Source organism: Myxine glutinosa, chromosome 9, assembly GCF_964187855.1.
Source record: "Myxine glutinosa chromosome 9, kmMyxGlut1.1, whole genome shotgun sequence".
Classification (NCBI taxonomy): Eukaryota; Metazoa; Chordata; class Myxini; order Myxiniformes; family Myxinidae; genus Myxine; species Myxine glutinosa.
In genome coordinates, this window is record NC_136269.1 from 145,948,313 (window position 1) to 146,020,401 (window position 72,089).

At 46.7% G+C, this 72,089-nt stretch overlaps 2 protein-coding genes across 2 annotated transcripts in view; one reads left to right on the top strand and one right to left on the bottom strand.

Moving 5' to 3' along the window:
• The first annotated feature begins 25,528 nt into the window (after positions 1 to 25,528).
• EIF2S2 (eukaryotic translation initiation factor 2 subunit beta) lies at positions 25,529 to 52,377 on the top strand. The gene is made up of 9 exons (XM_068127948.2): positions 25,529 to 25,894; positions 28,157 to 28,328; positions 32,873 to 32,970; positions 49,013 to 49,190; positions 49,473 to 49,573; positions 49,678 to 49,826; positions 49,985 to 50,041; positions 50,228 to 50,313; positions 50,636 to 52,377. Exons 1-9 carry the CDS (start codon positions 25,880 to 25,882, stop codon positions 50,809 to 50,811), a joined length of 1,032 nt encoding a protein of 343 aa, XP_067984049.1. The 5' UTR covers positions 25,529 to 25,879; the 3' UTR covers positions 50,812 to 52,377.
• An 11,847-nt stretch (positions 52,378 to 64,224) lies between these two features.
• LOC137434822 (uncharacterized) overlaps positions 64,225 to 72,089 on the bottom strand; it is a 95,892-nt gene continuing 88,027 nt past the window's right edge. Inside the window, exon 10 of the mRNA XM_068127949.2 lies at positions 64,225 to 66,193. Within this exon, the coding sequence (XP_067984050.2) occupies positions 64,329 to 66,193 (1,865 nt within the window). The 3' untranslated portion in view covers positions 64,225 to 64,328. The remainder of the gene's footprint in view (positions 66,194 to 72,089) is intronic.

Here is a 72,089-nt window from a genome sequence, read left to right on the forward strand (position 1 = left end):
ATTCATTGCCCCCCCCCCCCCTTTACCTCTTGACCCGTGACAGTCAAACAACCCCTTTCCGCCGTTAACCCGCTGGTGGGGGTCTCCACACTCCAGGCTCTGTTGCCTCCTCCTTCCACGCAGCTACACAGGTTGCCGGGAGTCTTCCACCCTAAGGCACACAAACAGACCCTCCACCGACGGGCTCCAATTTCCAGTCACCACTGGCTGCCAGGGGTAATTGCCGCAGAGGGGTGTCGCAGTCATCGCTCCTAGAGCTTGATCTGTACCTGCGGACACGCACACCTTCCCCACCCACAAAATCCCCAAAACACATTTCCTCCCCCACTGCCATTCAATTTCCCAACACATTTCCCATAGAAGATGGTACCAAAGAAATGTTACAAGAGTTGCCATGGCCTGCCATTGTGAAATCCCATTCACATTTCACCAACACATTTCGAAAAGCACATTTCAAAACACTTAATAGCGATGTTCACTGCTTATAAACAAACCCACCATATCCGCGCATGCACAGCAGCCTGGTTGGCAAAAGCGCAGTGTTTTCGTTTTGCACAATGGCGTCGCTCGACACACATGTGATCGTTTCGGAATATTTTAATAGTCTTGACACTGTTGCAAAATCTCGGTACAAATCGAAGTTGAGTTATAGGAATGGTGTAGTCTAGTAGGAAGACTAGGTCCCCCTGCACCCCCCGGAGATATACTTCTAATCAGTGTTTCTAGATTGGAAAAAATGTGTAGAAAATGACTAGCTATGGCCCCAAGCTGAAAAAATGTCCCACATACCATTTTTATGCAAATTACTGCTGCCATTATCAAAAAAAGACTAGGTCCCCCTGCACCCCCCCGGAGATATACTTCTAATCAGTGTTTCTAGATTGGAAAAAATGTGTAGAAAATGACTAGCTATGGCCCCAAGCTGAAAAAATGTCCCACATACCATTTTTATGCAAATTACTGCTGCCATTATCAAAAAAAACGATTTTTGACATATCTCAGCCAATATTGCAGATAATTGAAAAATGAAGGTGTCTAGACCCATGTTTTGAAGGGCATAGATCATGATAGAACTATTCATAACATGATTACATGTGTCTATGGTATACTAGTATGCTAATTAGTGCTTTATTTACAAAATAATCACAGTTTTACGAAATAATAGACTCATATTAAGGTCCGTCTACACAGACGTTAACACAAAGTTTTATTTTTCTAAATACCCTGTGAAATTCACCGAATGCCCTGTGAAACCTGGGATTCTTCTCCAGCTTTTTCAAGGGCCCGACTTTTCCTTCCCTTTGAAGGCACTGGTGCAGTCTTCTCCGCTGAACACATAGTACCCCAGGAGAGTGGCACAGTAGTCCTCTCCCAGGGATTCTGCCAGCTCAGAGACGTTGACAAGTTGGCGATGCTTCCCTGACCCTGTATCCAGGTACACCGTCAGCTTGATGTTGTGGGCATGGTGGAGCAGGATCAGGAGGATGTCTGTGTCCGGTGTTCTGACTACAGCGTTCTTGTATCCGATGGTAGCAGCATGATGGAGGTACAGAACCACCCTGGTATCAGTCTCTTCCTGGTTGCTGTAGATCGTGGGGAGTTCACAGTACCTCGACCTGAAACACAAAAAGGCACCGCATTTCAATCACCAGTCACTGCCAGTTTCAGTATATCTCCGGGGGGTGCAGGGGGACCTAGTCTTTTTTTGATAATGGCAGCAGTAATTTGCATAAAAATGGTATGTGGGACATTTTTCAGCTTGGGGCCATAGCTAGTCATTTTCTACACATTTTTTCCAATCTAGAAACACTGATTAGAAGTATATCTCCAGGGGTGCAGGGGGACCTAGTCTTTTTTTGATAATGGCAGCAGTAATTTGCATAAAAATGGTATGTGGGACATTTTTTCAGCTTGGGGCCATAGCTAGTCATTTTCTACACATTTTTTCCAATCTAGAAACACTGATTAGAAGTATATCTCCGGGGGTGCAGGGGGACCTAGTCTTCCTACTAGACTAGTGAGGATATTCTTCCAGATTAATTTGCATTGAAAGGATGGCAAAACAATCCATCTTGCTGGCCAGATTTGAACTACGGCGACGTGTACACGTACTTGATCGACACACCGGGTATCTACACAAGGGAGTCACTGAAGGCATTCAGGTCACTAGAGGCATACAATTTTTTTAAAGTGGTCATGTGAAGCCACTGTGGTATCATGTGATCGGGAATGATGTACCATTCTGCTTTATCAAAGGCAAAGTCATACCATCACAGCATCTCAACAACAAACCTCATGAGGCCTGGGTGTGTGTGGGGAAGAAGGAAGAACTGCCACTGCCACTCTGCCACTAGAACTGCCACTTTAAAACTGCTGGCATTGATGACCGGTTTACTCGCATCCACTTTTGATACAACCCCACTTTTGATACAACCGCATTTTGATACACCCCCACTTTCATTGGACATGCTTTGACACAACCCCCTTGGATACAACCCCGATACACACACACACACACACACACACACACACACACACACACACACACACACACACACACACACACACACACATCCCCCCTACCCCCCCACCCACACACACACCCCTCCCCCCACACGCACACCCCTCCACACATAGACACACACACACACACACCCCCGCACATACACACACACACACACACACACACACACACATCCAACCCCCCCTCCTCCACACACACACCCCAACCCCCCCCCCAACATACACACATATCCACACCCCCCCCCCCCCCACACACACACACACACACACATCCACACACACGCACATCCCCATGTCCACACACATGCACATCCACACATCCACACACACACACATCCACACATCCCCAGACACCCCCCCACACACACCAACCCCCCCCCCCCACACACACACACACACACATCCCTCCCCCCCCCCCCCCACACCCACACACACATCCACACATGTCAATCCATGCACTGATTGCAGAAAAAGCCATTTTAAAAAGAAAATTAACCTGAAATTGCAGAGACGGAATTATTTATTTTATCTGAGAAGCCAAACGATTCTTCTTCTTCTTTAGTTTCTCACAACTTTGTGTGAAATGCGATCTAGTTAAAAAAAGTCAGAATTTGACCAAATCTGTTTCATTTGTTTGTTAATAAACCTCACCTATTGACAAATCTTCAATTGGAATTTCATTTGAGGTTGAAATGACCGCGGGAGATCGTGTGATAGTGATCACGTCTTGGTAGGACAAAATGGTGCGTTTCTTCTTCTTCAGTCGCTCACTACTTTGTGTTGAATGCGATCAAGTTTAAAAAAGTCAGAATTTGACCAATCTGTTTCATTCGTTTGTTAATATACCTCACCTATTGACAAATCTTCAATTGGAATTTCATTTGAGGTTGAAATGACCGCGGGAGATCGTGTGATAGTGATCACGTCTTGGTAGGACAAAATGGTGCGTTTCTTCTTCTTCAGTCGCTCACTACTTTGTGTTGAATGCGATCAAGTTTTAAAAAGTCAGAATTTGACCAAATCTGTTTCATTCGTTTGTTAATATACCTCACCTATTGACAAATCTTCAATTGGAATTTCATTTGAGGTTGAAATGACCGCGGGAGATCGTGTGATAGTGATCACGTCTTGGTAGGACAAAATGGTGCGTTTCTTCTTCTTCAGTCGCTCACTACTTTGTGTTGAATGCGATCAAGTTAAAAAAAGTCAGAATTTGACCAAATCTGTTTCATTCGTTTGTTAATATACCTCACCTATTGACAAATCTGCAATTGGAATTTTATTTGAGGTTCAGACCACGGGAGATCGCATGACCACGGGAGATCGCGTTATCGTGATCACATCCTGGAAGGATAAATTAGTGCGTTTCTTCTTCTTTCAACAATAAAGACTTATAGCTTCGAGACCGTACATGTAGAGTGGCTCTGGAATTCTATAGAAACTTATTCCCGAGTTCTTTTCAAATCTATTTGTGCAATTAACAACACAGCAGCTCACAGGCATTGTCCTTGAAATGGTGTCACGTCAATGATCGTAAAACTTCACCACTTAGAGACGGCCAGCATGGTTGGTGTTTTGCCAACCAAAACAAAGAGCATGGTCACGTGATCGGGTACGTGACGTCACGGTAAACATCGCTATAATAGTACATAGTGTTATGTAGAATTATTATATGTAAGTGCAAAATTTGCGACACTAGTGGTGTAGCGGTTACCGCTGGGTGTACACAATTAGCCTTGCACCTGCCAGGACACGGCCAGGGCGCAATCGCCATGCCGGGCTCGTCCGGACAGGCCCAGACGCGCCTCTCCCGGGCATGCCCGCTCTCGCCTTTCCAGGGCTCGCCCAGAGCATCCGGGCATGCCCGCTCTCGCCTTTCCAGGGCTCGCCCAGAACGCCCGGGCATGCCCGCTCTCGCCTTTCCAGGGCTCGCCCAGAACGCCCGGGCATGCCCGCTCTCGCCTTTCCAGGGCTCGCCCAGAACGCCCGGGCATGCCCGCTCTCGCCTTTCCAGGGCTCGTCCAGGACGCCCGGGCATGCCCGCTCTCGCATTTCCAGGACTCGCCCTTGACACCCGGGCATGCCCGGTCTCGCTTTTCCCGGGCAAACGCTCCGGCATTAATGTGTATATATATTGCTGCCTGATAAACGGGCTTTTAAGAGTACCCGAGTTTGATACGTGCAATAAAGCAACTCGGACGAATTTCCGTCTTTGGTCGCGTCAATTCTTTCGACTCGCGTTGGAGCACAGCTCCTTCAGTGGAACCAATGTTTTTTTGCATCTATATACCCTTGGCAACAAGACCTGAGTTGGTTCCATTTTTTTCAATGGCGTCTTCGTCCCTAACCCCAAGCCAAGTAGAAGTCCACGCTATGAAAACTTTCAACTTGGTCAGTATCGAGATAAAGTTGTTAATGCAACACAGCAAGACTTTGCATGGCTACTTTCACGGTATTCAGAGGCACCATGAAGAGACATCAGACGGTATACGTTTGGTCAGCATACAATTCTCGTGTGTGCACTCCAGAAGAGAACAAGACACCCAACCTTGATCAAGATCACACAATGCCTATCATTAAGGCACCAGCTCATGAGTGGACAACACCGGTGACAGTTCTTGAGAAGCTTTCGTACCTCAATAGTGTTGTGTGTCCAGAAAACACTGGAACGATCTTAGTTACATTTGACATGGATCTTTACAAGAGGGCCCTAAAGTTAGAATAGCTTCATGACCAATATGCTGGGAAATGGATGGTATGCCCTGGTGGTTTCCACACTGTCTTGTGTGCACTAAGGTGCCTTGGGAGGACTGTTGAGCACGGCGGGCTTGATGAAGCTTGGAGCAAGGCTCTGTACAGCACTGTGACAGTAAATCAGATACTCAATGGGAATCACCACAATCGTGCTGTTCAAGCTCATGAGCTCACATTAGAGGTATTCTTTGATCTCTGGCTTTCAGAATTTCTGAAAGAGAAGCCTGCAGTTGTAGAAGCTCTATCTGCCTGTATGGATAACTTGATAGAAGCAAACAAGAAAGAGGTAGGCATTCAGGAAGTCCATCACCAACTTCTAATGGAGATTGAACATCTAAACTTGGAAAAGCAGCTGAGTGATTTTGACAGGAGCCACAGTAAATTCCCAATGTATCAATGGGCACGAACGTACATGAGGCAAGTGTTGGCGCTGATTAACTTCACACGTTCACTGAAGCAGCCAGATTTCTTCCTGTACTTGGCGTCTCTAGAAAATTTGTGCATATACTTCTTCAGCTACAACCCACTAGATTATGCTCAAAACAAGTTGTTAGCCAAAGATATTTCTCAAAAAACGTCTGTTAACTGGATATAAGTGTTCTGGTGGATTTTCTGTACAAGGAATGACAAAAATGCCAGGAAAAATGGTTAATCAAAGTGTTTTATGTGAAAAGATACATACAAAATTGCAAAAAATGGCGGCCATTTTGAAAGTCAAAATGGCCGCCAAAGACGCCATTGAAAAAAATGGAACCAACTCAGGTCTTGTTGCCGAGGGTATAAGGATTCCAAAAAACATTGGTTCCACTAGTGTAGCAAATTTTGCACTACAATGACACAACACCATGTACTATAATCACCACTCATCCATAATCTCCACCCTCACGACCACATGAAAACACTACACCTCCACACATAAACAAACGCCACCCACAACACACTGTGTGGCCCACATTCCATCCCCCTCACCGGCCATGTCATCACTCTCACCCGCCCCCTCCTCCAAATTACATGTCCCTAATTTAACAAGCATTCTGAGTATTGCGCTGCAATACATGTCCCCTACCAAAGTTCAAAATGCCATAACTTTGTCCAAAATGATCGAATATGCAAATTTATGCACGGTTGATGCTGGTTTTCAAACTTGATCTGAGGTATGCTGAGACACGTGTGTCACGCCTCGCCTCATTGATAAGCCCGCAAGGTCACTCCGTGGAGCGGCCTGCACGTATTGCACTGTGTGAATTATATAATTACCAACTCACGGTCTGAGGTACTAGCGATTCAAGAGATATCCATTTAAAAAATATATATTTTCGTTTAATTAACGATATCTGCCAAACCACGTGCCCTATCGCAAATTCCAAAAGGACATTTTAGTAGACTGACATGCTGAACAGATCTGTGAAGTTTCCCCTCGATTGGATCAAAAATTAGGGAGGGGCTCGGTTTTAAAGGTTCATGCTTAAAAACGTCATAACTCTGAAACCATCAGTAATTTATTATATTTTCCGGTTCACGATCAATGATCAATGTGTATATATATATGTTGCTCGGCTTGGCTCCGCCCCTCCGGAAAGCGCGCGCTGTGTCACGCTGTTGACGTTCGCAAGAAGAGGCTGAGCACGCGCAGTGCGGCTTGAGGAGAACTCGAGAATAAACAAGAGATATCCATTTAAAAAATATTTTCGTTTAATTAACGATATCTGCCAAACCACGTGCCCTATCGCAAATTCCAAAAGGACATTTTAGTGCTGAACAGATCTGTGAAGTTTCCCCTCGATTGGATCAAAAATGAGGGAGGAGCTCAGTTTTAAAGGTTCATGCTTAAAAACGTCATAACTCTGAAACCATGTGATGCATGACGTCATGCTCGTTGACTTTTTTGTTCGCCACGGGAATGCGATTCTGCCTGTAAAGTTTGGCCTCGATCTGTTCAGCCGTTGCAGAGAAAAAGGGTTTTTTGTGTTTTCACGAAAAACAATATGGCGGTCGAACCACGTGACCTGTGACGTCATAATTACCATTACAATATTCTACAGACCGAGTCCATCATATGGTGAAAATTTTATCTCAATCGGTCCTATTATTGCAGAGAAATTGGTTTTTAAAGGAAATTAAAACTTAAAATGGCACTGAGTTGAGGATCATCAGAATTATCAGAATTCCCAAAGTTCAAAGTGCCATAACTTTGTTAAAAATGATCGAAACGTCGTGAAGCTCGAACTTGACCTGCAACGTATCATGAGGAAACCATGTGCCAAGCTTGAAATCTTTAGCGTTAAGCGTTTAGAAAAAAAGTCCGGAAAACTGTTCTTTGCGTGACGGACTGACGGACTGACGGACTGACGGACGGAGGGACGGAGTGCAAACCTATAGTCCCCTATGGTGTACACCGGTAGGCGACTAACAAGCAAGTCCTGAAGCCTGGGACAGTAACCATCAAGGCCTTACCTCTACCTTGATGTGCAGGTATTTCTGTTGGTCAGGTCCAAAGTACCATCCACCTTACAAAATCCCAAGATTTCTCATTGGGCCTACCAAATTCCACCAAATTTCACTTTTCTCCCCACTGTACTGGCAGGTATGTGGATCCGCATCCAATGGTGAACTGTTCTAAACAACTACATGTGGCTACGACGACAGCTCCACACCTCTTCCGTGCAAGGGTCATCGGGACAAGCTGAGCAGTCTAAACGCCAACGTGGCCCATGAGTGTCCATAAGGGCATGACCCACCATCCATCCTTCAGCCCCCCTGTGAGTAACACAGCTGCTCTAGCTCCAGCTGGCCAATGTGGTGAGCACCTGCTGCCAACAACACTACCACACTCACAACCTCGGCCCGAGGGGAGATGGCAGCAGTGCGTGGCACAACTGCAGCCCCCAGTGCCCACCCACACTTGACCATGCCAAGGTCCAGCAGACAGCCATGCTCCACCAGACCAGGAGACTCCTCCAGAGGACATGGTCCACACACCTCGGACACGCATAGCACCATGTTGACCCCCAAACTACCCAACCACATCCTCACAACCCCCGTCCCAAATATTGGCACAGTCGCCCCCGTAACCAGTTGAAGGCTGTGTCCTGCTAGCCTATCAATTTTTCCCAGCCTCCAACACTTTGGTCTAACACACCTGGATCAATAATAGTGCCACTGATGTCAGTGACCACCATAGCATTTCAGAATTCACCCTTAAATTTACATCTAACACTCAGATTACCCATGCCAAACATTTTTCACAATTTACAAATCTCACCAAAGAAGGATGGTTCATCATACACTTGCCAGCCGAGAATGGCCTATATGCTCGGCATGTTACAAATTCTCATTCACATTCCCATGGCTCTCTTCCCAAGCCGAGAGTCCACAAATCATAACAGAACATCTGTGGAAGATCATTCTTACACCATCACGTTCCACAGATGCCCTAATGGTTGTCCGGTGGGCTATAATCCATCCCTGTCCATGCGGTTCGACCCGCGTCCATAGACCAGCACATCATGGCAGGTCACCACATGCTGGCTGTCCCAGAGTCTCAGGGAGAGGGTGTCAGGCTGCATGCCCAGGCAGTCACCACATCAGGCCCGTGATGGCCGTCCATGACGCCACCACCAAAGCGTGACCCACAACACCTCTAAACACAGCTAAGTGGGCCTCATATTACACCATCCTAGGTACCTGAGAAACCACCTCGGGCCCCCTGGAGGTCTTCACCCCCACCAGGGTCCGGTGTCCCTGCTGGCCCGAGCCACCCGCTCGGGCAGCACCCCGATGGGCAAGGGACGTGGGGCCCAGGTCGCTCCGCCATGACACACATAGTTGGACCCCACGTCCAAATCTAGCCAGCCCAGCCCACCAGCTGGCTGGCATAACAAAATTTCCAAAGGGGCAACTTTCCCCCCCGAGTCCATTCCCAATGACCTTTCCTGGTCCACCTTCCACAGCCCGTGGACCAACTCCCACCATGGCTGTTCCAAATCCAATTCCCATTGCAATTTGATTTTAGATTTCCTTTTAAAAATTTTGGCCTCGTGTGTCCAATAACGACAGCTACAGGTAACAACCCCTCCCTCAGGTTGTTCTGCCCCTCCCTGCAGCTGTTCCAAATTCCCTACGGGGACTAAATTCTCCGAGGCTCTATCTCCCGACTCATCGATATCCAAATCCAGCTCGGAGCCAACACACTCCTCCTGCTGGGTATTCAATTTTGTAGCCCCCTGTACCCAAACATTGTGCACTGTGAGGGTTCCCTCGTTCACCTTGACCACAAGAACCGACGACTCACCTCAACCCCCAAAAAACTCCTTTGGGCCTGGTCAACCTTGTCCTCGTTGGGACTGCCCCAGGTCCCCAACCACTGGGTCACATCATGTACATTATCATCCCAAATCATTTCTGACCCCAACAGGCCGTCCCCAATAAATACCCGGTCCGGTTCCATAACCCAGACCTCCAATAATGTTACCCCCTCTTGCTATGCACAACTGCACGTGTGCAGCAAGGATCCAAATTTCTCCCCCTGTTGGTGTGTTGGGGCATCCACCCAGCCCCGATAACTTTCCAGGCCTTCATGTATCAAACATTCCACATTAAAATTTTTACATTCCCCATCCACCTGCAGGCACTCCCCATTCACCTCCAAACATGCAGTCTCCCATTTTAATTTGATTTCCATAACAATTCCCTGCTCCTGTGCCCCATCGGCACCATTCTTTAGTTCTTCCTTCAATTCATTCGGCCATCCGAACGATTCGGCCATCTTTCTCTCGGTGTATGTAACTATTGGTGTGTCTTTAATAGTATTCTTGGTGTTGGTTTTTCATACCTGTGTACAGAATCGTCAGTCTTTCGTATCGCGTATTCTGAGGCCTAAGCGTAGTACTAGGCTATCGTGTCTGACCTTGGCTTGAGGCTTTGTTCTTGTCTCAGCGGTTATTCGATCGCGCTGCAATTACTTTCTGGTCTCTGATTTTCCCGCTCTTTTCACCCCATACTTCCTTGTTTTAAAATCTCCTCAAAAAAAATAAAGAAACCAAAAAAATATTTCCTTCTGTTCTTATTCGTTTATTCGTTCTTATTTGTTCGTTCGTTCTTCGACCACGTTGTTTGTGATCACGTGATCACGTTGTTAAAAAATGTCTAATCTGTCCCCTGAAGACCTGTATTCTGTCATATTCTATAACACCTTTTTCTTCTTCTTCTATAAAAGGATGCTTTCGACTTGCTCACCAAATCCATTCATTCCAAAAAAAAATTCCATCTCTTATAGTGCATCTTTCATTCATTCCCTAAACTCTCCAGCACTCCACCCATCCTTCAGCGTCCTCAAACGTATTTTTGACTCGAATGTCTCAAGAAACTCATTTTGCAATAAATGTTCGTTTCCCATTAATCGTACACTTTTCAAAATCCAATCTCACCCCTCCCCTCCAAATCTTCCCCATCACCCCTCCCCTCCAAATCTTCCCCATCACCCATTCCCTCCAAAACTTCCCCATCACCCCTTCACTCCAAATCTTCCCCATCACCCCTCCCCTTCAAAACTTCCCCATCACCCCTCCCCTCCAAATCTACCCCTTTGCCCCTCCCCTCCAAATCTTCCCCATCACCCATCTCTTTCAAATTTTCCCCCTTGCCCCTCCCCTCCAAATCTTCCCAATCACCCATCCCTTTCAAATCTTCCCCCTTGCCCCTCCCCTCCAAATCTTCCCCATCACCCCTTCCCTCCAAAACTTCCCCATCACCCCTCCCCTCTAAATCTACCCCCTTGCCCCTCCCCTCCAAATCATCCCCATCACCCATCTCTTTCAAATCTTCCCCCTTGCCCGTCCCCTCCAAATCTTCCCAATCACCCATTCCTTTCAAATCTCCCCCCACACCCCTCCCCTCCGAGACTCTCCCTCGCTCCTCCCCTCCTAGACTCCCCTCTCACCCCTCCTCCTCAAAGCGTCCTCCCCGCTTCTTCCCCCTTCCAACTTTCACCTTCATCTCCCTCAACCTTCTGCCTCGCTCTTCCCCCTCGTCAAATAACACCTCACTGCGCCTCTCCCATTACCATCAAACCTTTTGTCCGCCCCATTCTTCCCTTTCTCCAAGCTATTCTGTAATCTCTGACACACCTTCAACAGCTCTCCCTACCTCTTCCTCCTCTTCCACATCTTAACCTACCGCTCCCCCCCCCCCCCCCCCTGTTCTGTATCCGATGCTCCCCCTTCCTCTTCCTTAACAGTATGGACCTCAAACATCCGGGGCCTTCACTCAAACTTGTCTGATCTCTCCATACAGGTTGCTTCTGACAAACCAGACGTGATCTGCTTAACAGAAACTTTCCTCCTTCATGATGTCTCTGATTCCTTGGTATCTCTCCCAGGTTACTCCCTCCTCCGGTATGATAGACCTGAGCCTCGTCCTGGAGGTGGGGTTGCTATCTTTATAAAAAAAACTCTCTTCCTCACTCGCCCTGCACTGCCCTCTCTCCACCTCACCCCCAGGAATACCTTTGGCTACGGCTTCCCCTTCGCTCCCACCTTTTGTTCATATGTGTGTTGTACCGTCCACCAAACAGCGATGACTCCATCTACATCTCGCTGTCTGAGAATATGGACCAACTTCTATCTACCCATCCCAACTCTCTCTTCCTCATATGTGGTGATTTCAACTGTCACCATGCCAGTTGGCTGGGTGTGGGTACCTCTCTCACCAGCCATGGCTCTTCAGCAAAGGACTTCTGTGACTCACTGGGACTGACACAATCTGTCAATTTCCTGACCCGGATTTCAGTCAACAGAGCATCTTCTCTTCTGGACTTGGTTATGACTAACTTCCCTGAAAATGTCTGCTGCTCTTCTTCTGCTCCAATCGGCTCTTCTGATCATGTGCTTGTTAAAGTGGACATCTCTCTGACCATTCTCAGAGAGCCTCCTCAGCGTCGACGAGTCTGGCATTTCACTCAGGCCAACTGGCACGGTCTTCAAGCAGCTATCAATCATCTGGACTGGTCTCCCATCTCTACCGCCTCTGACATCAACTCATCCTGGGAATTCTTCCAAAGTAAATTGCTCTCTCTCATGCACAGATTTATCCCATCTGGTCTTCAGTTGTCATACCCTTCCTCCCGTCCATGGTACACGGAATCTTGTGGTGAGGCTATTGCCCAGAAACAACTTGCTTTCGTCTCCTGGAAAGCAAATCCAACAGAAGGAATCTCATTTCCTTTCACAAAGCCCGAAACAAGTGTGTGTCCACCCTCAGGAGAGCCAGGAAACAATATCTCTCCGTTCTCAGGACCGAACACTCTTATCTGTCTCCCTCTTCCAAATCCTGGTGGCGTCTGGTCAAATCTGTTTCTGGTGTTTGTTCCCCCTCCATCCCCTCCCTCACCTCAAATGGCCACACAGCTGACTCCGCACGTGAAAAAGCTGAATGCCTCAACTCTGTGTTTGCCTCTAAATCTTGTGTCCCAAACCCATCCCTCTCTGTACCCACCGTACTCAGTCGTACCCAGCTGCTCCTGGACTCTGTGTCCTTTCCTCCTGACAAGGTGGAAAAGTTTCTGTCAACCCTCGACTCGGATTCTGCAACTGGACCTGACGGCATCAGCCCACGGGTCCTAAAATCCTGTTCTTCCGCTCTTTCACTCTCTCTCTCTGTTCTCTTCACCCTCTCTTTTGCTCAAGGTCATCTTCCATCTGCTTGGAAATCTGCCAACATCACCGCTTTGCACACAAAAGGTGCAAAAACAGATCCCAGCAACTACAGACCAATCAGCCTTCTCCCAATTATCAGCAAAGTCATGGCATCCATCATTGCTTCAGATATGAAATCTTTCCTCTTCTCCAATGGCTTGATCTCTGATCATCAATTTGGTTTCAGACCTGGATACTCTACTCTGGACATGCTGCTTCTGCTTTCTCAACAATGGATGGAGGTCCTCAATGCCAAACAGGAAATTAGAGCAGTCTCCCTTGACATATCACGTGCCTTCGATACGGTCTGGCACCCCGCTCTGCTCACCAAACTCTCCTCTTTTGGTATCCATGGAAATCTCCACGCATGGCTGGCGGACTTCCTCTCTAGTCGTAGTCAACGTGTGGCCCTGAATGGGTTTCTCTCATCTCCTCTTCCTGTTCAGGCTGGAGTTCCACAAGGCAGTGTTCTGGGCCCTGTGCTTTTTCTGGTCTTCATCAATGATCTCTCTGACTCTCTTGAACATCCTCTGTATCTCTTTGCTGATGACTCTACTCTCTGTCGCTCCATTCTTCATCCCTCAGATCGGCAGTCTACAGCCTCCTCACTCTCTGCAGACCTGGACAAAATCACAGACTGGGCAAACAAGTGGAACATTTCTTTCAATCCTGACAAATCTCACACTTACGATGTCTCTCCGAAAAGACCGACTGGACAACCCTCCCATCCACTTTCTGAATAATCCTCTCCAAGAAGTTCTGTCACTCAAGCTTTTGGGTCTCACTATCTGCCATGATCTTTCCTGGGAAAACCACATTTCAAATCTGGCCTCCAAAGCCAGTCGCCGACTGGGCATCCTCCGTCGTGCGAAGTCCTTCCTTGCCACACCTGAGCTCCTCACCACATACAAGGCTTTCATCCGCAGCTCAATGGAATACTGCTCTCCCCTCTGGGCTGGTGCTGCTGCCTCACACCTAGCTCGTCTTCACACTGTTGAAACCAAAGCATTCAGAATCATTTGAATCTCCCGCGATGAAGCTAACTCCAAGGGCCTCTCACTCACTCACCGCAGGCAGGTTGGTGGTCTTTCCATCTTCTACCGACTCCTCTCTGGCCTTGCCCCACCCAGCTCTCTCTGGGCTCTGTCCCGCAAATATTCCTACAGGTCGCACAAGATCTGCCTGCAACCCTCTTATGGTCAAACTGCCAAAATCAAGACTCTCTGCTCACCTTCACTCCTTCATTCCTCTTTTCTCCCGCCTCTGGAACAAACTCCCTCACTCTCTTCAATCCCACTGCACCCTCCAGGTCTTTAAAACAGCTGTTCACCACCATCTCTTATCTTCCCCCATCCAAAACCTTGATCTTTTCTACCCCCGCTAATTTCACCCCAATTCCACTTTTTGGAAATACCAACTTCTGTCCTGGAAGTCCTTGGTGTCCTTGTGTTTTATACTTCTCCCTCCCCCCCTTCCCACGCCTCCTCCCCCCAAGCCCTCTCCCTTCCACACATCTCCCTGCTCTCAAATGTTGTGTTTGTGTGCTTCCCCTTCTCTCCCCATCTTGTCTTCCGCTCCCTCTTTTTATATATTTTGTTTGTCTGGTTGATGTTTGTGAAGTAAATGTTAGCTCTTTCACGAGCCTCGATTCAGTACACAAAAAATAATAATAATAAATCCTTCAATTTTTTTGGTTTGACCATTAATCCGCTCACTCATCCCCTTCACATCTCCCTTCAATTCACTTTTCATTCCTCCCATCTTCCCTTCCGACCCATCACTCATTGTGTCCATTTTATTACTCTGAGCATCCATTTTGTTATTTACTCGCTCATTCTGAGCATTTATGTCATCCTTCATTACCTTCATGTTTTCATTCTGTCGATCCTCCAATCCTCCCAATTGGGCCCTTGTAAATTGCATTAAAGGCCTGGTTAGCATCCGCGACCGTCTCCGTAGCGAGGGAAGTTCCATCGCTGTGCTCCTCCACTTCTATTTTTGGCTCACTTCAAACCTCAGCATCTCCCTCCCGCGAGCACAATTCAACGTCCGCCATTTCGCTATTGGCTAACACGTCTCGGGGTCGCGTATTTTACCTCTGAAAATAACAGGATTTTTAAATTTTCGAACCATGATGTCACACTTTGTGCACCCCCATCGACTATTAGAATTTAATCGCCTCTGAATAAAAAAAATTTAATTTCCGAATGCCGAGCGCAATGTATGCCCGACTGTGTCGATCTCCCCGCGGACAAAAAAAAATTTGTCCATCGGATTCAAATCCTCACTTCCTGACACCAGTTGTCGTGTGGACGACTCTATTAAGACAGAGCGTCCACAGATGGAATCGAGCTTACTTTGAGGCGTTTCCAATTCAATGGCGGATCGATACATGTGCCGGGGGATTGGGGGAGGGTGCCGCGGCTTACCTGTCGGTCCGACGATGTCTTCACCTGCACAAAGTAACGCACGGATGAACACGGAATTTATGGTACAAAAATAAATATTTATTAAACGGAACCGAGAACAATGAAACGCAACGAAAGGTAAATGTTCTAAATTGGGACGTCCCCACACCTCACTTCAAATACAAGACAATGGTAAGGATAAATAAAAGAAACGTTGTTTGTGGATGCGAGCTTATCTGTCTGTGTGTCTATGTAGCGTCCGTCAGGAATCGTCCGCTCAAGCGCGTCGTCCAATGCAGCTCCGGTCGGTGGGAAGAAAGGCCTCGATGCACCCCCGTTCGCACACCGCTGGGCCACCGAGCCACTCGCTCGCCCTGGTCTCGCCCACTCCAGTGGTAAGCCTCGCTCGCACGTGAACACCAGGGAGGAGAATCGGTGGCGCTCCAACGTTGCTCCAACATCCGTCGTCAAGCAGGTAATTCACGGTTTGCAAAAGAAAAAGGTCCAAACAAGGCGAAAGGCAAGAGCAGAAGGGAGGTCTGGGCAGGAACGAAGCCAAAGCGAGAAGGGCCAACTCAATCGGACAGTCCAGAGCAAGAGGGCCAAGGAAAGAGCAAAACGGAGGCGAAGACAGGCAGAGGCGAAGAGAGGAAAATGTCAGTCAGCGAGTCATTTTACTGATCATCTTCTGATGTCAGCTTTTTTCTTGACTCTTCTGATCGCATCCATCCCCTCCCATTGGCCGAGTGCTTGGCACCCTGCTCCCATGCCATTGGTCGGTGGTCAATCACAAGTCCTTCTTTACTCTCCAATCTGTGCTCTTGGTGTTGCTCGCCCCTCCCCCTCCTGTCAATCACGAGTCCTTCTGGGCGTGGCTATTGCCTGCCTTGCACGATGTCTGCTTGCCATGGCGCCGTTGTACGCGGCCGCTTCCTGCTTGTCTTTCCGGTCAGTCCTTATGGCGGCGGGGGATTAATTCCCCCTCTCTCCCCATCTTGTCTACCGCTCCCCTTATTTTGTGTTGTATGTGTCGGTTTGACTTTTTGTGTGATTAATGTTAGCTCTTTCACGAGCCTCGATCTTGTATACAAAAAAAACCCCTCCCCCCACCCCCTCTCATTGCCTGGCAGAGTCCCATTGATATCTGCCTCGTTCCTGTCTGCTCTATGGAGCTGTGTCCCAGTGCACCCCATGGATGTTTACAGGGAGGTTTGTATGCACACTTAATAAAATTAATCCCTAGCTATTTATTACAAAGCACCACCCTCCGTATGATGCACATTCAAACAGACAATCGTTAGGCTGACGTATCCCAACTTTGTGCATCGAGATTTGCTTCCCACTCTCACACGGACCATACTATTCTATATAGTTCTATCTCTTCTAAGGTAATCTCTAACCCTCCCTCCCCACCCCCCACCCCCCATAAATGTAACAATATTATTAAAGGATACCATATTACCCTGCGCTCGCAAAGCAAAAAGCAGGGTTAAGCATTCGGGTGTATCCGCGTGCCGTGTGTGTGCCGTGTGCCGTACGTGTACCGTGTCTGCATTTTTTTAATTCACTTTCTCGGCAACCGTTGGTCCAATTGACACGAAATTTTACCATAAGAGTGGCTCCGCCTGTATAAATTTTGTATTCATAATTATGACGTCATAGGTCACGTGGTACGGACGCCATCTTGGAAAAACGTTAGACCTCGATATCTCCCAAACCGCTCAATAGAAAAAATGGAAACATGGCTCATTGCTCAACACAGGGTAAGTATTCCCCATGGGGAATAAGATATGTTGATGATGATGTCATTGGTGGCTTAATTATGATGTCATAATTCGACAAGTACAACGCTTGATTCGATCAGTATGAAAAAAAAAAAATCTCTGCAACTGTTAGTCCGATTGGCACGAAATTTTCAGAATATGAGCGGATCCTCCTGTGGAATTTTAAAAATGATAATTATGACGTCATAGGTCACGTGGTACTGACGCCATCTTGGAAAAATCGAAAAAGGTTGCATCTCTATATCTCCTAAACCGCTCCATGGAAAAAAATTGAAACATGGCTCATTGTCAAGTACTCCGCTTGTGGAATAAGATATGTTAATAATGATATCATCGGCACCTTAATTATGACGTCATAATTCGACAAGTACAACGCTTGATTCGATCAGTATGATTTTTTTTCTCTGCAATTCTTGGTCTGATTGACATGAAATTTTCACCATAGGAGGGCCTCCTCCAATATAATATTGCAATGATTATTATGACGTCATAGATCACATGGTACAGGCGCCATCTTGGAAAAACTTCACACCTCTATATCTCTGAAACCACTCCATGGAAAAAAATTGAGACCTGGCTCATTGTAAATAACTCCATATGGGGAATAGGTGTTATTAACGATGACGTCATTGGTGCCATAATTATGACGTCATAATTCGACAGGGACAACGCTTAGTCTGATCAGTTTGAAATTTATTGAGCGTGATCTATGCAACAATTATATTAGAGAATATAAATTTATGATGTAATTGCTCACGTGGTCTGCCAGTCATATTGGATCAAAGAAAAAATAAACATTCAAAAACAGAGTCGTTGGCTCGCACCAAGTTGACTGCGCAGGCAAGGGCGGATCCAAGAATTTCAAGACGGATGGACAGACGGACGGGGTGCATGAAACGATAGCGCTGGGGGGGAGGGTTAAAGGGGGGGTCTGGGGGTCCTCCCCCAGGAAATTATAAAAAAAATGATCGTCAGCAACGGCATTTCGTGCGTTTTTGGAAGCTTCTGCAGTTCCTTGTGTTCTTCCCTGGTCCAACAGTTCAGCAGATTCGCACCGCCTGCACCCTCATCATGGATCGAAGGGCGGGGGGGGGGGGGTGGTGCACACCCCCTTCACCCCCCCCCCTGGATCCGCCCCTGGCAGGGTAAGTATTCCAAGAATACCATCAAGTTGTCTAAGTGACAATCGTTTGTCGGGTAGGCAGTCTGTAAATCTACTATGCAAAGAAGATGCAAAGTTACTACAAAGTTCTTCACTGGAGGATTTATGTGGTTCTCATAATCGTATGACTGGACCGTAACAACCTTTATTAAGAACAGACTGGACGGTAACAACCTTTATTAAGAACAGACTGGACCGTATCGGCTTTTATTAAGATCAGAATGGTCTGTATCCACTTTTATTAAGAACAGACTGGACCGTCTCAGGGTTTATTAATAACAGACTGGATGGTATCCGCTTTTATTAAGAACAGACTGGACCGTCTCAGGGTTTATTAATAACAGACTGGACGGTATCTGCTTTCATTAAGAACAGACTGGATGGTATCGGCCTTTATTAAGAACAGACTGGACCGTATCAGCCTTTATTAAGAACAGACTGGACCGCTTCAGGGTTTATTAAGAACAGACTGGACCGTCTCAGGGTTTATTAAGAACAGACTGGACCGTATCGGCTTTTATTAAGAACAGACTGGACCATATCGGCCTTTATTAAGAACAGACTGGACCATATCGGCCTTTATTAAGAACAGACTGGACCGTTTCCGCTTTTATTAAAAACAGACTGGACCATATCGGCCTTTATTAAGAACAGACTGGACCGTCTCAGGGTTTATTAAGAACAGAGTGGACCATATCGGCCTTTATTAAGAACAGACTCGACCGTTTCAAGCTTTATTAAGAACAGACTTGACCGTCTCAGGGGTTATTAAGAACAGACTGGACCGTATCAGCCTTTATTAAGAACAGACTGGACCGTCTCAGGGTTTATTAAGAACAGACTGGACCATATCAGCCTCTATTAAGAACAGACTGGACCGTTTCAACCTTTATTAAAAACAGACTGGACCGTTTCAAGCTTTATTAAGAACAGACTGGACCGTTACAAACTTTATTAAGAACAGACTGGACCGTTTCAAGCTTTATTAAGAACAGACTGGATCATTTCAAGCTTTATTAAGAACAGACTGGACCGTATCAGCCTTTATTAAGAACAGACTTGACCGTCTCAGGGTTTATTAAGAACAGACTGGATGGTATCGGCCTTTATTAAGAACAGACTGGACCGTCTCAAGGTTTATTAAGAACAGACTGGACCGTCTCAGGGTTTATTAATAACAGAATGGACAGTATCTGCTTTCATTAAGAACAGACTGGACCGTTACAAACTTTATTAAGAACAGACTGGACCGTCTCAGGGTTTATTAAGAACAGAACCGTATCGGCTTTTATTAAGAACAGACTGGACCGTCTCAGGGTTTATTAAGAACAGACTGGACCGTCTCAGGATTTATTAATAACAGACTGGACCGTATCGGCTTTTATTAAGAACAGACTGGACCATATCGGCCTTTATTAAGAACAGACTGGACCGTATCAGCCTTTATGAAGAACAGACTGGACCGTATCAGCCTTTATGAAGAACAGACTGGACCGTATCGGCCTTTAATAAGAACAGACTGGACCGTCTCAGGGTTTATTAAGAACAGACTGGACCATTTCAAGCTTTATTAAGAACAGACTGGACCGTTTCAAGCTTTATTAAGAACAGACTGGACCGTTTCAAGCTTTATTAAGAACAGACTGGACCGTTTCAAGCTTTATTAAGAACAGACTGGACCGTTTCAAGCTTTCTTAAGAACAGACTGGACCGTTTCAAGCTTTATTAAGAACAGACTGGACAGTTTCAAGCTTTATTAAGAACAGACTGGACAGTTTCAAGCTTTATTAAGAACAGACTGGACCGTTTCAAGCTTTATTAAGAACGGACTGGACCGTTTCAAGCTTTATTAAGAACAGACTGGACCGTTTCAAGCTTTATTAAGAACAGACTGGACAGTTTCAAGCTTTATTAAGAACGGACTGGACCGTTTCAAGCTTTATTAAGAACAGACTGGACCGTTTCAAGCTTTATTAAGAACAGACTGGACCGTTTCAAGCTTTATTAAGAACAGACTGGACCGTTTCAAGCTTTATTAAGAACGGACTGGACCGTTTCAAGCTTTATTAAGAACAGACTGGACCGTTTCAAGCTTTATTAAGAACAGACTGGACCGTTTCAAGCTTTATTAAGAACGGACTGGACCGTTTCAAGCTTTATTAAGAACAGACTGGACCGTTTCAAGCTTTATTAAGAACGGACTGGACCGTTTCAACCTTTATTAAGAACGGACTGGACCGTTTCAAGCTTTATTAATAACGGACTGGACCATTTCAAGCTTTATTAAGAACAGACTGGACCGTTTCAAGCTTTATTAAGAACGGACTGGACCGTTTCAAGCTTTATTAAGAACGGACTGGACCGTTTCAAGCTTTATTAAGAACAGACTGGACCGTTTCAAGCTTTATTAAGAACGGACTGGACCGTTTCAAGCTTTATTAAGAACAGACTGGACCGTTTCAAGCTTTATTAAGAACGGACTGGACCGTTTCAAGCTTTATTAAGAACAGACTGGACCGTTTCAAGCTTTATTAAGAACAGACTGGACCGTTTCAAGCTTTATTAAGAACAGACTGGACCGTTTCAAGCTTTATTAAGAACGGATTGGACCGTTTCAAGCTTTATTAAGAACAGACTGGACCGTTTCAAGCTTTATTAAGAACAGACTGGACCGTTTCAAGCTTTATTAAGAACGGACTGGACCGTTTCAAGCTTTATTAAGAACGGATTGGACCGTTTCAAGCTTTATTAAGAACGGACTGGACCGTTTAAAGCTTTATTAAGAACGGACTGGACCGTATCAGCCTTTATTAAGAACAGACTGGACCGTTTCAAGCTTTATTAAGAACGGACTGGACCGTTTCAAGCTTTATTAAGAACAGATTGGACCGTTTCAAGCTTTATTAAGAACGGACTGGACCGTTTAAAGCTTTATTAAGAACGGACTGGACCGTATCAGCCTTTATTAAGAACAGACTGGACCGTTTCAAGCTTTATTAAGAACGGACTGGACCGTTTCAAGCTTTATTAAGAACAGACTGGACCGTTTAAAGCTTTATTAAGAACGGACTGGACCGTATCAGCCTTTATTAAGAACAGACTGGACCGTTTCAAGCTTTATTAAGAACGGACTGGACCGTATCAGCCTTTATTAAGAACAGACTGGACCGTTTAAAGCTTTATTAAGAACGGACTGGACCGTATCAGCCTTTATTAAGAACAGACTGGACCGTTTCAAGCTTTATTAAGAACGGACTGGACCGTTTCAAGCTTTATTAAGAACGGACTGGACCGTTTAAAGCTTTATTAAGAACGGACTGGACCGTATCAGCCTTTATTAAGAACAGACTGGACCGTTTCAAGCTTTATTAAGAACGGACTGGACCGTTTCAAGCTTTATTAAGAACAGACTGGACCGTTTAAAGCTTTATTAAGAACGGACTGGACCGTATCAGCCTTTATTAAGAACAGACTGGACCGTTTCAAGCTTTATTAAGAACGGACTGGACCGTTTCAAGCTTTATTAAGAACAGACTGGACCGTTTAAAGCTTTATTAAGAACGGACTGGACCGTATCAGCCTTTATTAAGAACAGACTGGACCGTTTCAAGCTTTATTAAGAACGGACTGGACCGTTTCAAGCTTTATTAAGAACAGACTGGACCGTTTCAAGCTTTATTAAGAACGGACTGGACCGTTTCAAGCTTTATTAAGAACAGACTGGACCGTTTCAAGCTTTATTAAGAACAGACTGGATGGTATCGGCCTTTATTAAGAACAGACTGGACCGTTTCAAGCTTTATTAAGAACAGACTGGACCGTTTCAAGCTTTATTAAGAACAGACTGCACGGTATCGGCCTTTATTAAGAATGGTACAAACCCTGGTACAAAACGTGTGTTTTTACCACATGTTATTACTTCAACCTGACCTGACGACCACATCCGAGCATGTACAAAGCGTTTGTTTTTCATTATGATGGGGATTATAAACATGTAAAAACTACTTTCACTTTCCAAAAACGTTTCAAGGCATTACGAATCAGAAGACTCTCCAATCAAAATCAGACTCGGCAGATCGTGGGTTGCTTCATTTTCATTGGGCTCCATGGACTTGGATCGAGTCAAGACCCTACCAGTCCGGTCTCTCCAGGCAATCTGGTCAACACCCCAACAGGAAATTTTCAGGATCAGGTCAAGACCCTAACAGAAAGATCTCACTAGATCAGGTCAACACCCTAACAGGAAGATCTCACTGGATCAGGTCAACACCCTAACAGGAAGATCTCACTGGATCAGGTCAACACCCTAACAGGAAGATCTCACTGGATCAGGTCTACACCCCAACAGGAAGATCTCACTGGATCAGGTCTACACACTAACAGGAAGATCTCACTGGATCAGGTCTACACCCTAACAGGAAGATCTCACTGGATCAGGTCTACACCCTAACAGGAAGATCTCACTGGATCAGGTCAACACCTAACAGGAAGATCTCACTGGATAAGGTCAAGATCCAAACAGGAAGATCTCACTGGATAAGGTCAAGACACTAACAGGAAGATCTCACTGGATCAGGTCAAGACCCTAACATGAAGATCTCACTGGATCAGGTCAACACCCTAACAGGAAGATCTCACTGGATAAGGTCAACACCCTAACAGGAAGATCTCACTGGATCAGGTCAACACCCTAACAGGAAGATCTCACTGGATCAGGTCAACACACTAACAGGAAGATCTCACTGGATCAGGTCAACACCTAACAGGAAGATCTCACTGGATAAGGTCAAGACACTAACAGGAAGATCTCACTGGATAAGGTCAAGACCCTAACATGAGGATCTCACTGGATCAGGTCAAGACCCAAACAGGAAGATCTCACTGGATAAGGTCAAGACACTAACAGGAAGATCTCATTGGATCAGGTCAAGACCCTAACATGAAGATCTCACTGGATCAGGTCAAGACCCTATCATGAAGATCTCACTGGATCAGGTCAACAGCCTAACAGGAAGATCTCACTGGATCAGGTCAACACCCTAACAGGAAGATCTCACTGGATCAAGTCAACAACCTAACAGGAAGATCTCAGTCTCACTGGATCAGGTCAACACCCTAACAGGAAGATATCACTGGATCAGGTCAACACCCTAACAGGAAGATCTCACTGGATCAGGTCTACACCCTAACAGGAAGATCTCACTGGATCAGGTCTACACACTAACAGGAAGATCTCACTGGATCAGGTCTACACCCTAACAGGAAGATCTCACTGGATCAGGTCTACACCCTAACAGGAAGATCTCACTGGATCAGGTCAACACCTAACAGGAAGATCTCACTGGATAAGGTCAAGATCCAAACAGGAAGATCTCACTGGATAAGGTCAAGACACTAACAGGAAGATCTCACTGGATCAGGTCAAGACCCTAACATGAAGATCTCACTGGATCAGGTCAACACCCTAACAGGAAGATCTCACTGGATAAGGTCAACACCCTAACAGGAAGATCTCACTGGATCAGGTCAACACCCTAACAGGAAGATCTCACTGGATCAGGTCAACACACTAACAGGAAGATCTCACTGGATCAGGTCAACACCTAACAGGAAGATCTCACTGGATAAGGTCAAGACACTAACAGGAAGATCTCACTGGATAAGGTCAAGACCCTAACATGAGGATCTCACTGGATCAGGTCAAGACCCAAACAGGAAGATCTCACTGGATAAGGTCAAGACACTAACAGGAAGATCTCATTGGATCAGGTCAAGACCCTAACATGAAGATCTCACTGGATCAGGTCAAGACCCTATCATGAAGATCTCACTGGATCAGGTCAACAGCCTAACAGGAAGATCTCACTGGATCAGGTCAACACCCTAACAGGAAGATCTCACTGGATCAAGTCAACAACCTAACAGGAAGATCTCAGTCTCACTGGATCAGGTCAACACCCTAACAGGAAGATCTCACTGGATCAGGTCAACACCCTAACAGGAAGATCTCACTGGATCAGGTCAACATCCTAACAGGAAGATCTCACTGGATCAGGTCAACCGTCAACACCCTAACAGGAAGATCTCACTGGATTAGGTCAACACCCTAACATGAAGATCTCACTGGATCAGGTCAACACCCTAACATGAAGATCTCACTGGATCAGGTCAACACCCTAACAGGAAGATCTCACTGGATCAGGTCAACACCCTAACAGGAAGATCTCACTGGATCAGGTCAACACCCTAACAGGAAGATCTCACTGGATCAGGTCAACACCCTAACAGGAAGATCTCACTGGATCAGGTCAACACCCTAACAGGAAGATCTCACTGGATCAGGTCAACACCCTAACAGGAAGATCTCACTGGATCAGGTCAACACTCTAACAGGAAGATCTCACTGGATCAGGTCAACACCCTAACAGGAAGATCTCACTGGATCAGGTCAACATCCTAACAGGAAGATCTCACTGGATGAGGTCAACCGTCAACACCCTAACAGGAAGATCTCACTGGATTAGGTCAACACCCTAACATGAAGATCTCACTGGATCAGGTCAACACCCTAACAGGAAGATCTCACTGGATCAGGTCAACACCCTAACAGGAAGATCTCACTGGATCAGGTCAACACCCTAACAGGAAGATCTCACTGGATCAGGTCAACACCCTAACAGGAAGATCTCACTGGATCAGGTCAACACCCTAACAGGAAGATCTCACTGGATCAGGTCAACACCCTAACAGGAATATCTCACTGGATCAGGTCAACACCCTAACAGGAAGATCTCACTGGATAAGGTCAAGACCCAAACAGGAAGATCTCACTGGATCAGGTCAACACCCTAACAAGCCTGTCTCTCTTGTAATTACTTGCACGACCCAAGATGGACGTTGCTTGGTAAGATGTGCTGTTGTTCAGTTACGTGACGAGTCTTTCGTCGTTCATTGAAATGCGGATTGGACGAAATCAACAACAACAACAACCACAATAACTCCGAAACCACAAACAACAACAACAACACCAATAGGTAGTTTTTTTTTTTCATCCAAGTGCTCGTGTTAGTCACTATTAGTAAATGTCATTTGGCGGGTTTGAACCCCGTTGCTTGTTTTTATAAGAGTACCGCTCTGTTATTGTTTGTGAAGGATGACGCGATAGTTGTGAAGGATGACGCGTCGATCCAATTCCGCTATTTAATCAGATTAAAGTTTCTCAACAACGACGAGCGCTTTTCTGCTCCAGTTTGGTTTTCCAGTTCGGTTTTGGTTTCATTCATTCCAGCCAAAGTTCTCTCTATAATAACTCCAGCTGAAACATTTGCAAATAAGATATCGTAATTTTTTTTGAGATTGGATTTTTTTTTACAAAAACATAAAATTATTTCAGAATTTCCGGGTCACGTGCTTACGTGTGTGACGTATTTCCTGTCAGTCCATGTGGCTGATGCAACAAGGCCTGGTCGTTTTGACTTCTGCCCTTGTTCTCGACTCGGTCTTTACCTTTTTTCTATAATTGCATCATCTTTATTTTGATCCTATTTGACATCCGTCATGTCCGACGACGAGGTGATGATTTTGTATATTTGGGGTTGAGGATTAAGGGTTCCATTTTGACAAATGACGAAATCGGGATTGAATCGGAGTTTGCTCGCTGTGATCGAATGGGGCGAGAAGGAGGGAAATGCTGATTAAAGATAGACTTTGGGTTTGTTCGATTACACCCCTTACACCCACCATGTCCCCTAGAAATCCTCTAACGTAAACAAAACTCTGCTTACATCAACCTTCCCTCGGCATCCCCCAATACATCCCTTTAATGTCGAGACCCCCTTATTAATCCTAACTGTGATAACATCACGAGCCCCTCAGCCCAATAAACCCCCTTATTAATCCTAACTGTGATAACATCACGAGCCCCCAGCCCAATAAACCCCCTTATTAATCCTAACTGTGATAACATCACGAGCCCCTCAGCCCAATAAACCCCCTTATTAATCCTAACTGTGATAACATCACGAGCCCCTCAGCCCAATAAACCCCCTTATTAATCCTAACTGTGATAACATCACGAGCCCCTCAGCCCAATAAACCCCCTTATTAATCCTAACTGTGATAACATCACGAGCCCCCAGCCCAATAAACCCCCTTATTAATCCTAACTGTGATAACATCACGAGCCCCCAGCCCAATAAACCCCCTTATTAATCCTAACTGTGATAACATCACGAGCCCCTCAGCCCAATAAACCCCCTTATTAATCCTAACTGTGATAACATCACGAGCCCCTCAGCCCAATAAACCCCTTATTAATCCTAACTGTGATAACATCACGAGCCCCTCAGCCCAATAAACCCCCTTATTAATCGTAACTGTGATAACATCACGAGCCCCTCAGCCCAATAAACCCCCTTATTAATCCTAACTGTGATAACATCACGAGCCCCTCAGCCCAATAAACCCCCTTATTAATCCTAACTGTGATAACATCACGAGCCCCTCAGCCCAATAAACCCCCTTATTAATCCTAACTGTGATAACATCACGAGCCCCTCAGCCCAATAAACCCCCTTATTAATCCTAACTGTGATAACATCACGAGCCCCTCAGCCCAATAAACCCCCTTATTAATCCTAACTGTGATAACATCACGAGCCCCTCAGCCCAATAAACCCCCTTATTAATCCTAACTGTGATAACATCACGAGCCCCTCAGCCCAATAAACCCCCTTATTAATCCTAACTGTGATAACATCACGAGCCCCTCAGCCCAATAAACCCCCTTATTAATCGTAACTGTGATAACATCACGAGCCCCTCAGCCCAATAAACCCCCTTATTAATCCTAACTGTGATAACATCACGAGCCCCTCAGCCCAATAAACCCCCTTATTAATCCTAACTATGGGTTGGTAAATAATAACTATCACTACCCTAATATTCAATAAACCCCTTATTTGATCCAAACTAATAACATCACCATCCTCCTCACCCCAATCGACCCCTTTTTTCATCAAAACTGTAATACATCACTACCCCATGCCATTCGGCCATAAAACATTGCCTCAAAAAGGGAAACTTGATGATTGTCATGGGGCCCGGAAGGCTAACCCCCGCTCTAGCAGGGAAAATTGCCTTAAAAATCGGACATCACATCCCCCCCCCCTCCCCCAGGCCTTCTGTGTGTAAACCCCCCCTTTTGTGTGTAAACCCTCCCTTTTGTGTGTGTAACCCCCCCTTTTGTGTGTGTAACCCCCCCCTTTGTGTGTGTAACCCCCCCTTTGTGTGTGTAACCCCCCCTTTTGTGTGTGTAACCCCCCCCTTTTGTGTGTGTAACCCCCCCTCCCTTTTGTGTGTAACCCCCCCCCCCTTTGTGTGTGTAACCCCCCCCTTTTGTGTGTGTAAACCCCCCCATTTGTGTGTGTAACCCCCCCTCCCTTTTGTGTGTAACCCCCCCCCCTTTTGTGTGTGTAACCGCCCCTTTTGTGTGTGTAACCCCCCCCTTTTGTGTGTGTAACCCCCCCTCCCTTTTGTGTGTAACCCCCCCCCTTTGTGTGTGTAACCCCCCCCCTTTTGTGTGTGTAACCCCCCCCCTTTGTGTGTGTAACCCCCCCTTTTGTGTGTGTAACCCCCCCCCCTTTGTGTGTGTAACCCCCCCCATTTGTGTGTGTAACCCCCCCCCCCCCTTTGTGTGTGTAACCCCCCCTTTTGTGTGTGTAAACCCCCCCTTTTGTGTGTGTAACCCCCCCCCCCCTTTTTGTGTGTAAACCCCCCTTATGTGAACAAAACCCTGATAACATCACCACCCCTCCTTCCCCCGCCAACCCCCAGGTAAACGTGTTTGATCCAAATTTTACTAAGAAGAAAAAGAAGAAGAAGAAGCCGTTCGTTCCAGACGAGAGCGCGAGTGAACCCTTGGAAGTCCAGGAGGAGGTGTTTGTCATCCCAGAGCCCATCACCATTTTGGATAAACAAGAAGAGGATGAGAGCCGAGTTAAGAAAGGTCAGCAGACGATGGTGTACATCGAGTTGGGGGGCGGGGGGGAATATAGGAGAATGTAAGTGGGGAATCGTCTCTTGTAAAGTACAGGAGTTGTTTTTTTGTTGTTGTTTTGTGTCTTGAGGTGTTGCTAATGAAAACCAAGGTTTGGGTGACGTCATCAAAAGTATGAAGGCGATTGTTCATTGATTTCCGCCTTTCTTTAGAACATTTTGACCAAACATGGCAATCAATCGGTGGTCATTTAATACTTGCGAAAATCGAAGATTTTTCAAGTATATTAGTTGGTCTTGTGCGTTATTCTGTCTCTGTCTGTCTGTCTGTTTGTCTGTCAGTCTGTCTGTCTGTATATCTGTCGCCTACAGGTCGCAATTTTCAACCGATCTTCATGAAACGTCACCAAATGGTCGAGTTGGTCATAAGCAAGGAGCCTATTGTTTTGGGGGTCAAAAGGTCAATGCGTCAACATAGGCCAAAGGTCACCAACGTTGTCAAATTTCGAAAATCCTCAATTTTCATCTGGTCACTGAATTCAACCACCACCTATTTTTGACGTTAAAATAGGCCAGATGCTGGGGAGGTGTTTCACAGCCGGTGTGGTGGCTCGGTGGTGTTGGAGGCGCGTGTACAATGAGGAAGTGATTTTAACAAAATGCAGCAATTTAGTTTTGAGGTAACATTCCTGCAAATGAGAAAAACTAAACCGTGAAATGAATGCGAAATGATTGTGATCTTCGCTCTTTTTTTTTTTAGCTCACCTGGGACGTAGCTCCAGGGAGTTTATGCGATGACGCGGCCTTACGTCCGTCTGTCCGTAAACACTTGAAACTTCTTCTCCGAAACCACTGATGGGATTGTGACCAAACTTGCAGCAAATGATATTTGTTGTGTTGTGACTAAAGTTTGTTCACGGCATAAAAAAAAAAATCCGGATTTAATGGGGTTTACCGGGGTCAAAGTGGGTCCAGGTTTGACCCTCCAAAATATGAATTTGCTTTTTCCTCTGAAACTATACACACTATTTTTATGAAACTTGACCACAACCTTAATCACCCATGATGTACCAATGTTTGTTCATGACATTAAAAAATAATGGTGTAAAGGGGGTGCGGTGGGAGTATGTAGGGAGTTTGACCCCCTAAAATAGGTATTTGCTCTCTTCTCCAAAACTACACACACATTTTGATGAAACTTGACCACAACCATCATCATCCGTGATGTACCAATGTTTGCTCATGGCATTAGAACAATCTGGGTCTAAGGGGGGTCTACGGAGGGGGCGGGGAGGTTGCCCCCAAAATAGGTATTTTTTTTTCTTTCCACTGATGGACTAAACCCCGTCTCGCCGTAGATGAACTCCACATGATGAACCTTGAGGCCACTTGCTTGCACTTGTGGATCAACATTACTTTTTAATTTGTAAACCAAGATTTTGGCGTACTTATTCTTCCCAAAAATAATTTGTGATGCTGGAGGCATGTCCACAACTCGATCACCACCACAATTTGTTTTTAAATAGGAGGTTTAATTAACAACTCGGTGGCGACACATTAAGATAATGTTAAAGGAAAGGAACCTGGCAGTGACGCGCTCGGTCTAAAACACACAATACACAACCTACTCGATCAAATTCTGAGACACCACACCTGTACAGGAGAAGTAGAAGACAACGAAAAGGGGAAGTATAAATAAAATTGGGGGAGGGAGGGTCGAGGAGGTTAGACCTTCCCTCTTCTTGTGGTGCCGTAGACTAGTGCGGTGTGCGGGCAGTATCCCGTGGGCCAGGGGCGCGGTGATACTGGTGGGGAGTGGAAAAGAGGATTTCTCCGGCCTCTGCAAACCCCTGCTGTACCTGCCGGCTGTACTTTCAGTACTCCTGCCCTGGACTTGTTCCAACAAGGCCGACTGGTGCAGCACTCACTTGCCCCAATCGACTCACAGTCTGACTCCAACTGGCAGTGGAATTCATACTGAAACTTTCGTGAACACCGACTCTACTGACTGACGTGATCGCATGGCGGTCTTTTATGGCCTCCTGCCATAAAGTCAGGTTGAGTAGGTTGTAAAAGGCATGTTGATTTGGTTGAGTAGGTTGTGGCAGGAGGCCCTCTGCACATCTGCACCCATATGGACGTTATCCCTACGGCACCGAGTCCCAAGCGTGCCTTGATATCACACGCCAGAGGCCCCACCTTCAGGCATGTGATCTCACAAGATGCACCATTAATAAATACAAGCGTTACGCCTAGGTCCCCCGTCGGGGAAGTGATGTGAGTTGACAAAGTGGAACACGCAGAAAACATGCTATGATATGATATTTCGCTCACAAGGATCAGACAAACATGGAGGCGGCCATCTTGGATTTTGACGTGGCGACCCAATTTTCAATAGCGTTCTTCCTTATGCCTAGATGCACACACACACCAGAAGGTACTTCGCTTATTTTTCAAGATATTTCGCTCACAAGGTTCAGACATATATATGGTGGCGGCCGTCCTGGATTTTGACGTGGCGACCCACTTTACAATAGCGGTCTTCCTTATGCCGAGATACACCCACACACCAAATTAGAAGTTGGTACTTCGCTTATCTTTCAAGATATTCTTCTCACAAGATTCAGACATACATGGCGGCGGCCATCTTGAATTTTGACGTGGCGACCCAATTTTAAACAGCGTTCTTCCGTGTGCCTAGATACACCCACACACCAGATTAGAAGTTGGTACTTCGCTTATTTTTCGAGATATTTCGCTCACAAGGTTCAGACATATATATGGTGGTGGCCATCTTGAATTTTGACGTGGCAACCCAATTTTCAATAGCGTTCTTCCTTATGCCGAGATACACCCACACACCAGATTAGAAGTTGGTACTTCGCTTATTTTTCGAGATATTTCGCTCACAAGGTTCAGACATATATATATGGTGGTGGCCATCTTGGATTTTGACGTGGCGACCCAATGTTCAATAGCGTTCTTCCTTATGCCGAGATACACCCAAACACCAGATTAGAAGTTGGTACTTCGCTTATTTTTCACGATATGCAGTTTACAAGGTTCAGACATACATGGCATCAGACATATACATGGTGGCGGCCATCTTGGATTTTGACGTGGCAACCCAATTTTCAATAGCGTTCTTCCTTATGCCGAGATACACCCACACACCAGATTAGAAGTTGGTACTTCGCTTATTTTTCGAGATATTTCGCTCAAGTTTCAGACATATGTATGGTGGCGGCCATCTTGGATTTTGACGTGGCGACCCAATTTTCAATAGCGTTCGTCCTTATGTCTAGATACACCTACACGCCAAATTAGAAGTTGGTACTTCGCTTATTTTTCAAGATATTCATCTCACAAGGTTCAGACATACATGGCGGCGGCCATCTTGGATTTTGACGTGGCGACCCAATTTTCAATAGCGTTCTTCCTTATGCCTAGATACACCCACACACCAGATTAGAAGTTGGTACTTCGCTTATTTTTCAAGATATGCAGGTTACAAGGTTCAGACATACATGGCATCAGACATACATGGCGGCGGCCATCTTCGATTTTGACGTGGGTTGCACCCACACACTAAATTCGAATGCGGTCCTTCGCTTACGCACGCACGCACGCCGCACGCACGCACACACGCACGCCCGGACGGACGGACACACGGACGGAGGGGAAAGCCATAGTCCCCCTTTCGCTCCGCTGAGCGACGGGGGACAAAAACAGAAGAGGTAACAAGAGAAAATGAAAGAACACATAAAAGAGGAATGGCAGGAAGACGAACTACTGAATGAATGATCCTGACCTCTAATTGGGGTAATTACAAAACGACTATTCTAACATCGATTCATTGATATTTATCAAATTAATTAATCCCTTTACCTCGGAGGTATTTTTGACACACTATTGTTTTGCTGGATTTGGAGTTTCAATTTTTATAAATTATAATTTATTGCTTTTCTAATGTTGCAAAAGTTCCCCATCTCCCCTTTGCACCTCCGTGCAGTACGATTAAAAAACGAAATAAGTTATATCTTAATGACTTTTTTTAGCATTGATCGAAGGCATTGATGTTAGGTAAGTGTTTGTAAAGCCCTTTGAGAATTGAGCAGAGTTGGATGTCGAGATAGCTTCCCTGTTACCACCACCCTCGTGTATGTCTCTCTCTTCTATCCAATCAAACAAACTCACCACCACCCTGTGTGTTCGGGTGGTGGTGAGTTTGTTTGATTGGATAGAAAAGTTTGATTGTTTTTGTCCAACATATCATCCCAGAATTGTTTTGCCCTTTTATTGTTGTGTGTTTATGATACTGTGTGATCTTCCATGCAGAGGTGTGTGAGTCGGATAACTGAGAATCCTGGTATAAGTGTCCACGTGATAGAAACATAAGGGGTGAAGTAAAGCAGCACGAGGTTTTAGCTCTTTACCCACCGATCCATCCCTTCCACTTCGAGGCTCTTCCACGATTGTCAGGGCACTGTAGACAAACCATTTTGTTGGAATACTGTATTCACTATTGTGATTGTGATTGTTTTCATTCCACAGATGTATCCGATGACCTGGATGACCTTGACTTGAGTCTGAAAAAGAAAAAGAAGAAGAAGAAGCCTTTTGATCTAAGTGAACTGGACAGTGTTCTTCCTGTAGGTTCTATGTCCCAGCATCCTTCACTCTTTGAAAACTTGTCATTTTAAGGCCAAGTGAAATACTAGCATCTTGGTTTAAAAGTGGGGATTATCATAAGCATGTTATTGAAAGCAATTATTAGGTCATCTCATCTCGATTCTCGAAGTGATGAAATTATAAAATGGGACGTGATGTCTGGATGTCTGTCCGTGCATCCGTCTGTTAACTTTTTGTTATTTTTTCTGCTCCTCTCATCACCCAGCCGATTGTTCTGAAACTTGACACATGAATACAAGACAGTAGCTCACACAATTGTGCGGGCTTTGATTTTCTGATTTTGGATCATGGAGGCTCCAAGGGGGGTTACCCCCTGAAACTTCGGATCCCTACTCGTCCCTTATGTACCAGGCGATTGCTCTGAAACCCGATACGGCCCTTCCACTTGATGGTCCGCAGGATTGCTCGGTCTTAGATTTTTCGATTCCGGATCATGGGGCTTTCAGTGGGTTTGGGAGAGTGGGTGGGCAGGGGGAAATTACCCCCTTAAAATTCGGATTCCTACTCATCCCTTATTAGTCCCCTACCAGTGTACACCGGAGGGGACTATAGGTTCGCACGCCGTCCCTCCGTCTGTCCGTCCGTCCGTCTGTCTGTCTGTCTGTCTGTCCGTGAGTCACGCAAAGAACAGTTTTCCGAACTTTTTTTCTAAACTCTTCATGCTAATGATTTCAAACTTGGCACATGGTTTCCTCATGATAAGTTACAGATCGAGTTCGAACTTCACGACGTTTCGATCATTTTTGACAAAGTTATGGCACTTTGAACTTTGGGAATTCTGATGATCCTTAACTCGGTGCCATTTTAAGTTTTCATTTCCTTTAAAAAAGATTTTCTCTGCAATAATAGGACCAATTGAGATCAAATTTTCACCGGAGGGGGGACTCGGTCTGAAGAATATTTTAATGGTAATTATGATGTCACATGTCACGTGGTTTGGCCGCCATATTGTTTTCCGTGAAAACACAAAAACCCCTTTTTCTCTGCAACGGCTGAACAGATCGAGGCCAAACTTTGCAGGCGGAATCGCATACCCATGACGAACAAAAAAGTCAGCGAGCATGACGTCATGCGTCACATGGTTTCAGAGTTATGACGTTTTTAAGCATGAACCTTTAAAACTGAGCTCCTCCCTCATTTTTGATCCAATCGAGGGGAAACTTCACAAATCTGTTCAGCATATCAGTCCACTAAAATGTCATTTTGGAATTTGTGATAGGGCACGTGGTTTGGCAGATATCGTTAATTAAACGAAAATATTTTAAAAATGGATATCTTGAATCGCCAGTACCTCAGGACCGTGAGTTGGTAATTATATAATTCACACAGTGCAATACGTGCAGGGCGCTCCACGGAGCGACCTTGCGGCTTATCAATGAGGCGAGGCGTGACACACATGTGTCTCAGCATACCTCAGATCAAGTTTGAAAACCAGCATCAACTGTGCATAAATTTGCATATTCGATCATTTTTGACAAAGTTATGGCACTTTGAACTTTGGTATGGGGACATGTATTGCAGCGCAATAGTCAGAATGCTTGTTTACCAACCGATTGTTCTGAAACCTGATGCAGACCTTCCACCCGATCAAGAGATGACCACCAGCCCAATCAGGTGCTATTTTGTGATCTTACAAGAATATAATTTGAGTTCATATGAGGAACATTCAAAATTTACACCGAAAGGGGAAAATAAATCCTTGATTATTCTGATTATATTTACACATAAAGGGAAAAATAAATCCTTGACAAGTCAGGAGACGACGATGGTTCACAAGCGAGCGGTATTCAATGACAAAGGTCAAAACCGACATTGAAAATATATAGATAGGAAGACCGAAATAGACGAAATAGACCGAAAAAGACCCACAATACCGAAAATTCGGTTTGATTCCAACAACCTTGAAAATTTGACCTTTGTGACCTTGAAATGTCAAAACGAAGGTTACTGACCTTGAAATGAGATAAATAAAAAAAAAGTATAATTAGTTATGAGGTTAGTTAGCTACACAATACCGAAAATTCGGTTCGATTCCGACAACTTTAAAAATTTGACCTTTGTCGACCGTCAAAGGTCAAATATTCTGAAATTTGTTGGAAAACTTGTATTTCATGATGTATGTGATGATATAAGATCATGTACAACATTTCACCCGATCAGAAAGCGAACAATGTAATAAAACCATAAAAAAATCGACTTTTCTAAATTTTGTGACCTTGTGGCCTTGACCTTGAGGCGAAAATGAAAAAATGGAGCTCCGTGGGGCTACACACATGACATGGCTTGACACATGACATAGACACATGACATAGACACACAGACACATGACTAACCAAATACCGAAACCCCTGTCAGATTCCACCAACTCCCTCAGAGAAGATGGAGCTTGAACTTGATTACCCCCTAAAAAGACATCTTTTTCGGGCGTGGTGCCGCTCACAATGGGTGCAATACGCCCACTCGAGGCAGGACACAACGAGATCATGATATCAACCTCCCACCCAAGTTTCATCACGATCGGATGATATCATTGGGTAGTTATGCTGCAGACAGACAGACAGACAGACACACACCCATGACGAATACAGTGGTCACTCTGTTTGGTAACTCGTGAACCAATTATTTATTCTGATCTTCTCTATATATAAAGGAGTGTGTGTGTGTGTGTGTGTGTGTGTGTGTGTGTGTGTGTGTGTGTGTGTGTGTGTGTGTGTGTGTGTGTGTGTGTGTGTGTGTGTGTGTGTGTGTGTGTGTGTGTGTGTGTGTGTGTGTGTGTGTGTGTGTGTGTGTGTGTGTGTGTGTGTGTGTGTGTGTGTGTGTGTGTCTGGATGTCCGCTTATAACTCAAGAACTACACATCGGAGAAAAGTTTTAAACACAGATTCGGAATCAGCATAAAATCCTGGTGGTTATAGGCTACGTTTTATTTTAATATCAATGGTTTAAAAAACCGCGCCAGCTGCAATTCCATGGTGTAGTTTGTGGCGGCGCTATTGCCCTTCCCGATCCCGCGGTTGCGCGTACGTACAGTATACTGTACGTACATATTTATATATTTTCAATGTGCTTTTTATTGTATTTTAAATTGTTTTTTTAGCTTCTTTTATTGTTAATTTATGTACTATTGTATTTATTTTAAATATATTTTTAAGGAAAACAAATGTTTTCACGTCCGTAGGAGTGACGTAAGGTCGCACATAATGACAAAATGCGCGCCATTTTTTCGCGCCAAGAACGAATAAACGGTAGTTGAGATTTTATGCGAATTCGAATTCCATTAAATTTCAACTGTTGGAAAACAATAATTATTTCAACTGTTGGAAATTGAAATAATTATTGTTTCCAACAGTTGAAATTTAATGGATTTCGAATTCGAATAAAATCTCAACTAAAAAAACAAAACGTCGCGTTTTAAAATTATGACGTCATCAGCGTATTTCGGAAGGTTAATTTTTCAACTTCATATTCGGAATCAGTACGTCCCAGAGCAACTACAGCACATCTTAAATGTTAAAAAAACCTACTTAAAATTATGACGTCATCAGCGTATTTCGTAACGTTAATTTTTCTACTTTGCCGACAATGACTTCCGACTTCCGGGTTCGGAATGCAGGACCAATGCCATTTGACAGGGAATAAAAAATAAATGTGACATTCATTTGACGACAATGACTTCCGACTTGACTCCCCCCTCCACCCTACCCCCTCCCCTTTTTCCCCTCTCCCCCTCCCCCTACCCCCTCCCCCCTCCCCTCCCCCTCCACTCCCCCCTCCCCTCCCCCTCCATCCCCCTCCCCTCCCCCTCACCCCTTTCTCCCTCCCCCTCACCCCTTTCTCCCTCCCCTCCCCCTCACCCCTTTCTCCCTCCCCCCTCTCCCTCCCTTTCCCCCATGGCCCTCCCTTTCCCCCCTAACCCCTCCCCTCCCTCCACCCCTCCCCTCCCCACTACCCCCTCCCCTTCTCCCCTCCCCCCTTGCTCCTCCCCCTCCCTCATCCTCCTCCCCCTCCCCATCCCCCCTCTTCTCTCCTCTCCTCCTCCCCCTCCCCCTCTTCTACCCTCCCCCTCTTCTCCCCTCCCCTCCCCCTCCACTCACTCCCTCCCCTCACCCCCTTCCCCTCCCCCCTTTCTCCACCCCCCTCCCCCTCCCCTCCCCTTTCTCCCTCCCCCATCCCCTCCCCTCCCCCCTCCCCCTCCCTTCCCCCCATGCCCCTCCCTTTCCCCCCTACCCCTCCCCTCCCCGTCCACCCTACCCCTCCCCTTCTCCTCTCCCCCCTCCCCTCCCCTCTTTTCTCCTCTCCTCCTCCCCCTCCCCCCTCTTCTCCCCTCTCCTCCTCCCCCTCCCCCTTCCCCCTCTCCCTCCCCCTCCCCCCTCTCCCTCCCCCTCCCCCCTCTTCTCCCCTCCCCCCTCTCCCCATCTTCTCCCTCCCCACCGCTCTCCTCCCTGCCCCCCCCATTCCCCTCCCCCCCATTCCCCTCCCCTCCCCTTCCCCCTCCCCTCCCTTCCCCCGCCCGGCAATGCCGGGTACTTCCCATGGCCAGCTGTACGTGGGCTGCTCGAGGGTTGGAAAACCAAGCAATCTTTGTCTTGGCACCAAGTAAGGAAACCAGAAATGTTGTATACCAAGAGGTTTTGAGAAATTGAAAATTGACAAAACGTCATGTAGGAAATGTACTGTGATATTGCTCTAAAATGTACATGTTCTTTTCATCATATATTTGTCTTATTCTTATTCAACCCGGGCGAAGCCGGGTACCTCAGCTAGTTATATATATATATATATATTGTTACGGACCGCGGATAAGATGTTAATTTGCCGAGCGGATGGCGCCGCGGCCCGAACTGTTTTTACACTGACTAGACCCGATCCCTTAAACGTGGGCCAAATCGTGCCACAGATATTCACTGGGGAAAAGACAAAGGCGACATGGATGTGAAGAAGAGGAAGACAGAAGTAGGGAATACGAATATAATTTATTTGCTATTTACAACCAAGGAGAAGGAAGGATAATAAAATAAAGACAGAAGGAATCAAGAAGACACAGTGAAAATTGCTAGCTTATCTAAACAGTCTTACTTTACCCAGGGACAGAACAAACAAAGACGGACTCACACGAATGGGGAATTTGCAGGCAGGAATGGAAGGAGGTGGGTGGCTGGAGGGGGAGGAAGGCACGGAGCTGGCTGGAGCTTGATCCCGCACGGGACGTCGGGCTGGACCTCGACGGCCGCCGATGCCACGATCCTGTCGTGTGCGCCGGGTAATGGGTCGGAGCTGCCTGGTGGAGCCAACACTGCTGGTGGGGGGTCTGGCGTGACGGGTTCTCTCTCCCTCTCACAAACCCGCAGGACTCTCTTTTGGCTTGTCTGTCATCTGATCTCCTCCCTCCTCGACTCTTCTGGGGGCGTCTTCCTCGGGTTATATAAGCCCCACCCTTGACCCTTTTGCGAACCTCCCCCAAACGTTCTCTCTCCGCCCTCCAAAGCCAACCCCTCGTTCTGGGTTGGTCGGCAAGGGCTGGTTCACTCCTCCCCTCTATGACAAGGTGGAGACACGCCCTTCTTCCCCGACCTTACCTCGTGGCCAATGGTGGTTTTGGGGCGATTCGAACTAGCCCCAGCCAAAGGGCAGCAATGGCGAATGAAGAAAACCGCCCAAATGCAGTTGGCAATTGCAGCAAACCTGGCAAACCTGGCACTTTGAAGATGCCATGTCGGAGGGATCTACTTTATTTAATGCAGTGCAATGGAGTGTCAAATTAATGGAAGACAAATCCTTAGCCTAATACACAGAATAAGGAAATAACTGTCAACAAGGGGGAAATCTATGATTGGCTAACGTGAGTGCTTATGAACTAATTACGGGACGCACTTTGACCTTTATACATAACTGGAGCAAGGAGGGCGATATTTTTACAACAATTTACACAACAAAAAAAAAACACCATTCTCATATCCACAACACTGCACCCTCCTCCTCTTAGGCACGTCCTGGGCCTCTTACCTTGACTTTTAGTGTGGCACGTAGGTGTAGTTCCCTCTACATTTAACCTGACCCTGAGTGTGACAGTTTTAAAACATAAATAAATATGTCCCGCTGCTCCATTGCACCCTACCTAACAGACTCACGCCCACAGCTAACCGAATTGCGGAATGGTCTTCAAACTATACATTTACGGTGGGGGGCGCATTATTTACAATGACTCTACTTTATTTACAAAACGCAACCCAGGACCTGTGATCGTTCTTTTTGGGGGGGGGGGGGGGGGGGGGAGACAGTCTGCCCTGCATCGATGCACCATGAAAGCACCCAAAAACGCACCAAAGCACCCTCAAGCACCAATCGGTGCACAGTCACCACAGTTAAATAAAAAATAAAACCAACAAACCCTTGGTGGTGTCTTGCTCTTCGGCTCCCTCTGCTGGCTATTGCTATTTTCCTGATGTTGTCATCTTCTTTGCTGGCGGCCTATTTGGACATAGAACTTGCACAAAACGTGTCATTTCTTTTATTTATGGCCCACAGGGGGCCGACTATGTATGGTTCACCTGTGGGGCATCGGTGCCCTGTGGCCAAGGTCCGCCAGCAAGATCTCGGGCCTTCATGGCCGGTTCCAGCAGAGGGGCCATGCCCCAACCCATGGGGTCCATAAGTGGTGCTCAGCCACAGACATGTGGTCCATAAGGTGGTGCATCGATGCAGACAGCTGTGGTTGCGAGAGGTTCGGGCGCCCAATGGCAGACTCACGCACGCTCCCCCCGGCGCCCAGTGGCGCACAGTCCTCATGTGGGAGACAAGGGGGGAAAAGACAGATGAGCGAGGGGTAAGGTCACAAGGGTACACATCAATACAGGCAATGCAAGGTGAGGTGCGTATGGAGACGGAGCGGAGAAAAGCTTGTCCCTACCGTACGTCACCCCCCCTGTCACCTACTCTACCTTGCCCTTACCCCATATTTACAACAATCTACACATTTACAAATTCGTCACTACTGTCACGTCTCCCCATATCTCTCCTATACCAAATTCGTCACCACAATCCCTCTAACCAAAATTTGCCATCACCAATTCATCATCAATCCTCATCAGGAGGAAGAGATGTGAACACAGCACAATGTCACACCCACGTCATGATGCGTCTCACAATCCAAACATTTGCATCAAAATAATAAAATAACAAAACATCCATGGCATGGTGTGGAGTAGCGTCACCTCAGGTGAGTGGATGCAGATGGTGCGAGGAGATTTCAATCCTAACTACCTTCTAAATGACATTAACACACTTTACAATACCCGGGGTCTTTCCCTGCCAAGCCATTGGCCAACTTACTCTATGGGTTCTAAAAACCAATTCCCATTGACCAAACTGTGGTGCTTATCAATTTGGGGTCTCACTCCCCCGATTAATCTCCCGGTGCCCTTGCACAATTTCAGGACTGGGGCGTGTAGCTCTCCCAGCAGGCCTACCCACCTGCACACCTCCACCACTGCAGTTGCCACCCGAGCTTACCTAGCTCCTCTCCCTAACCGATCTAACTGGGGAAGGCCCCTCCTGGCTCTGTCACCCCTCGGTGCCCTCTGGCACTGGGCTACCCGGGTCCGTCCTCCGGATCCTCGGGCCCCATCCACAACAACTCTACCGGCTCCAGAGCCCACCTGCGGCCTCACCTGGCCGACAGCCTCACAGTGGTGGAGTGTCAACCAACTACACACACTAACAGGCTACACGCCCAGCCATTTCCACGTCACTAATGCACCCATCCAAATACCATTCTTCCACCACGCACCACAGATGCCAATATCCAACCACAATTTACCTGTACCCTCTACCTAACTCTTACACTACCCTCCCCGGGTATTCGTGATGGGGTCCATCCTCCTTTCCCCCATCCACACCTTCGCACCATCCACTCCACTCCACAGTTTCCACCATACTCACTCCACGACCATCCATTCCAATACTCCATATACTCCAGACCATTTGTTCCATACACCTGTTCTCCATTCACCTGTTGTTGCACACCTGTGCAATCACACCTGGTGCCACCTGCACCCTCCTTCCTTCCTGGACCATTTGCTCAACACCACACTCATCACCATCTCCCACTCATACACTGCTCCATACACCTGTTCAGTTGCACATCTGTGCAATCACACCTTTTAACCACACACACGGCATCATCTGAACTACCTGTTGCCTGCTAACTTAGTGCTCCCCGTCTTCCCTTTAAACGAAGCACATACCACGTCATTATCATCCAAACTAATCCACCTGCGTCCCCACTACAGGTATCATTGTCACTACCTAACCTTAACGTTACCTAAAGTCATCTCTAGGTCCCTACACACTATATCCTAACCCTCCCGGGCTAGTTTTCACTGCCATAAACCCCATAAAACTAGTGCTCCTTTGCCCCCGCTGTGAGAGATGGCAGAGTTGCCATCCCACCACATCGGGCATCTCTCACTACCAATTTTGCTCACCAAATTCCAGCCAATTAAAAATTTGCCAATCTGCCAATCACTCTGCCAATCCTTTGCCAATCATCAAATTTTGCTTTTTTCTAATTTCGGGTCCAAAACACTATCACCATCATCACAGTCCGCTATGTCCTAGCCTCGGTGCGTCATGACATCATTAAACTCGGCTTCGCAAAGCCGAGCAATGAATTCGGGTGGTTTGGTCGCCTGCAGTTGGATCCGTCCGGCATTCACGACCCTGGGGAGGAGGCATGCTCGGGCCGAGGTTCCACGCATCATCGCGGCTCGGTACCTTGCGGTCCCGGGCCCGATGACTGAGGCTCGCCCGGTCGGAACCCCGTCCCCGCGAGGGGCACCGTTCCGCTTCCTCCCACTCGCCCTTGAACTGGACCGGTCGCCTCGCCCGACAAGGCCCGGACTCGACCGTGCGGGGCGGGGCCAAGCCCGAATCGGCAACGACGCTTCGAAGAGAAGCGACGCAGCATCGATCCGCGCCGGGCCTGGCATCCAACAAAGCGCACCGCGCCCGAGTGCTCGCATCGGCTATCCGTCGCCCGAAACGCTAACCCGTTCAATGTCGATGCTTCACTTGCACACGCGACCCGTTTTACACTCACAAAGCCTGGCGTTCCATCGCTGTCCGTACTTTCCACACACTCCGTCCATTCCACCAACGCGATCTCTGTTACACACCACACCTCTCGCGCACACTCGCTGTTCGCACACTCCCTTAACACCCCTCGCGCACCGTTTTGCACACTCTCCCTCGGTACGCACTCCGTACCACTCACCATGGGCGTGCACTCTTGCATCCACCCACTAACGCGCTCAGATGGGCTCTCCCACACCCGCGCCACAACCAACTCAGGTGTGCTTCCTCGCACACGTTCCACCACCACCTTACTCTCCGTGTCACACTCCCCCTCGCACGTACACTCCGTATCGCTCTCACTCCCTGTGCCACACTCCGTACACCCCGACGTGCATTCTCGCTCGCACTCGGTAACACGCTCACTCTTTGACGCACACTTTTTCCTCACACGCGTGCCATTTTTACTCACACGGGACCCTTCACCAACGCCCGGGTGCCATATTGACCCCAATCGCGCGACAATTCTCTTCGCGCCAAACCCCCTCTTACAAAATCTCCCGGCACCACACACAGCCCGTCTCACCTTCGGGGTTCTTCTTCCTCCCTGCACCGACACCTGCAAATCTTCATAAGGATTAATGAGCACAGCATCAGGATGTGAGCACGGACTTTGTACAGTTTCCATTCCTTCCTCCGATTCCTGGGCTACCTCCGTCGTCTCTTCAATTTTAATTCTACCCACCTCTACTTTTTCTTTTTCGACCGCTGGCTTTATTAAAATTCCCTCTACTTCAGCGGTCGCCGGCTGCCCCATACCCTGGGTCGCGATTTCTATACCCGTCATTGTACCCGCACTTTCCTCCACTTCGCCCAACCAGTGCTTCTCGACCCGCGTTACCTCCTCGTGCACCCCTGGGACCTGCTCGCTCAACCCGCGGTCTCTGTCCCTCTCCACTTCCCTTACTTCATATGCGACTCTGTCCCTCACCAGTCTCTCATTATCGGCCCTCATTTCCTTCGTTATTGCTTCAATTTGGCCCCTCAATCGCTCACTATCAGCCCTCGCTTCGTCCCTTATTGCTCCCATTTGGCCCTCCAATCGCTCACCCATTTTGTCCATAAGGGCCCCCATTTGTAGCAAAAAAAGGTTCGAATCCACCGGTGCTGCTACGGTCACGGGCGCCGCTAAATTTGGTGCCGCTGCATTCACGTGCGCGAGGGCGCCATTTTGCGCACCTGATACGCCCTCAACCACCTCCTCATTGCTCTCCTCCATTTCTTCCCTGTGGTCCTGGGTTACCCCTAACCCCTCTTCTAGCTCACCCACCTGCATCCGATCGCCTTGATTGTCCATGGCACGACTTCCAAATTTAAGATTCTAAATAGAACAAAATTTCTTTTTGGGCCACCCGTAATTTTGAGCGCGCTATTCGCGCTCCAGGTCCGAATCCCACTCCTGGCACCAATTGTTACGGACCGCGGATAAGATGTTAATTTGCCGAGCGGATGGCGCCGCAGCCCGAACTGTTTTTACACTGACTAGACCCGATCCCTTAAACGTGGGCCAAATCGTGCCACAGATATTCACTGGGGAAAAGACAAAGGCGACATGGATGTGAAGAAGAGGAAGACAGAAGTAGGGAATACGAATATAATTTATTTGCTATTTACAACCAAGGAGAAGGAAGGATAATAAAATAAAGACAGAAGGAATCAAGAAGACACAGTGAAAATTGCTAGCTTATCTAAACAGTCTTACTTTACCCAGGGACAGAACAAACAAAGACGGACTCACACGAATGGGGAATTTGCAGGCAGGAATGGAAGGAGGTGGGTGGCTGGAGGGGGAGGAAGGCACGGAGCTGGCTGGAGCTTGATCCCGCACGGGACGTCGGGCTGGACCTCGACGGCCGCCGATGCCACCGATCCTGTCGTGTGCGCCGGGTAACGGGTCGGAGCTGCCTGGTGGAGCCAACGCTGCTGGTGGGGGGTCTGGCGTGACGGGTTCTCTCTCCCTCTCTCACAAACTCGCAGGACTCTCTTTTGGCTTGTCTGTCATCTGATCTCCTCCCTCCTCGACTCTTCTGGGGGCGTCTTCCTCGGGTTATATAAGCCCCACCCTTGACCCTTTTGCGAACCTCCCCAAACGTTCTCTCTCCGCCCTCTAAAGCCAACCCCTCGTTCTGGGTTGGTCGGCAAGGGCTGGTTCACTCCTCCCCTCTATGACGAGGTGGAGACACGCCCTTCTTCCCCGACCTAACCTCGTGGCCAATGGTGGTTTTGGGGCGATTCGAGCGAGCCCCAGCCAAAGGACAGCAATGGCGAATGAAGAAAACCGCCCAAATGCAGTTGGCAATTGCAGCAAACCTGGCAAACCTGGCACTTTGAAGATGCCATGTCGGAGGGATCTACTTTATTTAATGCAGTGCAATGGAGTGTCAAATTAATGGAAGACAAATCCTTAGCCTAATACACAGAATAAGGAAATAACTGTCAACAAGGGGGGAAATCTATGATTGGCTAACGTGAGTGCTTATGAACTAATTACGGGACGCACTTTGACCTTTATACATAACTGGAGCAAGGAGGGCGATATTTTTACAACAATTTACACAACAAAAAAAAAAACACCATTCTCATATCCACAACAATATATATATATATATATATATATATATATATATATATATATATATATATATATATATATATATATATGTATGTATGTATATATATATGTATGTTTTGTATGCAAGATCGAGGCTCGTGAATACGCTAACATTAATCGCACAAGAAGTCAAACCGACACATAAAACATATAATAAGGGGAGCGGTAGACAAGATGGGGAGAGATGGGGAAGCACACAAACTCAACATTTGAGAGTAGAGACATCGGGAGATCTGTGGGAGGGTGAGGGCTTGGGAGGCGGAGGCGTGGGAAGGGGGGGAGAGGAGGAGGCGTGGGAAGGGGGGCGGGGGGAGAAGTATAAAACACAAGGACACTGCAAGGACTTCCAGGAAAGAAGTTGGTATTTCAAAAAAGTGGATCTGGGGTGAATTAGCGGGGGTAGAAAAGATCAAGGTTTTGGATGGGTGAAGATAAGAGATGGTGGTGAACACCTGTTTTAAAGATCTGGAGGGAGGAGTGGGATTGAAGAGAGTGAGGGAGTTTGTTCCAGAGGTGGGAGAAAAGAGGAATCGAGGAGTGAAGGTGAGCAGAGTCTTGATTTTTGCAGTTTAACCATAAGAGGGTTGCAGGCAGATCTTGTGCGACCTGTAGGAATATTTGCGGGACAGAGCCCAGAGAGAGCTGGGGGAGCAAGGCCAGAGAGGAGTCGGTAGAAGACAGAAAGACCACCAACCTGCCTGTGGTGAGTAAGCCAAAGGCCCTCGGAGTTAGCTTCATCGCGGGAGATTCCAATAATTCTGAAAGCTTTGGTTTCAACAGCGTGAAGCCGAGCTCGGTGTGAGGCAGGAGCACCGGCCCAGAGGGGAGAACAGTATTCCATTGAGCTGCAGATGAAAGCCTTGTATGTGGTGAGGAGCTCAGGTGTGCTAAGGAACGACTTCGCACAACGGAGGATGCCCAGTCGGCGACGCTTTGGAGGCCAGATTGGAAATGTGGTTTTCCCAGGAAAGATCATGGCAGATGGTCAGACCCAAAAGCTTGAGCGACAGATTGCGACAGCGACAATGGATTCCATGACTTTGCTGATAATTGGGAGAAGGCTGATTGGTCTGTAGTTGCAAGGATCTGTTTTTGCACCTTTTTGTGTAAAGCGGTGATGTTGGCTGATTTCCAAGCTGATGACAGATGACCTTGAGCAAAAGAGATGGTGAAGAGAACAGAGAGAGGGAGTGAAAGAGTGGCAGAACAGGATTTTAGGACCCGTGGGCTGATGCCGTCTGGTCCAAATAGAGTCGAGGATTGACAGAAACTTCTCCACCTTGTCAGGAGAAAAGGACACAGAGTCCAGGAGCGACTGGGTACGGTGGGTACAGAGAGGGATCGGTTTGGGACACAATATTTTGAGGCAAACACAGAGTTTAGGCATTCAGCTTTTTCACGTGCGGAGTCAGCTGTGTAGCCGTTTGAGGTAAGCAAGGGGATGGAGGGGAAACAAACACCAGAAACAGATTTGACCAGACACCACCAGGATTTTGAAGAGGGAGACATATTTGAGAGTTCAGTCTTGAGAGTGGAGAGATATTGTTTCCTGGCTCTCCTGAGGGTGGACACACACTTGTTTCGGGCTTTGTGAAAGGAAATGAGATTTCCTTCCATTGGATTTGCTTTCCAGGAGACGAAGGCAAGTTGTTTCTGGGCAACTGCCTCACCTCAATATTCCGTGTACTATGGACGGGAGGAAGGGTATGACAACTGAAGACGAGATGGGATAAATCTGTGCATGAGAGAGAGAGCGATTTACTTTGGAAGAAATCCCAGGATGAGTTGATGTCAGAGGCAGTGGAGATGGGAGACCAGTCCAGATGATTGATGGCTGCTTGAAGACTGTGCCAGTTAGCCTTAGTGAAATGCCAGACTCGTCAACACTGAGGAGGCTCTCTGAGAATGGTCAGAGATGTCCACTTTAACAAGCACATGATCAGATGAGCCGATTGGAGCAGAAGAAGAGCAGCAGACATTTGCAGGGAAGTTGGTCATAACCAAGTCGAGAAGAGAAGATGCTCCGTTGACTGAGATCCGGGTCGGGAAATTGACAGATTGTGTCAGTCCCAATGAGTCGCAGAAGTCCTTTGCTGAGGAGCCATGGCTGGTGAGAGAGGTACCCACACCCAGCCAACTGGCATGGTGACAGTTGAAGTCGCCACATATGAGGAAGAGAGAGTTGGGATGAGTTGATAGAAGTTGGTCCATGTCGTCAGACAGCGACATGTAAATGGAGTCATCACTGTTTGGAGGATGGTACAGAACACATATGAACAAAAGGTGGGAGCGGAGAGGAAGCCGTAGCCAGAGGTACTCCTGGGGGTGAGGTGGAGAGAGGGCCGTGCAAGGAAAGTGAGGAAGAGAGTTTTTTTAAAATAAAGATAGCAACCCCACCACCAGGACGAGGCTCAGATCTATCATACCGGAGGAGGGAGTAACCAGGAAGAGATATTAAGGAATCAGAGACATCTTGAAGGAGGAAAGTTTCTGTTAAGCAGATCAAGTCTGGTTTGTCAGAAGCAACCTGTATGGAGAGATCAGTTAAGTTTGAGGTCCATACCGTTAATGAAGAGGAAGGGGGAGCATCGGATACAGAACAGGGGGTTGGGGTAGGGTAAGATGTGGAAGAGGAGGAAGAGGTCGGGAGAGCTGTTGAAAGTGTTAGAGATTTCAGAATAACTCGGAGAAAGGGAAGGATGGGGCGGACAAAAGGTTTGATGGTGATTGGGTGAGGCACAGTGAGGTGTTGTTTGAGAGGGGGGGGGGGGGGGGGGAGAGTGAGGAAGAAGGTTGGGGGAGATGGAGGTGAGAGTTGGAATGGGAGAAGAAGAGGGGAGGACGCTTTGAGGAGGAGGGGTGAGATGGGGGAATTGGAAAAAAAAAAAATGAGGATAGGGGAATTTGAAGGGGAGCAGTGAGGGGGGAGTTTAGGAGGAGCGAGGAGGGAGTTTAGGAGGATCGAGGAGGGAGTTTGCGAGGGGGGAGTTTAGGAGGGGAGGGTGGAATTTAGGAGGGAAGGGGCAAGGGTGGGGATTTGAAAGGGATGGGGGAGATTTGGAGGGGGGGAGTCTAGGAGGGAGGGGGCAAGGGGGGGGGGAGATTTGAAAGGGATGGGTGATGGGGAAGATTAGGAGGGGAGGGGTGAGTTTGGATTTTAGAAAGTGTTGTACGATTAACCCTATCGGACCCGTTCCACTAAAGCGAGCGCTGCTCGTGAGGACCAGCCACTTCCAGCTGTGTCATGCAGTTACATGAATGTTGAAATTCATGTCAGAAGGTTGAGTATGGCCATTGGCGACTAAAGTCGACAGCGGGTCCGATAGGGTTAATGGGAAACGAACATTTATTGCAAAATGAGTTTCTTGTGACCTTCGAGTCAGAGATACATTTGAGAACGCTGGAGGAGCGATGGAATGCATGTGAGTTTCGGGAGTGTAGGAAGGAGGAATTGTAAGAGATGGATTTTTTATTTTTGGGAATTAATAATTTTGGTGAACAAGTCGAAAGCAACCTTTTAAAGAACGAGAAGAAAAAAGTGTTATAATATACGACAGAATACAGCACTTCAGGGGAAAGTTTAAACATTTTTAAATTAAACTGAAAACTATCTGGGGGAAATGGGGATGAAACACGTGGTCGAAGAACGAACGAAGGAATAAGAACAAAGAAGGAAATGTGTTTGTTTTTTGTTTTTTTGAGTTAAGATTTTAAACAAGGAAGAATGGGGTGAAAAGACTGGGAAAAACTGAGAGAATGAAAGTAAATGGACCACAATCAACCCTGAGAGAAAAACAAAGCCTCAAGGTATGAAACAAGGTTCTAGGCCGTGATTGTATTTACTTGTAAAGGGAAAAAATAAATTATTGATTATTCTGATTATATTTACACATAAAGGGAAAAATAAATCCTTGATTATTCTGATTATATTTACACATAAAGGGAAAAGTAAATCCTCAATTATTCTGATTATATTTACTTGTAAAGGGAAAAAAATAAAACCTTTGTATGTCTTGGACTACTGTAAGTCTCTTATTTAAATAACTTTTATGATGTCCCTCGTGTGTCTGAATGAATGGTGCTTGTCCTGAAGAGGCCCTCCTGTGTATAATTATACTGTTGACAGTCATCTTAAATTATGTTTGTAACCATGGATTAGTAATTTAGCTGTTTTGGTCCCAAATTGAATCAATAACTTGTTTTATTTTTTCGGTCGGCCATTGCTTTGCCAAATGCGAACCACAATATATGCGTATTTTGCAGACTGAGGAACCTCCGTTATTGACGACCGTAACAGTTGTGCCGGAGGATTCGAGCCTCTCGGCACCGGCAGAAGATGAACGAGAGGCGAGTGACGAGTTTGATTTCAGTCTTAAAAAAAAGAAAAAGGGAAAGAAGAAAAATCGAGAAGAACAGAATGGAGAGGAAGCCTACGATCCAGGTATATGCTTTTACTTGTAAAAGTTTTCTAGCATGACGTCATTCTGCTTTTTTCTAATTTGGGCCTGTGGGGTTCGAGTATGATTTGCATAACAGTTTTGGATCACTCCGATATTTATACTCGTCTTTTTTTCTCGCTCTTTGATTTTAAATTCTGCGCTGTTCATTCTGTGCTTCCCTCTTCAATGTTACTCATGTAGTTGAGACCCTGAGACACAAACTGGGCGAGGCAAGAACCTAAGCTAAATTAAGATATACATCCACACCATCTTTTTGCTGTTAGGTGTGGATGAGGATAAGAGTAAAGATGAGGACGTGTCCTTCACAAATGTCGGCGGTGGCCTTTCGTGGGCTGGATCTGAAAGAGACTACACTTACGATGAGGTTGGCTGCGTTCCCGTATGCCGTGACCAGCACTGCTCACACTCTTAACTCAAACATGAAGTCCACTAGGTTCCTGGCTCTCATGTTCTTCTTCATTGTTTCAGTTACTCAGTCGAGTTTTCAACATTATGCGTGAAAAGAATCCTGAGATGATGGCAGGAGAGAAACGGAAGTTTGTGATGAAACCTCCACAGGTGGTGCGAGTTGGCACAAAAAAGTCTTCTTTTGCAAATTTTGCAGATATCTGCAAGTTGTGAGTGTTCCCTCAAAACCACCAACTACACCTTGGGTTACCTCGCTCTCATCACAAAGTCAATACATATTTGAACAACTTTTGTGGCCATGTCTCTTCAATGTCAGGCTCGACGTGGTTTGATTTTTTTTTTCCTTCGTTCATTTCTTACCCTGCAGGCTTCACCGACAACCAAAACATCTGCTGGCTTTTCTCCTCGCTGAGCTCGGCACAAGGTAACCATGCACCGCAGGTCGAACAATTCCCAGGCCCTTCTAACATTCATTCTGTGCTTCATTGTTAACTTTCCATTGCTGAAAAGTCTTTCTGAACTTTCAACTTTGAAACTCTTGTGATATCTTGTGCTTTGAAGGTTGCTGTACATTTGAGCTTCTCCTGTGTGTTTTTTTTTGTACTCCTAGTGGATCCATCGATGGCAACAATCAGTTGATTATCAAGGGTCGCTTTCAGCAGAAACAGATAGAAAGTGTTCTGCGGAGATACATTAGTGAGTACATGTGGACGAACGAGAATCGCATTTTTTTTATTGTATGAACAAATGTGCCAGGTTGTGATCCCAGAAAGTCACGCTAAGCATCTTGATACCGGTGAAAAAATAATTTGCTTACATTTTTCATCGCACGACAAACGGTATGAAAGGATTTGTTCACTGTAAGGGAAACTTTCAATTGACAAGTCCAGTGATTATTTTTTTTGGTCGGTGGAACATCAATTATCACCTTTCATGTGTCCTCTTAATACAAACACAGGTTGTGTTTACAGTGTTTCTAATCGGATATAAAATCTTGCGGTGTGACGTGCTGGTGCAGAGGAGTACGTGACGTGTCACACGTGTCGCTCTCCGGACACGACGCTGCAGAAGGACACACGCCTGTACTTTCTGCAGTGTGAAACGTGCCACTCGCGCTGTTCCGTGGCCAGCATCAAGACCGGATTCCAGGCGGTTACCGGGAAGCGAGCCCAAATGAGGGCCAAAGCTCACTGAAGGAGGCCCGGCCTCGCACACATCAAGCCTTGCATTCGGCGCTGGCCTTTTCCTCGGTCCAAACCTCGACGTCGCTTTAGGCTCGGTGCTCGTTGGCCTAGGCTTAGCCACGGGCTCAGCTTTTCTTTGTGGATGAAGTTCCAGTTAAGCTTATGTGGCAAGAATGCCAAACAGACAGTTGACATATCCTTTAATTTCTCCTAATTTTCCTGACATTATTGCTATTTCTAAAATTTGTCTTTCAAAGCAGCCTGTTTTCCAGCTGTGATTATCTTCAGTTGAACTAGAATGCCTTTGTGCACCTACATGTCCATTTGCTGTGAAAGTGTGTTTTGAGTGACGATGGCATTGTTCGTTTCCACTTCATAATGGAAATAATTGCACGGACCTTAAGGCACAGCAATGGCGGTGATTTGTCAGTATGGGGGAGTGACAATTTGGTAGACATTTGGTGGCTTTCTTATCGGAGATCTACCTCGTCCTTCCTCATCTTCATGGCGATGGTTTTGTTGGGTTTTTTTCTTTCTTTCCATCTGTGTCTCTCTCTCTTTGATGATGGTTTGCCCTGCATGTGCTCTGCTCAATCAGGCCCGGTGTTTAGTTTTCTCGCAGTAGTCAATATTGAATGCACTATGATTAATTTTCAATGTTTGCTTCTTGTTTCCAACGCCAAATTGTGCTTAGCGAGTCACACATCTGTGTGCGTGCACAAACCCGTGACCCTCGACACTCCATTACCGTAACTAAGCCACCACTTTCCTGTCTCTACCAACAATTGTATTCCCCTTGCCAGCTCTTCTTTTCATCATGGTTGCCTCACATGCTCCTTCTATTTGTGGTTGAAATGTTGATTTGCATTTTACATCTCGAGTCTAATTTGTACACACGAGTCTCCAAAATGGTGGATGGTGTGCATCTGCACACCAAAATGGTGTGCAGATGGATCTGGGGTGTGCAAAGCGCTTTTCGTTCCCGATGCGTGAAGCAGACAATTCCCATAGCACGTGAACGTATCCGAACTGCTTTGCTTTTCAGGTACATTTTCAACACATGGACATGACTTTTTGAGATTCATTTAAAAAAAATTTATGGCCAGGTATAGACAGACGGTCAAAGTTACGCCCCGGCAGCATGGGCTCAACCATGGCTTTGGCGACCCCAGTAATCCTTGTCTGGTGACGTTTAAGGTATTGATCAGTATTGTGTAAAGATTGGCTTCATTTGACCTGTCTTCAGAGCTCTTCAAGGGATGTGATCTCTCATTTTGAGGTTATAAGAACCCTTTTAAACTCCATTGCAATCCCTTTTTCCCCACAATCTTAGGAGTATTATGAACTCTGTGGTTTTGGTTCGCTCTTCAGGTTTTTGTTTTCTCAGTCTTGTTCAAAATGCCGTTTGCATTCCCTTCAGCGTCTATTTTCTTATTGTCCTTGTCTCTTTTCCCTGGGTTTGCGTGCACATGGAAGCGCAAAGTTGGAGATGAGATTCAATCCCATTTTGAACTCCCAAGGGTCAGTGAACTCTGTTTTAAGACAAAAAACACAAATAAAGCATTTTAAGACGTCAGTTCCTTCACTCGATGCATCATGTCTGTGGTGTTGGAATTTCAATCTCACTTAACATTGTTCATCACATAATCCGATATTTGTTGATCTGTTCAACTCCACCCCTCCCCCCTCTCAGAACAACACCTGTGTGTATTAAGGTGCATTTTCTCTGCCAGTCTCGAAGGTATAACTCGTGCATTTCATACCTACCGACCTTATTTAATTTATTAACTGCATGTCATTCTATATCTTGCCCATTTCTCTGACGCCTTCGCCCCTATATCGTACCTGAGATGTCCGTACCATGACAGCCTTCCATCCTGTAACTCCGTTTTGAAAGTCAGAGGTTTAATTAAAGGTACTGTAAAAGGAAATGCACTTGGTGTAAGAACCAGATTCTTCATAATTCCTGTAAAAGTTTCAGATGTTTTCTATCTCGTCCATTTCAAGGAAATAGTGACAACGGCAAGGAAAATCCAAGCTGTGATGTGGTTCACAGATGTGGTTGAACACCACTTTGATTTTTACCTATTCATTCATTACTTGTGAAAATCGAAGATTTTTCAAGTATATTGGTTGGTCTTGTGTGTTATTCTGTCTGTTTGGCTGTATGTCAGTCACCTACAGGTCACAATTTTCAACCGATCTTCACGAAACTTGGTCACAGCGAAGAGAGCACCTCCGATAACTAGTCTGCAAGATACCGAGGTGACTGATCTGGGTTCACATCGTCTACAAATGTATTAATATGCCAAAAGCAGCAATAATGTGAAGCAATCAAACTTTATTAAAGTTCATCTTAAAGCTTGGATTTCACAAAAGAACGCATGTCCAGAAAACCCAGGTGACCCGCATTTCCATGCCTATGTACAGGTGAAACCAGCCAGGTATAGTCTCGATTAGCTCAAGCTTTTTCAAAGCCCCAGCCACCTGCATTTGCAGCGAGGTATTAAAGTCTAATAAAAACGCAAGCGGAATTCGGACACGTTTCAATCAATGGCAGGTAAGAAACTCAGGTGGAGCTGCAAGATGTATGGGCATAAACGTTCTGGTGATTGTCACCAGTTCCCTGATAAGTGGAGACACGTTAGACAGAAGCAGCGAAAGCAGATTCCAGGACACCTGAGCAGTGAAAAGCGATTCCAGTGCCACAAAGCACCGTTTTACAACAGCAAAGGACTCAAACAATCAGCAAAGCATTCCAGTGTAAAGCACGAAGTCAAACCCATAAATAAAAGCAGAGTTTCATGTGGAAACATATATATCATTCTTTAAATTCCCTTAAAGATAAATTTTTTTGAAAAATAAAAACATTAACATTTCACAGCACACGCAAAGCAAAAAAATTCCATAAAATAATCTAGAAATTTCCTTATTTATATTATATAAATTCATTTTCTACAAACAGGTATTTTGTGAAAAAACAACGTCGGAAGACAAACTATCTGCAGAAACAGTCGGGAGTGATTCCCGCAGTCGTCCCCGTGGTTTTATCCACACCGTGTGGGTGTGGAAGGTGCATATTGCACACGGGTGGTAACTCGGGAAGCACATTTCAAGGCTCTGTTCCACAGAAATATTGCAGATCTAAAGTCACAGTCATCTCAAGGTCAATGTCGGTGCTGCACAAAAAGGCAAATACCAAACTGACGTATAATGTGTGTGTGGAATAAGGAGAGGATGAGAAATGTAATAAAAACCTAAATCAGATGAAGAATAGACTGATGGAAGAGGAGATTAAACTGGGGATAGAAGATGATGAGAAATGTAATAAAAACCTAAATCAGATGGAGAATAGACTGATGGAAGAGGAGATGAAACTGGGGATAGAAGAGGATGAGAAATGTAATAAAAACCTAAATCAGATGGAGAATAGACTGATGGGAGCGGAGATGAAACTGGGGATAGAAGAGGATGAGAAATGTAATAAAAACCTAAACCAGATGGAGAATAGACTGATGGAAGAGGAGATTAAACTGGGGATAGAAGTGGATGAGAAATGTAATAAAAACCTAAACCAGATGGAGAATAGACTGATGGAAGAGGAGATTAAACTGGGGATAGAAGAGGATGAGAAATGTAATAAAAACCTAAACCAGATGGAGAATAGACTGATGGAAGAGGAGATTAAACTGGGGATAGAAGTGGATGAGAAATGTAATAAAAACCTAAACCAGATGGAGAATAGACTGATGGAAGAGGAGATTAAACTGGGGATAGAAGAGGATGAGAAATGTAATAAAAACCTAAATCAGATGGAGAATAGACTGATGGGAGCGGAGATTAAACTGGGGATAGAAGAGGATGAGAAATGTAATAAAAACCTAAACCAGATGGAGAATAGACTGATGGGAGCGGAGATTAAACTGGGGATAGAAGAGGATGAGAAATGTAATAAAAACCTAAACCAGATGGAGAATAGACTGATGGAAGAGGAGATTAAACTGGGGATAGAAGAGGATGAGAAATGTAATAAAAACCTAAATCAGATGGAGAATAGACTGATGGGAGCGGAGATTAAACTGGGGATAGAAGAGGATGAGAAATGTAATAAAAACCTAAATCAGATGGAGAATAGACTGATGGGAGCGGAGATTAAACTGGGGATAGAAGAGGATGAGAAATGTAATAAAAACCTAAACCAGATGGAGAATAGACTGATGGGAGTGGAGATTAAACTGGGGATAGAAGAGGATGAGAAATGTAATAAAAACCTAAACCAGATGGAGAATAGACTGATGGGAGTGGAGATTAAACTGGGGATAGAAGAGGATGAGAAATGTAATAAAAACCTAAACCAGATGGAGAATAGACTGATGGGAGCGGAGATTAAACTGGGGATAGAAGAGGATGAGAAATGTAATAAAAACCTAAACCAGATGAAGAATAGACTGATGGGAGCGGAGATTAAACTGGGGATAGAAGAGGATGAGAAATGTAATAAAAACCTAAACCAGATGGAGAATAGACTGATGGGAGTGGAGATTAAACTGGGGATAGAAGAGGATGAGAAATGTAATAAAAACCTAAACCAGATGGAGAATAGACTGATGGAAGAGGAGATTAAACTGGGGATAGAAGAGGATGAGAAATGTAATAAAAACCTAAATCAGATGGAGAATAGACTGATGGGAGCGGAGATTAAACTGGGGATAGAAGAGGATGAGAAATGTAATAAAAACCTAAATCAGATGAAGAATAGACTGATGGGAGCGGAGATTAAACTGGGGATAGAAGAGGATGAGAAATGTAATAAAAACCTAAACCAGATGAAGAATAGACTGATGGGAGCGGAGATTAAACTGGGGATAGAAGAGGATGAGAAATGTAATAAAAACCTAAACCAGATGAAGAATAGACTGATGGGAGTGGAGATTAAACTGGGGATAGAAGAGGATGAGAAATGTAATAAAAACCTAAACCAGATGGAGAATAGACTGATGGGAGCGGAGATTAAACTGGGGATAGAAGAGGATGAGAAATGTAATAAAAACCTAAACCAGATGGAGAATAGACTGATGGGAGTGGAGATTAAACTGGGGATAGAAGAGGATGAGAAATGTAATAAAAACCTAAACCAGATGGAGAATAGACTGATGGGAGTGGAGATTAAACTGGGGATAGAAGAGGATGAGAAATGTAATAAAAACCTAAACCAGATGGAGAATAGACTGATGGGAGCGGAGATTAAACTGGGGATAGAAGAGGATGAGAAATGTAATAAAAACCTAAACCAGATGAAGAATAGACTGATGGGAGCGGAGATTAAACTGGGGATAGAAGAGGATGAGAAATGTAATAAAAACCTAAACCAGATGGAGAATAGACTGATGGGAGTGGAGATTAAACTGGGGATAGAAGAGGATGAGAAATGTAATAAAAACCTAAACCAGATGGAGAATAGACTGATGGAAGAGGAGATTAAACTGGGGATAGAAGAGGATGAGAAATGTAATAAAAACCTAAATCAGATGGAGAATAGACTGATGGGAGCGGAGATTAAACTGGGGATAGAAGAGGATGAGAAATGTAATAAAAACCTAAATCAGATGAAGAATAGACTGATGGGAGCGGAGATTAAACTGGGGATAGAAGAGGATGAGAAATGTAATAAAAACCTAAACCAGATGGAGAATAGACTGATGGAAGAGGAGATTAAACTGGGGATAGAAGTGGATGAGAAATGTAATAAAAACCTAAATCAGATGGAGAATAGACTGATGGAAGAGGAGATTAAACTGGGGATAGAAGAGGACGAGAAATGTAATAAAAACCTAAACCACATGGAGAATAGACTGATGGGAGCGGAGATTAAACTGGGGATAGAAGAGGATGAGAAATGTAATAAAAACCTAAACCAGATGGAGAATAGACTGATGGAAGAGGAGATTAAACTGGGGATAGAAGATGATGAGAAATGTAATAAAAACCTAAACCACATGGAGAATAGACTGATGGGAGCGGAGATTAAACTGGGGATAGAAGAGGATGAGAAATGTAATAAAAACCTAAACCAGATGAAGAATAGACTGATGGGAGCGGAGATTAAACTGGGGATAGAAGAGGATGAGAAATGTAATAAAAACCTAAACCACATGGAGAATAGACTGATGGGAGCGGAGATTAAACTGGGGATAGAAGAGGATGAGAAATGTAATAAAAACCTAAACCAGATGGAGAATAGACTGATGGGAGCGGAGATTAAACGGGATAGAAGAGGATGAGAAATGTAATAAAAACCTAAACCCGATGGAGAATAGACTGATGGGAGCGGAGATTAAACTGGGGATAGAAGAGGATGAGAAATGTAATAAAAACCTAAACCAGATGGAGAATAGACTGATGGGAGCGGAGATTAAACTGGGGATAGAAGAGGATGAGAAATGTAATAAAAACCTAAACCAGATGGAGAATAGACTGATGGGAGCGGAGATTAAACTGGGGATAGAAGAGGATGAGAAATGTAATAAAAACCTAAACCAGATGGAGAATAGACTGATGGGAGCGGAGATTAAACTGGGGATAGAAGAGGATGAGAAATGTAATAAAAACCTAAACCACATGGAGAATAGACTGATGGGAGCGGAGATTAAACTGGGGATAGAAGAGGATGAGAAATGTAATAAAAACCTAAACCAGATGGAGAATAGACTGATGGGAGCGGAGATTAAACTGGGGATAGAAGAGGATGAGAAATGTAATAAAAACCTAAACCAGATGGAGAATAGACTGATGGGAGCGGAGATTAAACTGGGGATAGAAGAGGATGAGAAATGTAATAAAAACCTAAACCAGATGGAGAATAGACTGATGGAAGAGGAGATTAAACTGGGGATAGAAGAGGATGAGAAATGTAATAAAAACCTAAACCAGATGGAGAATAGACTGATGGGAGCGGAGATTAAACTGGGGATAGAAGAGGATGAGAAATGTAATAAAAACCGAAACCAGATGGAGAATAGACTGATGGGAGCGGAGATTAAACTGGGGATAGAAGAGGATGAGAAATGTAATAAAAACCTAAACCAGATGGAGAATAGACTGATGGAAGAGGAGATTAAACTGGGGATAGAAGAGGACGAGAAATGTAATAAAAACCGAAACCAGATGGAGAATAGACTGATGGGAGCGGAGATTAAACTGGGGATAGAAGAGGATGAGAAATGTAATAAAAACCTAAACCAGATGAAGAATAGACTGATGGGAGCGGAGATTAAACTGGGGATAGAAGAGGATGAGAAATGTAATAAAAACCTAAACCAGATGGAGAATAGACTGATGGGAGCGGAGATTAAACTGGGGATAGAAGAGGATGAGAAATGTAATAAAAACCTAAACCAGATGGAGAATAGACTGATGGGAGCGGAGATTAAACTGGGGATAGAAGAGGATGAGAAATGTAATAAAAACCTAAACCAGATGGAGAATAGACTGATGGGAGCGGAGATTAAACTGGGGATAGAAGAGGATGAGAAATGTAATAAAAACCTAAACCCGATGGAGAATAGACTGATGGGAGCGGAGATTAAACTGGGGATAGAAGAGGATGAGAAATGTAATAAAAACCTAAACCTTTCACTCACTCACCGCAGGCAGGTAGGTGGTCTTTCTGTCTTCTACCGACTCCTCTCCGGCCTTGCTCCCCCAGCTCTCTCCGTGCTCTGTCCCCCAAATATTCCTACAGGTCGCACAAGATCTGCCAGCAACCCTCTGATGGTTAAACTGCCGAAATCTCAGCTCTCTGCTCACCTTCACTCTTTCATTCCTCTTTTCTCCCGCCTGTGGAACAAACTCCCACACTCCCTTCAATCCCTCTCCTCCCTCCAGGTCTTTAAAACAGCTGCTCACCACCATCTCTTATCTTCCCCCATCCATAACCTTGATCTTTTCTACCCCCACTAATTCACCCCAGATCCACCTTGTTTGAAATTCCAACTTATTTCCTGGAAATCCTGGCAGTGTCCATATGTTTATACCTCTCCCACCCCCCCCCCCCCCTTCACATGCCTCCCCCCCTTCACATGCCTCCCCCCTTCACATGCCTCCCCCCCAAAGCCCTCTCCCTCCCACAGATCTCTCGATGTCTCCATGTCTCTCGGTCCCTGCTCTCAAATGTTGCGTTTGTGTCCTTCCCCCTCTCTCCCCATCTTGTCTACCGCTCCCGATGTTATTTGTTTTATGTGTCTGTTTGTCTTTCTGTGTGATTAATTTTCGCTCTTTCACGAGCCTCGATCTTGTATACAAAAAACAAACAAAAAAAAAAAAAAACCAGATGGAGAATAGACTGATGGGAGCGGAGATTAAACTGGGGATAGAAGAGGATGAGAAATGTAATAAAAACCTAAACCAGATGGAGAATAGACTGATGGGAGCGGAGATTAAACTGGGGATAGAAGAGGATGAGAAATGTAATAAAAACCTAAACCAGATGGAGAATAGACTGATGGAAGAGGAGATTAAACTGGGGATAGAAGAGGATGAGAAATGTAATAAAAACCTAAACCAGATGGAGAATAGACTGATGGGAGCGGAGATTAAACTGGGGATAGAAGAGGATGAGAAATGTAATAAAAACCGAAACCAGATGGAGAATAGACTGATGGGAGCGGAGATTAAACTGGGGATAGAAGAGGATGAGAAATGTAATAAAAACCTAAACCAGATGGAGAATAGACTGATGGAAGAGGAGATTAAACTGGGGATAGAAGAGGACGAGAAATGTAATAAAAACCGAAACCAGATGGAGAATAGACTGATGGGAGCGGAGAATAAACTGGGGATAGAAGAGGATGAGAAATGCAATAAAAACCTAAACCAGATGGAGAATAGACTGATGGGAGCAGAGATTAAACTGGGGATAGAAGAGGATGCGAAATGTAATAAAAACCTAAACGAGATGGAGAATAGACTGATGGGAGCGGAGATTAAACTGGGGATAGAAGAGGATGAGAAACGTAATAAAAACCTAAACCAGATGGAGAATAGACTGATGGAAGAGGAGATTAAACTGGGGATAGAAGAGGATGAGAAATGTAATAAAAACCTAAACCAGATGGAGAATAGACTGATGGGAGCGGAGATTATAACTGGGGATAGAAGAGGATGAGAAATGTAATAAAAACCGAAACCAGATGGAGAATAGACTGATGGGAGCGGAGATTAAACTGGGGATAGAAGAGGATGAGAAATGTAATAAAAACCTAAACCAGATGGAGAATAGACTGATGGGAGCGGAGATTAAACAGGGGATAGAAGAGGATGAGAAATGTAATAAAAACCTAAACCAGATGGAGAATAGACTGATGGAAGAGGAGATTAAACTGGGGATAGAAGAGGATGAGAAATGTAATAAAAACCGAAACCAGATGGAGAATAGACTGATGGGAGCGGAGATTAAACTGGGGATAGAAGAGGATGAGAAATGTAATAAAAACCAAAATCAGATGGAGAATAGACTGATGGAAGAGGAGATTAAACTGGGGATAGAAGAGGATGAGAAATGTAATAAAAACCTAAATCAGATGGAGAATAGACTGATGGAAGTGGAGATTAAACTGGGGATAGAAGTGGATGAGAAATGTAATAAAAACCTAAACCAGATGGAGAATAGACTGATGGGAGCGGAGATTATAACTGGGGATAGAAGAGGATGAGAAATGTAATAAAAACCGAAACCAGATGGAGAATAGACTGATGGGAGCGGAGATTAAACTGGGGATAGAAGAGGATGAGAAATGTAATAAAAACCTAAACCAGATGGAGAATAGACTGATGGAAGAGGAGATTAAACTGGGGATAGAAGAGGATGAGAAATGTAATAAAAACCTAAACCAGATGGAGAATAGACTGATGGGAGCGGAGATTAAACTGGGGATAGAAGAGGATGAGAAATGTAATAAAAACCAAAATCAGATGGAGAATAGACTGATGGAAGAGGAGATTAAACTGGGGATAGAAGTGGATGAGAAATGTAATAAAAACCTAAATCAGATGGAGAATAGACTGATGGAAGAGGAGATTAAACTGGGGATAGAAGAGGATGAGAAATGTAATAAAAACCTAAATCAGATGGAGAATAGACTGATGGAAGAGGAGATTAAACTGGGGATAGAAAATGATGAGAAATGTAATAAAAACCTAAACCAGATGGAGAATAGACTGATGGAAGAGGAGATTAAACTGGGGATAGAAGAGGACGAGGAATGTAATAAAAACCTAAATCAGATGGAGAATAGACTGATGGAAGAGGAGATTAAACTGGGGATAGAAGAGGATGAGAAATGTAATAAAAACCTAAATCAGATGAAGAATAGACTGATGGAAGAGGAGATTAAACTGGGGATAGAAGAGGACGAGAAATGTAATAAAAACCTAAACCAGATGGAGAATAGACTGATGGAAGAGGAGATTAAACTGGGGATAGAAGAGGATGAGAAATGTAATAAAAACCTAAACCCGATGGAGAATAGACTGATGGAAGAGGAGATTAAACTGGGGATAGAAGATGATGAGAAATGTAATAAAAACCTAAACCACATGGAGAATAGACTGATGGAAGAGGAGATTAAACTGGGGATAGAAGAGGATGAGAAATGTAATAAAAACCTAAATCAGATGGAGAATAGACTGATGGAAGAGGATATTAAACTGGGGATAGAAAATGATGAGAAATGTAATAAAAACCTAAACCAGATGGAGAATAGACTGATGGAAGAGGAGATTAAACTGGGGATAGAAGAGGACGAGAAATGTAATAAAAACCTAAATCAGATGGAGAATAGACTGATGGAAGAGGAGATTAAACTGGGGATAGAAGAGGATGAGAAATGTAATAAAAACCTAAATCAGATGGAGAATAGACTGATGGAAGAGGAGATTAAACTGGGGATAGAAAATGATGAGAAATGTAATAAAAACCTAAACCAGATGGAGAATAGACTGATGGAAGAGGAGATTGAACTGGGGATAGAAGAGGACGACAAATGTAATAAAAACCAAAACCAGATGGAGAATAGACTGATGGGAGCGGAGATTAAACTGGGGATAGAAGAGGATGAGAAATGTAATAAAAACCTAAACCAGATGGAGAATAGACTGATGGGAGCGGAGATTAAACTGGGGATAGAAGATGATGAGAAATGTAATAAAAACCTAAATCAGATGGAGAATAGACTGATGGAAGAGGAGATTAAACTGGGGATAGAAGATGATGAGAAATGTAATAAAAACCTAAATCAGATGGAGAATAGACTGATGGAAGAGGAGATTAAACTGGGGATAGAAGATGATGAGAAATGTAATAAAAACCTAAATCAGATGGAGAATAGACTGATGGAAGAGGAGATTAAACTGGGGATAGAAGATGATGAGAAATGTAATAAAAACCTAAATCAGATGGAGAATAGACTGATGGAAGAGGAGATTAAACTGGGGATAGAAGATGATGAGAAATGTAATAAAAACCTAAATCAGATGGAGAATAGACTGATGGGAGCGGAGATTAAACTGGGGATAGAAGATGATGAGAAATGTAATAAAAACCTAAATCAGATGGAGAATAGACTGATGGAAGAGGAGATTAAACTGGGGATAGAAGATGATGAGAAATGTAATAAAAACCTAAATCAGATGGAGAATAGACTGATGGAAGCGGAGATTAAACTGGGGATAGAAGAGGATGAGAAATGTAATAAAAACCTAAATCAGATGGAGAATAGACTGATGGAAGAGGAGATTAAACTGGGGATAGAAGAGGATGAGAAATGTAATAAAAACCTAAACCAGATGGAGAATAGACTGATGGGAGCGGAGATTAAACTGGGGATAGAAGAGGATGAGAAATGTAATAAAAACCTAAATCAGATGGAGAATAGACTGATGGGAGCGGAGATTAAACTGGGGATAGAAGAGGATGAGAAATGTAATAAAAACCTAAACCCGATGGAGAATAGACTGATGGAAGAGGATATTAAACTGGGGATAGAAGAGGATGAGAAATGTAATGAAAACCTAAAACAGACGACATTGGTCCTAATAGGAATTTGATGCCTGGGAATCCATTCTAAAATATCTGTGTGTCATGTTGCACATAATGATGTCATCTGTGTCCCAAAAGTATATGTTTTTCAAACGGGACATGTTAAAATACCAATGTGTCGGGCATTTCAGAGGAAAGCTCCTGATAATAATAAAACTTACCAAAGTCTGGAAACCTGGAATGTGCTTCCGAACCTCCAGGAAACATTCCTGGTCATCGTTCCGTTGTTTAACAAATCAATGGGGATTTTGATGATTTCTATGTTAAAAGATTAGGAAACGTCAGCGAGTGGATGGGAATTCAGATCGTTGTGAATTTATAAATCAAAACAAGGAAAAACAAAAACACAACCAACTCGAGGGTTCGTCAAAAGGACGACGTTTGCCTAAACATCCAGTGGTTGCGCTTGAGCGTTCTCCGCTCCGCTCTTCTCACCATTTGGTGATGACTCGTTGTCCCGATTACAAGATGCTCCTCACTTTGGATTCATTCGCTCCGATGACACCAACCTGATCATGTCACCCCGAGATGACACGTGATGTCGTCATTTGAGCACACAAACAAGCGAAAGCATTCAATCCGCACACTGCACACCTTACTGACACCTGGTCAACACTTCATTACAAAATGTCGAGGCTCCAAAAGGTTTCAGAACAGATGAAAGAGTTAATTTGATGAAAAGTGCTCATATAAAAATACTATTCCTGAAAGGCGTATCATCAATTAGTTAAAAGAGCATTGCATCGTGTTTGTGACTTGAGGCAAATGACAAGGCCACTATTGTGATGGTGCTGAACACCTTGTGCTGGTGGAGCGAGGCTGCGACGACAGGTATAAAAGACCCGTCCATGATAAGTTTCTCAAGAAATCCGCCGAGCCACAACTCTGAAGGCCACGATACTGGCGCATGTGCAATTGCGGCCAACAACACGGAGGGCAACAAAACACCAGGAGTGAAAAGTCACAAATGAGATATGTGATCAAAGTTGGACTCATTGCTGCTTGTACCTGCAAGGCAATCGGTGAAGTCAAGTCAGGTCGGATGAAGGTCTCTGCGGGACGTCCAAATGTCCTACGACACCACGGCCCACACCAGTCTTCCTGAGGACGCCCCAACTTCCACTTGGCTCATCATTGTATTCATTAATTTGCCTTTTCTGCTGCAATTCACAATGTACTCTGTGCCTCGTAAATTGATTGTCATGACGCAAGAGAGATGGAAAGAAGCAGAATTGTTCACAAACAAGATGACATACCATTTGAAATGGCAGACATATAAAAGAGAGAAGTGACAGCAAAGCTGTGCTGATCAAACGTCGCAACGTCAATCGACAGCAGAGTTGAAGCAAAACAAAAGCTGAACTCGTACGCTGTATTCGAAGCAACTCGTGAACCCATCGAGCCAAGTTCCGATTTGAATCACGCACAAAGATCTAGACTTGCGTGGCGAGCGGAGCATTGGCCGCAGCAGCGTTGCCTTTGGTGGCCGAGGACGGAAGAGTTCGTGCGTTTGGACTAACGTGGAGCGACCGGCCTCTTCGAAGTAGGCCGAGGGTGGCGGCAAGGGCGGCAGCACAGGCCGGACAACGATAGGAGCCCTGTACCTCATCTATCTTCCGTCCTGTTCTCGTAATCTTGATCCGAAAGCCACGACCGCAATCCTGGCATCGCGCCTTCCTGTTGCGCTCGTCTCGGTCGCTCTTCAGCTTTGTTTCCTGCTCGTCTCTTTGCTCCTCTGGCCCACCATTTTCTGCTTTTGAATCTCCTGCTTGCACCGTGTTGCAAGTACAGTCAAAAGAGCAGGATGTCCTTTCCTCAAGGTTAGCCGCAACATCAGGAAAGATGTTACATGGATGGCATTCCATGACCTGAAGGTCAGAGTTATTAACAGAAATATTATTCCCATTTTCCCCATATCCCTGCTCCTCTTCAAGATCATTTAACACATGTTGATGTTTGTCTTCACCTTTGCGATGGAACTTTTCTTCATGATAATCAGTTGTATCCCTCTTTATGGACTCACAGCATGCTCCAGAATCATCTTCAGCTTGACCAGGTAAGAAATTCCACTGTGAAGAATTCGAATGGTGCGACTCTCTTGAACTTTCACCCTCCGATATTTCTCCTGATTCTTCAACAAACATGGCGCCATTTTTGATCAAGGTGCTTACTTTCTGTTCAACGACACCGCTTGCCCTTTTTTCATTACATTCCACTACATCACCCTTCTGAGATATTTTGTCATCTCCAGATTTCAGGTTAGTCAAACTGCTGAGCTCTTGATCGATGACCGTGCCATTTGGCAGTTCTGCATTTGCCTTTTCCACTTCTGGCCACTTCATGCCATCACGCCAAGTTTCCTGCTCTTTGTCGTTCAGACTTCCGCCACCCGGCTCAATTCCCACCCTCGGTTTTAGCTCATCGACTTCTGAATCTTCTATTCTAGATCCTGGTAGCTGTTCCGCATTTGCCTTTTCCACTTCTGGCCACTTCATGCCATCACCCCAAGCTTCCTGCTCTTTGTCATTCAGACTCCTGTTACCTGGCTCAATCCCCACCCTCGGTTTTAGCTCATCTACTTCTGAATCTCCTATTCTAGATCCTGGTAGCTGTTCCGCATTTGCCTTTTCCACTTCTGGCCACTTCATGCCATCACGCCAAGTTTCCTGCTCTTTGTCGTGCAGACTTCTGCCATCCGGCTCAATCCCCACCCTCGGATTTAGCTCATCTACTTCTGAATCTTCTATTCTAGATCCTAGTAGCTGTTCCGCATTTGCCTTTTCCACTTCTGGCCACTTCCTGCCATCACGCCAAGTTTCCTGCTCTTTGCCGTGCAGACTTCTGCCACCTGGCTCAATCCCCACCCTCGGTTTTAGCTCATCTACTTCTGAGTCTTCTATTCTAGATCCTGGTAGCTGTTCCGCATTTGCCTTTTCCACTTCTGACCACTTCTTGCCATCACGCCAAGTTTCTTGCCCTTTGTCATTCAGACTTCTGCCACCCAGCTCAATTCCCACCCTCGCTTTTAGATCATCTACTTCTGAATCTTCTATTCCAGATCGTGGTAGCTGTTCTGCTTCTTTCATTCTCACCGAGGCTCCGATTTCTTGGCTCACATTGTCAGCTGTTTGGGGTTCCAACTCCACAAGTTTGTCTTTCTGATGTACATCGTTATCCTCCAGAGATGTCCCCTGAGATGCAGCAGAGCTGGAGCCGTGTTTCTGTCGCTGATGGCGATTACAGTTGGACCTTGTAGTGAAGCGTGCTCCACAGTGCAAACAACCATAAGGTTTTTGGCCTGTGGGGTATTGACAAGGGAAGAGGTAAGGATAGGGAACAGAAGAAAAGATGAGTGAGTGTAAGAGGATGGAGGAGAATAATAAAGGGAATAAGAGGAAAGTGGAAATGAGGGATAAGCCTACCCCTCACCCTCCTCCTTCCACATTCTTCCTTATTCTCACCCTCCCCTCACAATCCATTACTTTCCTGATAGACTTCAATACAACGTTAAAGTTACGTTAATCATCCATTTAAATGGAAACATTTCAAACTCTTGAACAATATTCAAATGTGCACACAATGGAAAACTCGTCTTTCCAAGGATTAGAGTCGGTGTGTGTCTGGGGTGAACTGACGTTTCGGTCATGAGTCCTTCTTCTAAGCAAAAGAGGACTCGCACCAGAAACTTGACCACCTTCTACCCCACGGCGTTTAGCACACCCTTTGATATTTTGTGAGAACATTTTGTTTAATTTTTTTAGCTCACCTGGAACGTAGCTAATGGAACAGTTGTCCGTCCGTCAGACCGTAACCATTTACAACTTCTTTTCCAAAACTGCTGAAGGGATTGTGACCAAACTTGGCTAAAATGATATTTGGTGTGTTGCATGCAACTCAGGTCTGTTCACTGCATTTAAAAATCGGTGTCTAACGGGGTCTACCAAGGGTCAAATTGGGTCCAGGTTTGACCCCCAAAATAGGACTTTGCTTTTTCCTCTGAAACTACACACAATTTTGATGAAACTGGACCACAACCTTCATCACGCGTGATGTACCAATGTTTGTCCACAGCATGTCCTCGTCCGAATAGTTAAAATGGCACACACTCAGTAAGATTGCTAATCAGTAAGACATGTGAGAAGTCAGGAGTTGCGACTTGATAATCTGATATGTTTGTATGTGTGAATCCATTTTTGAAGTCTGTATGGGGATGGAGGATGGTGGGCATTTTCAGGTCCAAAACGAGGCCCAACTGACATTTTGCCGTCACTTGTGTTAACTCGGCCCCTGTGGGTTCACTGTGCATCGTTAATGCTTACTGTAATTTGGTGCCACTATTCACTGGATATGCATAAAACCTTTGTAAATAGATACATTGTTCAACAAAAGTTTTGGTCGCATCAACTGTGTATTTGTTACACGAGTACACCCGCACACTACGAGAGCTGCAGAAAGGGTCAGTCCTCTTTGAGGTATATAGATTACAGTCGATCTATGGTCGGGTCTCAATAACTTTGGGTGTGTGTTCATTTACGTAGTTTCTTGTGGAGAGATCGCCAAGTTGTTTAAGCATTCGAGCAGGCACTCCATTCAAAACCGTTAAGGAACGGCTGGCTTGGCAAGCGCTAGCTAGCTGCTTGGTAAATGAGCACAATCAGGGATTCCCCCTTTCAGTTTATTATCAAACAGCAGGAGCGAGTTTAAAAAGTTCGCCACAAAATATGCCACGTTAGCGACAGAAATGGCCATGTTATTAACCTAACATTTGTGGGATATATAGAGTACTGTGGCGGACACAAAAGCCCACTGCGTGGTGACATCATTCCGCGCACCAAGTGGGCGGTGGCCACGCCCGAGGGGTAGGCGTGGCCTCATGATATACACCGGGCGCGCAGCCCGGAGCGCGCCAGTGTTACAGTGAGCTCCTGAAATAAAGACGCTTATAAGTTACCGCTTGTCCGCTTCCTCCTTGCTCGCAAGCAGCGCGCGTAACGCCGCGCTTTACTGGTGACCCCCTTGACGTTGGATCTGCCGGAGCGATCCTTCCACACGCGACGCCATTGCCATGGCCAACTTCATCAAACTTCCCGAATTTTGGGAGGCTCAGGCCGAAGTCTGGTTCGTCCAGGCCGAAGCCCAATTTCAGCTTCGGCGCCTCACCGGCGATGACACGCGCTATTGCCACGTCGTCGCCTCCCTCGGGCCCGGCACGGCCGCTCGAGTTGTGTCCGTCCTTCGCCACCCACCGGACGGCCACAAGTACGAGGCACTCAAGCGGCTACTCCTAGCCACGTTCGGCCTCACGGACGACGCACGGGCCGACCGCCTCCTGGATCTCCCCGAGCTCGGTGACACACGCCCGTCGGTCCGAATGGACCATATGCTGTCACTGTTGGGCGACGAAGCCCCCGGTTCTCTATTCCGGGCGCTTTTCCGTCGCCAACTTCCAGCGCAGGTTCGCCTCGCGTTGGCCGGGACCGGGCTAACGGAACCCCGAGCATTGGCAGCCGAGGCGGACAAGTACTTCGCCGCTTCGGACACGCGGGCGAGAGTCGGCGTGGCCGTCACGGCCCTCGTGGCTGATGCTGCTGATGCTGCTGCTGATGCTGCTGATCCACAGCATCAGCTTATACAGCATACGCAGCATGCTGATATGCAGCTCGTGACCGCCGCCACGCCCCGCCCACCGCCGCGGCGAAAACCGCCACCGCGGGGAAACCCGCCAACTCCACCGGCCTGGCGGAGCCAGCCGTGCTCCTCCAGCTCCACCACCTGGTGCTGGTTCCACGCCAAGTTCGGCCATGAAGCTCGGCAGTGTCATCCGCCATGCTCCTTCAACAGGTCGGGAAACGCCTGGGCCGGCACTCAATAGTGGCGATGAGCGCCGGCCGTTCGAGCAGCCTGCTGTTCATAACGGACACCTTCTCCGGGCGCCGTTACCTGTGCGACACGGGAGCGCAGGTGAGTGTCGTTCCCGCCGGCACGTCAGACAAGCACGCCGTGGGTGGGGGCCCCGCACTGCTTGCCGCGAACGTGACGCCCATCCGTACGTACGGAAAACGCTGCCTCTCTCTGCGGTTCGGAGGGCAGGTTTTCCGATGGACGTTCGTCACCGCCGACGTGCCCATGGCACTGCTTGGCGCAGACTTCCTGTGCGCTAATGGGCTCCTGGTCGACGTCAAGCGCAGACGTCTTGTCCAGGCCGAGACGTTCAGCTCGCTCACTTGTGCGTTGCCCAGCTCAACGAGCGGCTTGCCAAGCGGCTTGCCGAACGGTTCGGTTCCGGCCACGTTGGTCTGTACGCTTCCGGCAGCGGACGCATTCACCCGCCTCCTCGCCGGCTTCCCGGCCCTCACGCGGCCCACCTTCTCGGCGGGGGCCGTCAAGCACGGGGTGGCCCATCACATCCCCACCGTCGGGCCACCGGTCTACGCCCGGGCACGCCGCCTCGAGCCGACGAAGCTGGCGGTGGCAAAAGCGGCGTTCGCTACCCTGGAGCGACTCGGCATCGTTCGGCGCTCAGAGAGCGCTTGGGCGTCGCCGCTGCACATCGTGCCGAAGCCCGGCGGGGGATGGCGACCGTGCGGGGACTATCGCCGTCTCAATGACGCCACGACTCCCGACCGCTACCCCGTCCCCCACATTCAGGACTTTTCCGCCCGTTTGGCGGGCATGTCCTTCTTCTCGAAGGTGGACCTCATACGCGGCTACCATCAGGTCCCCGTCAGGCCGGAGGACGTCCCGAAGACGGCGGTCATCACGCCATTCGGACTCTTCGAGTTCCTGCGCATGCCCTTCGGTCTGAAGAATGCGGCTCAGGCGTTCCAGCGACTGATGGACAGCGTCCTGCGTGACTTGGATTTTGTCTACGTCTACCTGGACGATATCCTCGTCGCCAGCGCGTCCCGCGAAGAGCACCTACGCCACCTCTGCACGCTCTTCGAACGCCTGGGCCAGCATGGCCTGATTGTGAACCCCGCAAAGTGCTGGTTCGGCGCCACCATAATCTATTTTCTGGGGCACCGTGTCACCAGGCACGGAGCCGTCCCCCTGCCGGCCAAGGTGGAGGCGGTGAAGGGGTTTCCGTGCCCCCGCACGATCAGAGGGCTGCAGGAGTTCCTGGGCATGGTGAACTTTTACCATCGGTTCCTGCCCCGTATCGCCCAGCTCCTGCGCCCCCTGCACGAAGCTCTCTGAGGTAAGCCGGGCAAAGGCGACGTTACCTGGACCGAGCAGATGGACACGGCGTTCACGGGCGCGAAGCTCGCCTTGGCTAACGCCACCATGCTCGCGCACCTGGCGCCCGATGCACCGATCGCCCTCACCACCGATGCCTCGGACTACGCGGTGGGCGCGGTGCACGAGCAATGGGTGCGTGGAGCTTGGCAACCGCTGGCGTTCTTTAGCCGGCAGCTTCGCCCGCCCGAACGCCGTTACAGTACCTTCGACCGCGAGTTGCTCGGGCTTCACTTGGCGGTCAGGCACTTCCGCCATCTGCTCGAGGGCCGTGCGTTCACTGCCTTCGTCGACCACAAGCCGCTGATCTTCGCGATGGGCAAGGTCACCGAGCCGTGGTCGGCCCGGCAGCAGCATCACCTCTCGGCCGTGTCCGAGTACACGACGGACATCCAGCACGTCGCGGGGAAGGACAACCCGGTGGCGGATTGCCTTTCCCGGGCCGTCGCCCACGCAGTCCACCTCGGCATCGACTATTCCCGGATGGCAGCGGACCAGGCCGCTGACCCCGACGTCCAGGCCTTGCGGACCGCCGTCACGGGCCTCCGCGTCACCGAGGTGGCGTTCGACGGCGCGGGCGCGGCCCTCTTGTGCGACGTCTCCCTCGGGCGTCCTCGCCCCATCGTGCCCGCGGGCTGGCAGCGCCAGGTGTTTGACGCCATCCACGGCCTGTCCCACCCGGGCGCGAGGGCCTCCCAAAGGCTGATCGCCGACAAGTTCGTCTGGCATGGCCTCCAGAAGGCCGTCCGCGGCTGGGCCAGGACGTGCCTCACGTGCCAGCACGCCAAGGTGCACCGGCACACCCAGGCCCCGTTGGCCCCGTCCACGGTGCCGGAACGCCGGTTTGACCACGTCCACGTGGACCTGGTGGGACCTCTGCCCCCCTCGCGGGGTTTCACCTACGTCCTCACCATGGTGGACCGCACCACCCGGTGGCCGGAGGCCGTGCCCTTGGCGTCGACAACGGCGGCCGATGTCGCGCAGGCTTTCATCGCCACCTGGGTCGCCCGGTTCGGCGCCCCCTCAGACATCTCGTCCGACCGCGGCCCCCAGTTCACCTGGGAGCTCTGGGGGGCGGTCGCGCAGGGGCTCGGGGTCCGGCTGCACCAAACCACGGCCTACCACCCCCAGGCTAACGGCCTGTGTGAGCGATTTCACCGCTCATTGAAGGCCGCGCTCCGGGCCACCCTCCGCAACGGCGGCTGGGTCGACAGGCTCCCCTGGGTCCTGCTGGGCCTCCGGACGGCGCCCAAGGAGGACCTGCGCGCATCCGCGGTGGAGTTGGTCTTCGGGCAACCGCTGCGGGTGCCGGGCGAGTTCCTCCCCGACTCCACGGCACCATGGTCCGCGGCACAGCAGCGCTCCGCTCTGCAAGAGACCGCCCAGAGGTTCGCCGCGGTGCCAACGGCATGCCACGGGCACCCACCGATGCACGTCGCCCCGGAGCTTCGCACGGCGGAGTACGTCTTCGTCCGCCACGATGCCCACCGGACACCACTGCGGCCCCCGTACGACGGGCCTTTCCGCGTGCTGGAGACCGGGGCGAAGCACTTCACCCTGGACATCGGCGGTACTCCTGACCGCGTTTCGGTAGACCGCCTCAAGCCGGCCCACCTCGACGTGGACCATCCACCGCCAGTGGCCCGACCCCCACGTCGGGGCCGCCCCCCTGTGGGCGGACCCCCGGCACTATTCCAGCCCCGCCGCCACGCCGCCCCCCGGTCCTGCACCCATCCCAGGGGCAGCCAGGGGCATCCCACCTGGCATCCCTGCACCCCGGACGCCGCTGATCGCCAGGGGGCGCTTCGGCCGGGTCATTCGTCTGCCCCGCAAACTGGCCCTCCAGGTGCGCGGGAATTCTGGGGGGGCGCGTGTGGCGGACACAAAAGCCCACTGGCATGGTGACATCATTCCGCGCACCAAGTGGGCGGTGGCCACGCCCGAGGGGTAGGCGTGGC

Bases quoted from the DNA above. Each gene is read 5' to 3' on its own strand.
- EIF2S2 (XM_068127948.2), top strand. The intron at 32,971-49,012 runs GTAGGTTCTATG...CGTATTTTGCAG, and splicing joins AACTGGACAGTGTTCTTCCT to ACTGAGGAACCTCCGTTATT. The intron at 49,574-49,677 runs GTTGGCTGCGTT...TCATTGTTTCAG, and splicing joins GAGACTACACTTACGATGAG to TTACTCAGTCGAGTTTTCAA.